General features: G+C 42.8%; 1 long non-coding RNA gene across 1 annotated transcript; it reads right to left on the bottom strand.

The window, feature by feature from the left end:
* Nucleotides 1–23,199: 23,199 nt before the first annotated feature.
* Nucleotides 23,200–60,308, bottom strand: LOC138658192 (uncharacterized). The gene is made up of 4 exons (XR_011317387.1): nt 60,259–60,308; nt 24,579–24,618; nt 24,347–24,482; nt 23,200–23,559 (listed from the first exon to the last, which is right to left on the bottom strand). It is a non-coding gene; the product is annotated as an uncharacterized lncRNA (long non-coding RNA).
* Nucleotides 60,309–72,089: the final 11,781 nt, after the last annotated feature.

The raw sequence follows: 72,089 nt of genomic DNA, 5'->3' as shown, positions 1-72,089 counted from the left end.
CAGGTAACTTCCATACAGGGTATGCAGTTGTGTCAGAATCTGAAACTCTCAAAGCAGAACCACTTCCACCGAAACAGTCTGCACAAGAAGCAGAACTAACAGCATTGATTGAAGCTCTTTAAATAGCTGAGAACCAGACAGCTAATATATACACTGATTCTAGGTATGCACATGGTATTGTGTTTGATTTTGGAGTAATCTGGAGAGCTAGAGGTTACATGACAGCGTCAGGACAACCTGTAAAACATGCTTCTCTGATCAAACAGATCTTAGAGGCTGCACAAGAAACAAAAGAAGTAGCAGTAATCAAGGTAGCTGCACATGTGAGACTCGACACTAGGGAATCTAGGGGAAATGATAGGGCTGATAAAGCAGCCAAAGCAGCAGCTGTCAAACCCTTACAACAGGTTCATACTGTAAACCCCACAGAAAATACTGAAGATAGACTGAGACAAGCACAGGAAGATGCAGGAGAAGAGGAGAGGGACAGGTGGAAAAAGGAAGGGGCAGAAGAACAAGCGGGAATTTGGAAGAAAGATGGACTAATATGTCTACCTAGAGCCTGGTATCCGATTGTAGTTGGTGGACTGCACCACCCTACTCATGTGTCTGCAAATGCAATGACACTACTGGCAAAGCAAGTCTGGTTGGCTCCAGGTTTTGGCAACTATGCAAGAGACTATTGTGCTGCATGCGCTATATGCCTGGCACATAATCCCGGACAGACAACAAAGACCCCTATGAAGCACCACGTCCGACCTCTCTACCCGTTTCAGCGATTACAAATAGACTTTATCCAGCTGCCAAAAAGTAATGGGTATGAGTATGTGTTGGTATGTGTGGACATGTTCTCGGGGTGGCCAGAGGCCTATCCAGTTCGGAAGGCTTCAGCTAAAAACACTGCTGTAAAGCTAGTTGCCGAACTGATACCCCGTTACGGTCTCCCTGAAGTGATCGAGTCAGATAGGGGTACTCATTTCACTGGAGAAATATTTCAAAATGTACTGAAAATGTTGGGTGTTGAAAGTCAGTTACACACTCCGTACCATCCTCAAAGTTCTGGTAAGGTGGAACGCATGAATGGAACTTTAAAATTAAAAATACAGAAAGCCATGGCTGAAACAGGAAAGCCTTGGACAGAATGCCTTCCACTGGCCCTTTACTCAATACGCAATACCCCAAGGGGTAAGACTAAACTGTCTCCATATGAAATTTTGTTTGGCAGGACTGCCAATTTAGGATGTTATTTTCCACAGCAACTTGTGTTAAATATTGAGTCATTGACTTCTTATGTGCAAAATCTTCAGAAACAATTAACTAAGGTGCATGCACAAGTTTTTGCTTCCCTTCCAGATCCTGACAACACAGAAGGAAGTCACAAGTTGGAACCAGGTGATCAAGTCTATGTAAAAAGACACACCAGAAAGGCTCTAGAACCAAGATTTGACGGACCCTTCCAAGTCCTGTTGACAACACCTACATCAGTCAAGCTTGAAGGAAAGGCATCATGGATACATGCAAGCCATTGCAAGAAAAGCAGTATAAACTCATGATATTGATGTTAATAATGATAACCTCAACGGAGGCGTGGGATAGACTGAATTCTCTAGCCCCTTTGAACAATAGATTCGTACAACATCATAGAAAATTAGTGCATGACTTGTTAAACAATACACAAACCCTGACAGATTGTTGGATCTGTACCCATTCGCCGGTATCAGCCACAAGTATACCTTTTCTAGCAGTTCCCGTATTAGCAGAAGAAATATTCGCTTGGCCTAATTGTTCAGACAACCTGGCCAACAACCAAATTGGTAATGCTAGGCTGTGGAATACTACAATCGCCATACCAATTGTGGGATGGGTAGAATTTCCTTGGTGGCAGGGTAATCTCTCAGGGAGTAACACACATCTACAATATTTAGCATTTAGGGGAGGAAAATGGGTACCTAGAAATAAGACTGGATTAACTAATTTAGGACAGGTCCCCACAGAAAATCTACAGCTTAGTTTCAGTACAACCGTCCCCCCCTCTGATGCTTTCAAACCTGTAGTATTGGAAAGATACATACATAATAGAAAATGGAAACATTCTAAATTGTTCCCCCAAGGTGATGCAAACAGTTGTACAAGTAAGCTGGGGAACCTGGTTTGTAATAAATCCGATGAGTATATCAAAGGAATGCCTGTATGTGGGAATCCCGCAGCCGGGTACTGTAGCCCCTTGGGACAAAAACCCTCTTGGTGTATGCTTCAGAATGTATCTAGATTTGTGGACTTGGCTCACAGATTGGTATTGCAGCACTCAGCTCTATGGGATCTGCCTGAAGGTACATTTTGGATATGCGGAGAAGGAGCATATAAATGGCTTCCCGTAGGTATAAAGGGTACTTGTACATTAGGACGCCTAACCCCGGCTACATTCATAATTTCAAATAAACAAGTGAATATGCAAGCCGTGCCCAAGCACACACTGTATAAAAGAGCTGCAGATAACTCACCACGTCCCTCGGGGAGGCCACATATAGTACAAATGGGAATTCCTAACAAAATTGCTAGTACCATTTTTTATTTATCCTATGTTAACACAGATGTGGGATAAATTAGTTAGAGCCACGGATTATCTAGATGATCAGATCTGGGATATATTGGATATACTAAACACTAGTATAGCTGTACAGAATCAGCTTATAATAGTCACTAACCAACATACCCTGGTATTGGATTACCTAACTGCCTCACAAGGGGGTATGTGTCAAATCATCGGACCCACCTGCTGTCATTATATAGACCCGAATAGTACTATGAGTATGACATTTAAATTAAAGGACGTACAACGACTCAGAGATCAGTATGACAAAGACAATGACCAGAATAAGGATAGCTGGTGGTCAGATACCTTTTCTTTTCTTAACCCAGCCAACTGGTTCAGAGGAATCGGTGGGTGGGTTGCTGGGATTATGCAGAGCATAATACATATAGTTATGATTATTGTAGTCATATACGTACTATTCCAGATTGTGCTCAAGAGTATCTCAGTATGCACAGATAAACTTTGTGTAATAGATGCAAGAGTATAAAGTTTTTTTTTCATTCTTCTCTTATGTTATCCTTTGCTAATACTGATTATTGCGCTTATTTTGCTATCCCTTTGTAATATCTGTACTTATTGCAAAACAAAGAAAAGGTTGCGAGAGTTAAACGGAAGAATTAATACTAGATTTGATTCTCTTATTGAATACAAGCATGTACATGTGTAATACCAAATAAAGGCTTTGTCTTTGGCCCTGTGGTAATAAAATAAATAAAAGAAAATGTCAAAGGGGGGAATTGTGGAGATCAGACTGAACTAAAGGAATCCATCTTGTCTTCTTCCTGAGAAATTTCGCTTACAACAAGATACATTTCTGCTGACTTGACATTTCCTTTTATGTAAGTAATCACGTGTGCATTCCTTCTTTCAATAGCAGCCTTTCATTCACCTTCCAGATGATGTAACTTTCTACTGATAAAGACTGGTATAGATTGTTTATGTAAGAGATAGTGAAATATGAGCGCTTGTGCGCATGTCTGTAAAAGAATAATTCTTTTCTATATAAAGGAAAGGCAAAGCCCAGAGAGGGAGATGTGCTCCTGGGCTTCCCCTGTATATGATCACACAATACCTTGTTTGCGTGTCATTTACTCAGGATCCCTACCTCTAGTAAGCCAGGGACTGAGAAGGACTTAACAATGCCTATGTAGATTCAGGCGCTGCCCTGAGTCTTATGGATTGGTCATTTGCCAAGCGATGTGGGTTTAGTCTTGAGCCTCTGGAAGTCCCTATTCCTTTGAAGGGAATTGACTCTACACCTTTAGCTATGAATAAGCCTCAGTACTGGACACAAGTGACCATGCGTATGACTCCCGTTCATCAGGAGGCGATTCGCTTCCTGGTATTGTATAATTTACATGATGTTCTAGTACTTGGTCTGCCATGGTTACAAACTCATAATCCAGTCCTTGACTGGAAAACAATGTCTGTGTTAAGCTGGGGATGTCAGGGGGTTCATGATGATGCACCTCCGATTTCTATCGCTTCATCTACTCCTTCTGAGGTTCCTGTATTTTTGTCTGATTATCGGGATGTTTTTGAGGAGCCTAAGCTCAGTTCGCTTCCTCCTCACAGGGATTGCGATTGTGCTATAGATTTAATTCCTGGTAGTAAATTTCCTAAAGGTCGTTTGTTCAATCTGTCAGTGCCAGAGCATACTGCTATGCGGGATTATGTTAAGGAGTCCTTGGAAAAGGGACATATCCGTTCATCTTCGTCCCCTTTGGGAGCAGGTTTTTTTTTCGTGGCCAAAAAAGATGGGTCCTTGAGGCCTTGTATAGATTATCGTCTTTTGAATAAGATTACCGTAAAATATCAGTATCCTTTGCCTTTGTTGACTGATTTGTTTGCTCGCATTAAGGGGGCTAAATGGTTCACTAAGATTGATCTTCGGGGTGCGTATAATCTTATACGAATAAAGCAAGGTGATGAGTGGAAAACCGCATTTAATACGCCTGAGGGCCATTTTGAGTATTTGGTAATGCCTTTCGGACTTTCTAATGCTCCTTCAGTCTTCCAGTCCTTTATGCACGATATTTTCCGTGAATATCTGGATAAATTTATGATTGTGTATTTGGATGATATTTTGGTTTTTTCTGATGACTGGGAGTCTCATGTTCAGCAGGTCAGGAAGGTGTTTCAGGTCCTGCGGGCTAATTCCTTGTTTGTAAAGGGCTCAAAGTGTCTCTTTGGAGTCCAGAAGATTTCTTTCTTGGGGTATATTTTTTCCCCTTCTACTATTGAGATGGATCCCGTCAAGGTTCGGGCTATTTGTGACTGGACGCAGCCTGCATCTCTTAAGAGTCTGCAGAAGTTCTTAGGCTTTGCTAATTTCTATCGTCGTTTTATAACTAATTTTTCTAGTGTTGTTAAGCCTTTGACGGATTTGACTAAGAAGGGTGCTGATGTTGCTGATTGGTCTCCTGCGGCTGTGGAGGCCTTTCGGGAACTTAAACGCCAGTTTTCTTCTGCTCCTGTGTTGCGTCAGCCTGATGTTTCGCTTCCTTTCCAAGTTGAGGTTGATGCTTCCGAGATTGGAGCGGGGGCGGTTTTGTCACAGAGAAGCTCCAATTGCTCGGTGATGAAGCCATGTGCGTTCTTTTCTAGAAAATTTTCGCCCGCTGAGCGGAATTATGATGTGGGTAATCGGGAACTTTTGGCCATGAAGTGGGCATTTGAGGAGTGGCGTCATTGGCTGGAGGGTGCTAGACATCGTGTGGTGGTCTTGACTGATCACAAAAATCTGATTTACCTTGAGTCTGCCAGGCGTCTGAATCCTAGACAGGCTCGTTGGTCACTGTTTTTCTCTCGTTTCAATTTTGTGGTTTCATACCTGCCAGGTTCAAAGAATGTGAAGGCGGATGCTCTTTCTAGGAGTTTTGTGCCTGACTCCCCTGGAAATTCTGAGCCCACTGGTATCCTTAGGGATGGGGTGATTTTGTCGGCCGTCTTCCCAGACTTGCGACGTGCTTTGCAGGAGTTTCAGGCGGGTAAACCTGATCGTTGTCCGCCTGAGAGACTGTTTGTTCCGGATAGTTGGACCAGTAGAGTCATCTCCGAGGTCCATTCTTCTGCGTTGGCAGGTCATCCTGGAATATTTGGTACTAGAGACTTGGTGGCCAGGTCTTTTTGGTGGCCTTCCTTGTCGAGGGATGTGCGTTCTTTTGTGCAGTCTTGTGAGGTTTGTGCTCGGGCTAAGCCTTGCTGTTCTCGAGCCAGTGGATTGTTGTCACCTTTGCCTATCCCGAAGAGGCCTTGGACGCACATTTCCATGGACTTTATTTCGGATCTCCCTGTCTCTCAAAAAATGTCTGTCATCTGGGTTGTGTGTGACCGCTTTTCTAAAATGGTTCATCTTGTACCCTTGCTTAAGTTGCCTTCCTCCTCTGAGTTGGTCCCTCTGTTTTTCCAGAACGTGGTTCGTTTGCATGGGATTCCGGAGAACATCGTTTCTGACAGGGGATCCCAGTTTGTGTCTAGATTTTGGCGGACGTTCTGTGCTAAGATGGGCATTGATTTGTCCTTTTCGTCTGCATTCCATCCTCAGACGAATGGCCAGACGGAGCGAACTAATCAGACCTTGGAAACTTATTTGAGGTGTTTTGTTTCTGCTGATCAGGATGACTGGGTTACCTTTTTGCCGCTGGCCGAGTTTGCCCTTAATAATCGGGCTAGTTCTGCTACCTTGGTTTCTCCTTTCTTTTGTAATTCGGGGTTTCATCCTCGTTTTTCCTCTGGTCAGGTGGAGCCTTCTGATTATCCTGGAGTGGACATGGTGGTGGATGGGTTGCATCGGATTTGGAGTCATGTGGTGGACAATTTGAAGTTGTCCCAGGAGAAGGCTCAGCAGTTTGCTAATCGCCGTCGCCGCATGGGTCCTCGACTTCGTGTTGGGGACTTGGTGTGGTTGTCTTCTCGTTTTATTCCTATGAAGGTCTCTTCTCCTAAGTTCAAGCCTCGGTTCATCGGTCCTTATAGGATCTTGGAAATTCTTAACCCTGTGTCGTTTCGTTTGGATCTCCCGGCATCGTTTGCTACTCATAATGTGTTCCATCGGTCGTTGTTGCGGAGGTATGAGGTACCTGTTGTTCCTTCGCTTGAGCCTCCTGCTCCGGTGATGGTGGAGGGAGAATTGGAGTATGTTGTGGAGAAGATCTTGGATTCTCGTGTTTCCAGACGGAAACTCCAATATTTGGTCAAGTGGAAGGGTTATGGTCAGGAGGATAATTCTTGGGTGGTTGCCTCTGATGTTCATGCTGATGATTTGGTCCGCGCTTTTCATAGGGCTCATCCTGGTCGCCCTGGTGGTTCTCGTGAGGGTTCGGTGACCCCTCCTCAAGGGGGGGGGGTACTGTTGTGAGTTCTGTTTTTGGGCTCCCTCTGGTGGTTACTGATGGTACTGGGTGATTTGTGTTCTGCTGTCTCTGGTGTCCACCTGTTCTATTAGGATTTGGGAGTTTCCTATTTAACCGGGCTTTCTTGTCATTTCCCCGCCGGCTATCAAGGTTATCAGAGTGTTTTGTTACCTCAGCTTCTGGCTTCAGTAATCTTCAGGACAAGCTAAGTTTTGATTTTCTTGTTCCACGTTTTGCTTTATTTTTGTCTTGTCCAGCTTGCATATAATTGTCTCTTTGCTGCTGGTTGCTTTAGTGGGCTGTAATTGCTCCTCATGTTCCATGAGTTGGAACATGAGTTCAAGTAATTACAGGATGGTTTTTTGAAGGGTTTTTTGCTGACCGCGCAGTTTACTTTTGTATCCTCTGCTATCTAGTTTTAGCGGGCCTCATTTTGCTGAATCTGCTTTCATACTGTGTATGTGCCTTCCTCTCATTTCACCGTCATTATATGTGGGGGGCTGCTATTTCTGTGGGGTATTTCTCTGGAGGCAAGAGAGGTCTGTGTTTCTCCTAATAGGGGAAGTTAGATCTTCGGCTGGTGCGAGACGTCTAGGATCAACGTAGGCACGTTCCCCGGCTATTGTTATTTGTGTGTTCAGGTTTAGGGTCGCGGTCAGCTCAGGTTCCATCACCCTAGAGCTCGTTGGTGCTTGTCCTTTTGTGATTCCCTGCCATTGGAATCATGACAGAGGAAGTCTGGTGGAAGAGGCCGTGGGCGGGGGTTGCCAGCTGGTACTGATGGTGCTGGTGGTGTTGCATCTCATGGTAGTGGCAAAAGCACAGTAGCACCTAAGGCTGGAGGTGTTCAGCCTGCGTCATCGTCTGGCTACACAAGGCCTCAAAGGCTCCCTTACCTGGGAGTAGGAAAACAGCTTTTAAAGCTGGAGAAGCAGGAAAAAGTGTTGTCTTTCCTTGCTGACTCACCCTCTAGCTCTTTCGCCTCCTCTTCCCAAAGTTCTAAATGTAAGAGCAGCCAGTCGTCAGTGGATGCTCCCGGTCAGGAAAAAGACGTTTCCTTGTGTCCTTCTCCCAAACCAAAAGTGAAGGATGCAGCAGGCGACACTACAGGTTACTCCATGAAGCTCTTTACACATACCATGCCTGGGTTCGAAAGGGAAATTGTACACTGCCAATTACAAGAAGAATAGGACATGGAGTGCACTGATGCACAGCCACAGCTAGATTGTGATGCTGTTCCATTGACTGTGATCACTACATTGCCCTCGCAGTTTACTGAGCCAGAATGTGACCCTGATGAGACTATGGTGCCCTGTCCCGAATGCTATAGCACCTTACACGGTGACACTGAGGAAGGTGCACATGACATTGAGGAGGAGGTGATAGATGACCCAGTTGTTGACCCAGATTGGCAGCCATTGGGGGAAGAGGGTGCCGCTGCCACTAGCTCAGAAGCGGAGGAGGATGATCCGCATCAGCCATCTACATTGCAATAGCTGTCATCTGGCAGGCCCGTATCAGGCCAAAAATGTTTGCGAAAAACAAAAACAGTGTTAGGAGAGCGTGGTCATTCGGTGAAAGTAGCTCAGCGCACAATGCCTGAAAAGGTTTTCGATAGTAGGAAGAGTGTAGCGTAGCAATTTTTTCCCCAAGATCAGAATGATCAGTCAAAAGTTATCTGTAAGAAATGCTCCAAGACCTTTAGCAGAGAGAAGAATCTTCAAAATTTAAATACAACGTGCATGCTTAGACATTTAACCACCATGCACTTGCAAGCCTGGACTAACTATGAAACGTCCCGTACCGTTGGTTCACCTGCTCAGAGTGAAGGTAGTCAGCAATGCTACATTGCTTCCCTCACTGTAAGCCCACTGGTTAGGACACCACCAGCAGCAAATGTGGAGCTATCGTCGTAAGGCCAAAGCAGTCAGGGAATCACAAGGTTATTGGTAGGAAAGACTCTATGTTGGGCAACAACAAGAATACCATAACAAACTCTATCTCAATCCGCCATGTCCACCACCACCACCACCGCTAGTTCCGCCATATGCAGCTCTCTAGTCCAGCTCACCCTACAAGAGACTCTTGTTAGGAAAAGAAAGTACTCATCCTCTCATCCGCGTACACAGGATTTGAATGCCCACATTGCTATACTAATCTCATTACAGATGATGCCCTACCGTTTGGTTGAAAGCGAAGCTTTCAAAGACCTGATGGCCCACGCAGTGCTATGACCTACCCAGTCGACATTTCTTTGTGAGAAAAGCCATCCCAGCCCTCCACCAGCATGTCAAAGACCGCATTGTCCATGCCTTGAGGCAATCAGTCAGTGGAAAGGTGCACCTCACAACAGATGCATGGACCAGTAGGCATGGCCGGGGACGTTACGTGTCCATCACGGCGCACTGGGTTAATGTGTAGGATGCAGGGTCCACAGGGGGCAGCCATAGTGCGACAGTTCAGCCTATCCCACAGTCTCAGGAAAAAGTTGGCATACGGCGTTCGCAACTCCTCCTCCTCCTCCAGAAGCGAAAGCTTGTGCACAGAGCGCAGTCGCCCTACCACTCCATCCGCAGCTGCCAGTGTTGCACACGGGGTGTCCCATTATCGAACAGCTAGTGGTAAGCGTCAGCAGGCTGTGTTGCAAATGAAGTGTTTGGGCGACAACAGACACACTGCGGAAGTACTGGTGGAGTACTTGCAGCAACAAACTCAGTCATGGCTGGGCAGTGTACATCTTGAGGTAGGCAAGGTATTCAGTGATAACGGAAGGAATTTTATGGCTGCCATAGCCCTTTCAGAACTGAAACACATACCTTGCCTGGCTCACACCTTTAACCTGGTGGTGCAGGGCTTCCTCAAAAATTATCCAAAGTTACCAGCCCTGCTCCTGAAGGTGCGAAGACTTTGCTCGCACATCCACCGGGTGCCCATACACTCCAGCCGTATGCTGAATGGTCTTTTCTTAGCAATCCTTTTAAGGCTGCTATTATACCGGATGTTTTGCAACTTTTTCTACAACACTTTTTCCTTCCACTCAACTTTCCATTAATATTCTTGGACACATCACTCTATGAACAGCCAGCTAATTTAGCAAGGACCTTTTGTGGCTTACCTTCCTTGTGGAGTGTGTCAATGACTGCCTTCTGGACATCTGTCAATTCAGTCAATTACTGAGATAATGACTTTTGGGTTTTCATTGGCTGTAAGCCATAATCATCAACATCAACATAAATAAACACTTGAAATAGATCAATCTGAATGTAATTAACTTTTTGATAATATTCTAATTTTGTGAGAAGCATCTGTAAAATCTGCTCTCACTTTGGTGCTTGGATCAAAAGGAGTGTCAAACCATTACACGAGAAAATCTCTAAAAGAAATAGGTCATTAGGGGGTTTCTGCACCTATATGAACACCTTTTTCCTCCAATTTCTACTCAGAGCAACACAACATATTGCACCGTATATAGAAAGTGAGTATAGGTGAAAATACAGTACCTTAGTGTGTAAGGTGCCATAAATGCTCGGCATGTCAACCTAGCTGGACACTCAATATACTATTTTCTGTGGCCTATACATGAAGTTTCTAAATGGGAATTCCAGTCTAATCTGGGCTTAAAAAGATGCATTTCTTCACTGCGGGTCACCCACAAGTCATGACCCTACATTACCCCTCTAGGCAGCTGCTGACACATGACTGACCAACTAAACAGATTTGGGAACTGATGGTTCAAAGTCAGAATACAAGTCAAAGGTCATAAGAAATGGAGATGTTCAGGAAACTTAGTAAGCAAGCCAAATAGTGAACTTAACATTCGCTTGCCTTTATTGTAGCATGGTACATAACATGGACCTCATGACGTGGGTATACTCAGTTATATTTTACATATATATATATATATATATATATATATATATATATATATATATATATATATATATATGAATATATATATATATATATATATATATAGTACAGACCAAAAGTTTGGACACACCTTCTCATTTAAAGGGACTCTGTCACCTGAATTTGGAGGGAACAATCTTCAGCCATAGGGACGGGGTTTTCGGGTGTTTGATTCACCCTTTCCTTACCCGCTGGCTGCATGCTGGCTGTAATATTGGATTGAAGTTCATTCTCTGTCCTCCATAGTACACGCCTGTGCAAGGCAAGATTGCACACATAGTACACTGACCTGTTCGGTGCTGTAATCCCGCTATGCACGTGCACGGTTACACGAACCATGTCCGCCCTCTTACGGACAGTGTCTGCAGTAATCTTCTACACAGGCGCGGTGAGTCACTGAGCAGTAGCAGAGGTTCGCCGGCGCCAGCGCAGAAGATCAGTATAGACACTGCTCATAGGAGAGCGGACAGGATTTGTGTAACCACGCCCATGCATAGCACATGTGCGGGATTACAGCTCCGAACAGGTCAGTGTGACACTGATGAGTGGGGGTACCATTATAACTATTAGCATATAACATTATAAATGCATTTCTCAAGATCTACACCACAGCTATTAGGCATACAGGTAACACTGGTTTAACCAATCTGTTGCCTGTATGCCCATAGTAATAAATCAATAGATCAAAATCGTCCAGGGGTGACAGATTCCCTTTAAGTAGTATATGCAATACAGAAAATGAATGCAAATGCTCATCACATAATCCTAATAAACTGCATCCTATAGAAATATGTGGAATACTCATCACATAGTCCCGATGAACTGATATTATACCACTTCAATTCTCAGTTTCCACTGCGCTTTTTATACTATAAGGTTATTTGATTTTAGTGGCTTTGAATATCTAAATAGCAATTCGCAAATCATAAGTATTCAATTAAGTGCAGAAGAAAGCGAGATTCCAACAAAAGGATCCTTTTAAAAACACTTTTATTGCCTTATAAGGCAATGACTGAGGACTGTGTCGGAAACTTGTATGCCTTTTTCTATGGTGGTGTAAACATTTTTTCTACATCAATTTTAATATACAAAACCCAAGAAAAAATCACTAAAAAGCAACAATGAGCATATACACTACAGCAAGTAAAAAGTAATAGTGAATATAAATTTTCGTTGAACCCCTTTCTGAGCTAAGCATTTCATCTTTATAGCTTTTCATGGATGGATGTCTTATTTGGGCCATTTTCTGCTCTGCCCTTATTCACATTGACATCTTTTGACACTTGGTAAGGTTTTAATTAGTGATGAGTGAATATACTCGTTACTCGAGATTTCCCGAGCACGCTTGGGTGTCCTCTGAGTATTTTTTTGTGCTCAGAAATGTAGTTTTTCTTGCCGCAGCTGAATGATTTACATCTGTTAGCCAGCATGAGTACATGTAACATAGTAACATAGTAACATAGTTAGTAAGGCCGAAAAAAGACATTTGTCCATCCAGTTCAGCCTATATTCCATCATAATAAATCCCCAGATTTACGTCCTTCTACAGAACCTAATAATCGTATGATACATTATTGTTCTGCTCCAGGAAGACATCCAGGCCTCTCTTGAACCCCTCGACTGAGTTCGCCATCACCACCTCCTCAGGCAAGCAATTCCAGATTCTCACTGCCCTAACAGTAAAGAATCCTCTTCTATGTTGGTGGAAAAACCTTCTCTCCTCCAGACGCAAAGAATGCCCCCTTGTGCCCGTCACCTTCCTTGGTATAAACAAATCCTCAGCGAGATATTTGTATTGTCCCCTTATATACTTATACATGGTTATTAGATCGCCCCTCAGTCGTCTTTTTTCTAGACTAAATAATCCTAATTTCGCTAATCTATCTGGGTATTGTAGTTCTCCCATCCCCTTTATAAATTTTGTTGCCCTCCTTTGTACTCTCTCTAGTGGGGGTTGCCTAATTGCTAAGGAATCCCCACATGTACTTATGCTGGCTAACAGATGTGAATCATTCAGCTGCGGCAATAAAAACTAAATTTCCAAGCACGGAAAAATACTCGGAGGACCCCCGAGCATGCTCGGGAAATCTCGTGTAACGAGTATATTCGCTCATCACTAGTTTTAATACGAGTCAGGTTAGGACCTTCCTGATGGGTACACGTTGTTGTGGTGGGATGGTTTTATGCTTTTTGATCAAAATAGCGTTATCTAAGTACCCTATATTATTTACATGTATTATTTACTTATTTACTTGCTTCAGGGTACATGCTCATTTTTTTAATATGTGAAATGGCCACCGTGTGAACGTGTTTGTACACTTTGTACATATACCAGCTTATAGTCCAGCTCAGTTTTTTTGGTTTTGATGGATTTAACTATGCTGCAATAAAAGTGTTTTTAAGGAATTTTTTTTGCTGGAGTCTCACTTTCTTCTAGATCTTGCAGTGCTACCAGCCACACTGATATCATTAAGAACTATCTTCAGCGCAAAGGAGACCAATGAATCCTGGAAGTGAAAATTTGGCCTGCAGAAGGCAGGAGTCAAAAGGATCTGCACACACCAACATCTATACAAGATTAGTGGTTAGTAGTGTTGAGCATTCCGATACTGCAAATATCGGATATCGACCGATATTCGCTGTATCGGAATTCCGATACCGAGTTCCAAAAATTTTGCAATATCGGATACCGAAATCGGATGCACTATAATGGAGTGTGGGCGGTGCGTGGGCAGAGACTGCTTGTGTGTGTGTGCGGGAGGGGTCTGTGCGTGACCATGGGGGGGTCTGTGCGTGCCTGCCGGGGGTCTGTGCGGGCTGCCGGGGGTCTGTGTGGGCCTGCTGGGGCTCTGTGTGGCGTGCCGGGGCTCTGTGCGGCGTGCCGGGGCTCTGTGCGGGCTGCCGGGGGTCTGTGCAGGCCTGCTGGGGCTCTGTGTGGGCCTGCCGGGGCTCTGTGCGGCGTGCTGGGGCCCTATGCAGGGTGCTGGGGCTCCGTGTGGCGTGCAGGGGCTCTGTGTGGCGTGCCGGGGCTCTGTGCGGGCTGCCAGGGCTCTGTGCGGTGTGCCGGGGCTCTGTGTGGGCTGCCGGGGCTCTGTGCGGGCTGCCGGGGCTCTGTGCGGGCTGCAGGGACTCTGTGCGGGCCTGCCAGGGCTCTATGCGGGCTGCCGGGGCTCGGTGCAGGGCTGCCAGGGCTCTGTGCGGGCCTGCCAGGGCTATGTGCGGGCTGCCGGGGCTCTGTGTGTGTGTGCAGGCATCGTCCGATGGGACTACAAGTTCCATCGGACGATGCCCGCTACAGTGACAGTAGTAGTCCCATCATCCGGCTAATGTGTTGAATGTAAAAAGAAAAAAAAACTACATACATACTACATACAAACTACATACTACATACATACTACCTACATACTACTTACATACATACTACATAGATACTACATACATACTACATACTATATACTACATACATACTACATACATACTACATACATACCACATACTACATACATACTACATACATACTACATACTACATGCATACTACATGCATGCTACATACATACTACATACACACTACATACATACATACTACATACATACTACATACAACATACATAAATACTGCATACATACTACATACTACATACATACTACATACATACTACATACTACATACTACATGCATACTACATGCATACTACATACATACTACACACATACTACATACATACATACATACATACATACTACATACATACCACATACAGTACAGACCAAAAGTTTGGACACACCTTCTCATTTAAAGATTTTTCTGTATTTTCATAACTATGAAAATTGTGCATTCACACTGAAGGCATCAAAACTATGAATTAACACATGTGGAATTATATACTTAACAAAAAAGTGTGAAACAACTGAAAATAGGTCTTATATTCTAGGTTCTTTAAAGTAGCCACCTTTTGCTTTGATGACTGCTTTGCACACTCTTGGCACACTTTTTTGTTAAGTATATAATTCCACATGTGTTAATTCATAGTTTTGATGCCTTCAGTGTGAATGTACAATTTTCATGGTCATGAAAATACAGAAAAATCTTTAAATGGGAAGGTGTGTCCAAACTTTTGGTCTGTACTGTACATACTACATACTACATACATACTACATACTATATACATACTACATACATACTACATACTACATGCATACTACATACTATATACATACTACATACTGCATGCATACTACATACATACTACATACATACATACCACATACATACCACATACATACTACATACATACTACATACATACTACATACTGTACATACTACATACATACATACTACATACATACATACATGCTACATGCATACATACATGCTACATACATACTACATACATACTACATACATTACATTCATACATTTTATACAATACATACATACAGACATACAGTACATTAAACATAGATTACATACTCACCATTACTTGTCACTTTGTTCCCCGAAGCCAGTGTCATCTGTAAAAAAATATGAATATAACAAACAACCAATATACTCCCTGTCCGCAGAAATCCACGAGTGTCCCATGACGATCTCCCGTAGAGAACAACAGCATCAGCTGATGCGACCACTCTCCAGGGGCTCCAGGAACACAATGACGGGAAGAAGGTATAAAATAAAATAGTCCCAAGTCTCACTTTTGGCATTGCTGTGTGCCATAAAGTGAGACTTTGAACTATAGTAACCTCAGTGATGCACTGCAGGAGCCATTGTCTCCTGTCAGTGTGTCACTGAGGGTCCTATAGAGCAGTGACATCACCCGATGTCACTGTTCGATAGGGGAGATCATCGTGGGACACTCATTAATTGGACTACGGCGGACAGGTAGTATGCGGTTTATTATTTTACGTTTTTTGCAGGCACTGAAGTATGGTAAGTATGGTTAAATGAAGAATATTAAAATACTTTTTTCCTAATGTGTGTGTGTTTTATTAACCCTTTATTACTACTGGATTAATAATGCGTAGACAGCTGTGGGCTGATATTCGTAGCAGGCTACAAATATTGGCCTCCGGCCGTCGGCTTTCCCGTTCTGGCACAGAAAATTGCGCGGGAGCCCACGCCGTTTGTTTTTTAAATTCAACGCTCATTAAGGCCTCTTTCACACTTGCGTCAGTACGGGTCCATTGCTATGCGTTGGGCTGACGTACCGACGCACGTTGTGAAATTTGTGCATGATGTGGGCAGCGGATGCAGTTTTTCAACGCATCCACTGCCCATTCTGAAGTCCGGGGAGGAGGGGACGGAGTTTCGGCCACGCATGCGTGGTAGAAAATGGCGGACGCGACGTCGAAAAAACCTTCACTTGAATGTTTTTTTGTGCTGACGGTTTGCCAAAACACGACGGATCCGTCGCTAATACAAGTCTATGGCTAAAAAACGCATTCTGCAAGCACATTTGCAGGATCCGTTTTTTCCCAAAACGACGGATTGCGACGGATTGATAAAAATGCAAGTGTGAAAGTAGCCTTAGAAACATCGGCCTTTCTATTATATACAGTGGGGCAAAAAAGTATTTAGTCAGTCAGCAATAGTGCAAGTTCCACCACTTAAAAAGATGAGAGGCGTCTGTAATTTACATCATAGGTAGACCTCAACTGTGGGAGACAAACTGAGAAAAAAAAATCCAGAAAATCACATTGTCTGTTTTTTTAACATTTTATTTGCATATTATGGTGGAAAATAAGTATTTGGTCAGATACAAAATTTAATCTCAATACTTTGTAATATATCCTTTGTTGGCAATGACAGAGGTCAAACGTTTTCTGTAAGTCTTCACAAGGTTGCCACACACTGTTGTTGGTATGTTGGCCCATTCCTCCATGCAGATTTCCTCTAGAGCAGTGATGTTTTTGGCTTTTCGCTTGGCAACACGGACTTTCAACTCCCTCCAAAGGTTTTCTATAGGGTTGAGATCTGGAGACTGGCTAGGCCACTCCAGGACCTTGAAATGCTTCTTACGAAGCCACTCCTTCGTTGCCCTGGCGGTGTGCTTTGGATCATTGTCATGTTGAAAGACCCAGCCACGTTTCATCTTCAATGCCCTTGCTGATGGAAGGAGGTTTGCACTCAAAATCTCACGATACATGACCCCATTCATTCTTTCATGTACCCGGATCAGTCGTCCTGACCCCTTTGCAGAGAAACAGCCCCAAAGCATGATGTTTCCACCACCATGCTTTACAGTAGGTATGGTGTTTGATGGATGCAACTCAGTATTCTTTTTCCTCCAAACACGACAAGTTGTGTTTCTACCAAACAGTTCCAGTTTGGTTTCATCAGACCATAGGACATTCTCCCAAAACTCCTCTGGATCATCCAAATGCTCTCTAGCAAACTTCAGACGGGCCCGGACATGTACTGGCTTAAGCAGTGGGACACGTCTGGCACTGCAGGATCTGAGTCCATGGTGGCGTAGTGTGTTACTTATGGTAGGCCTTGTTACATTGGTCCCAGCTCTCTGCAGTTCATTCACTAGGTCCCCCTGCGTGGTTCTGGGATTTTTGTTCACCGTTCTTGTGATCATTCTGACCCCACGGGGTGGGATTTTGCGTGGAGCCCCAGATCGAGGGAGATTATCAGTGGTCTTGTATGTCTTCCATTTTCTAATTATTGCTCCCACTGTTGATTTCTTCACTCCAAGCTGGTTGGCTATTGCAGATTCAGTCTTCCCAGCCTGGTGCAGGGCTACAATTTTGTTTCTGGTGTCCTTTGACAGCTCTTTGGTCTTCACCATAGTGGAGTTTGGAGTCAGACTGTTTGAGGGTGTGCACAGGTGTCTTTTTATACTGATAACAAGTTTAAACAGGTGCCATTACTACAGGTAATGAGTGGAGGAAAGAGGAGACTCTTAAAGAAGAAGTTACAGGTCTGTGAGAGCCAGAAATCTTGATTGTTTGTTTCTGACCAAATACTTATTTTCCACCATAATATGCAAATAAATTGTTAAAAAAAACAGACAATGTGATTTTCTGGATTTTTTTCTCAGTTTGTCTCCCATAGTTGAGGTCTACCTATGATGTAAATTGCAGACGCCTCTCATCTTTTTAAGTGGTGGAACTTGCACTATTGCTGACTGACTAAATACTTTTTTGCCCCACTGTATATCTATATCTATGCAAGTGTGAAAGAGGCCTTAATGAGCGTTGAATTAAAAAAAAACTGAAAAAAACGGCATTGGCTCCCGCGCAATTTTCTGCGCCAGAGGGGAAAAGCCGACAGCCGGGGGCCAATATTTGTAGCCTGCTATGAATATCAGCCCACAGCTGTCTGCGCAGCCTTTACTGGCTATTAAAATAGGCAGTAAAGTAAGATGCGCCAATTCCGGCACTAAGCCCCTCTCTTCCCACTCCCATGTAGCGGTGGGATATGGGGTAATAAGGGGTTAATTTCACCTTGCTATTGTAAGGTGACATTAAGTCGGGTTAATAACGGAGAGGCGTCTATTAGACACATATCCATTATTAATCCAATAGTAATAAAGGGTTAATAAAACACACACAGATTAGGAAAAAAGTATTTTAATATTCTTCATTTAACCATACTTACCATACTTCAGCGCCTGCAAAAAATAATAAACCGTATACTACCTGTCCGCCGTAGTCCAATTAATAATGAGTGTCCCATGACGATCTCCCCTATAGAACAGTGACATCGGGTGATGATGGGACTATAATAATAATTTTTATTTATATACTAGGACTACTACTGTCCTATCATTGGCTATTGTGTCAATCACTGTCACTGTAGTAGGCATCGTCTGATGGGACTTGTAGTCCCATCGGACGATGCCTGCACACACGCACAGAGCCCCGGCTGCCCGCACAGAGCTCCGGCAGCCCGCACAGAGCCCTGGCTCGCGGGACAGAGCCCCGGCATGCCGCACAGAGCCCCGGCACGCCGCACAGAGCTCCGGCAGCCCGCACAGAGCCCCGGCACGCCACACAGAGCTCTGGCATGCCGAACAGAGCCCCAGCAGGCCCGCACAGAGCCCCGGCAGCCCGCACTGAGCCCCGGCATGCCCGTACAGACCTCGGCAGCCCACACAGAGCCCTGGCACGCCACACAGGGCCCTAGCACGCCGCACAGAGCCCCGGCAGGCCTGCACAGAGCCCTGGCAGCCCGCACAGAGCCCCGGCACACCACACAGAGCCCTGGCATGCCGAACAGAGCCCCGGCAGGCCCGCACAGAGCCCCGGCAAGCCCGTACAGACCCCGGCAGCCCACACAGAGCCCTGGCACACCACAGAGGGCCCTGGCACGCCGCACAGAGCCCCGGCAGGCCCGCACAGAGCCCTGGCAGGCCCGTAGAGACCCCCCGGCAGGCCCGCACAGAGCCCGGCAGCCCGCACAGAGCCCCGGCAGCCCGCACAGAGCCCTAGCAGCCCACACAGACCCCCGACAGGCACACACAGACCCCCGAGAGGCCCGTACAGATCCCCGGCAGACCCGCACAGACCCCGCCTGCACACATAGACACGCACAGTGTCCGCCCACGCACCGCCCACACTCTTCCCCCCTTCGGAACAGGATGTAGAAGGACAGAAAGGGCTTATTTACATTCCGATATTTGTGTCCCATTGACTTGTATTGGTATCGGGTATCGGTATCGGCAATAGCCGATATTTTTTGCATATCGGCCGATCCAATCCGATACCGATACTTCTGGATATCGGAAGGTATCGCTCAACACTAGTGGATAGTTCTCCAAGATGTTCGGAACAACCTCCTTGTCGGACGAGTTTTGTGTCAAACTTTGTACAAATTTACCTAGAAAAATTGACGCTGTTTTGGAGGTCACACCAGAATACTGATTTGATTTAGATTACGCTTTTATTCACTTACTATGAATTTTGTTAATAGATTTAAATAAATTATTAACATTTCTACTTTTTAAAGCATTATTTCCACACCTGCCTAATACTTTTGCACAATACTATATGTAATGGATGTAACTATGAGCACCCGTTTTACATCCACAGTATCAGATCAGTGTTCTCACTCCAGCTCTCTGCACCTGTCTTTCTCCTGACCATTTCTTGTAGGTACTTACTATTCAATTTACCTATTACAACAACGTCTCCTTGAACAATCCACAATCTACATCCTGTTCATTTGGGCCTTAACATCAACAGGATATTCCGTGCCTGTTTGGATTATGTGTTCAGTGGGCAGATGTTTGCATACGCAGACAATGCATCATTGCGTGGTGTCAGATACCATCATTACTCTGTTTTGTTAGGAGTTAAAATATTTATTCATCTATTCGTGTATTGTTCTATTACGATTTGGTTGTTAAAGGATATGTTTCAGAGGTTTATGGGGTCCATTTTTTTTTTACTAACCTGTGCACAGAAAAGCGATCTTACCCTTCCTTTCTTGTATGCTGTGCACATACAGTAACCACATCCTTATACAGAGTACATGTGGAGGTGGAGAGAATACTATTGTTTTATCAATGATGTCATTCTTATATAGACAGAGTGTAAATTGTAATAATATTGAGTTAAGAGTAAAGTTCATACCTTACAGGTTCAGCCCTGGCTATCTTAAAGTTAGGGTTGAAATGTTTTTCTTAGTAATAAAAAATAGAAATAGAAATAAGCTACTCGAAATAATATATTAACACTGATAACTCAATCTTTATTGTGCTTTTAGTTACTTTACCCTGCGACATTGTGGTATCTTTTGTCTTCTAATAATTCATTAGCACATAGAGATATAAAATTACACCCCCAGCAGGTGTATGTCAAGACAAAAATACTATTGAGGTTTTAATGGGAATTTGTCTCCATGTTTCTTCCACATCATGAGAGCAGTATGATGTAGAGACAAAGCACCTGATTCCTGAGATACGTCACTTCCTAATCTGTAATTGTGATAATATCACTGTTTTGTCAGTGGGAATTTATTTATAACAAAAAGGACTAATGAACTTGCGGCCATGTAGTCCTCCATATTCATGACCTCCATATAACCACACCCCTAACACTGATTGGCAGATTTCTGCCTATGCACAGTGTACACAGAAATATGCAAATTAGTGTTGTGGGTGGCGATATACAGAGCTCAGCATTCAAAGAACTGCTACATGTGCAGCAGATAAAACTGCACCAGGCACCCCAGTACATGATCCATCACAGGAATCAGGGTCTCTGTTGCTACATTATGTTGCTCTCTGATGAGGGAGCAAAAATCTGCTGACAGATTCCCTTTAAAGAGGTTTTCCCACAAGCAAAGTATATTTTAATAAATATATCTTGGAATAATAATAATTTCCACAATTGAATGTGTGTAAATGAAATGTTCCTGTGCCGAGATAATCATATAAATGTGCCCCTGCTGTGTACTGTGTAATGGCTGTGTCTGACTGTACAGGGATATGGTCTGATCATACCACATCTCCTGGGCAGGGGAGGAAGCAAAAGACTATACAGACATGACAGCACAGAATCGCAAATTCTTACTTTGAGGTAAAACATTTTTTTTTAAACTGGCAGGGAAAAGCTTTATCTCTCAAAAAGAATCAGCTGTGATCCCATCTTGTGCTGTCTGTATACTCTTTTGCTTCCTCCCCTGCCCAGGAGCTGTGGAATGATCAGACCATGATCCTGTAGGGTCAGACACGGCCATTACACAGTACACAGCAGGGGCAGATTTAGCACAGGAACATTTGTTTTTAAACACATCCAATTGTTATTAAAAGTTATTATTATTCTAAGATGTATTGATTAAAATCAACTTTAAAATTAACTTTGTGGGGAAATCCCTTTAAGTCAGAAAAAAACCCTCCACACAACACAGTGCAGACTTTGGCTGTTGCCTTCTATGCAGCAGGTCCTATGTTTCATTTCTGCTGGAGATATGGTTGAGCATTTGGTGTGTGGAGGCATCCCAGGAGCAATGTCAGAGTTCTAGAACAGCCACATCCATCAATGTACTGTGCTGAAGGAGAATCTTCTTGGAGTTAAGAACATTGCTGATGTCAAGTGTGGTGTCTCCTACAATCCTGTGTAGAACTGCACCAAGATTCATAGTACAGGACCAGAGTGGTTGAACAGTGACATCGGTGTGACCTCGCTGACTCTGGTCCTTGATATCTGAATGATAGGGTCTATTGGCACCACCACTAATCAGGCATTTGGGTGCCCTCCTGCAGTCCCTTATGCAATGTAGGGGCCGCTGTTCTTTACATAACATTACAGCACCTTTTTATATATTCTGCTATTTGTATCAAAGTTGCTTATTTTTTTAATTTTAGATGCATTGGCTTCAGTAAAATTTTTGCAAACGTATATGCTCTATTTAAATTTTTCTGACATTTCCTTTCAATCCCAGCAAACTCCAGACTAATTTTTCCATAATAGTCAGAATACGGTGTTCCTTTTAATAGAGGAATATGTCAGTGTTAATGCAATCCCAATTTCCGTGTATATTAAAGGGAACCTATCAGCAAGAAAAAAACAAAACAAACAGTATTTTCTTGTAGCCATAGTGATAATCTGCATTAAATATTGGAAGCCCCAACTTTCAGTCATAGTGGCTGTAAGCACGTCCTGGCACTTTGACAGCTTGCACATATGTGCAAACTGTCAATCAAGGTGCCGGGGTCCATGACACTGCCCACAATGCTATGATTGAGAAATGGTTCCTCCCCGGAGGAGCAGAGTTCAGATTCTCTCGGTAGCTTTCAGTGTGGCAACCGCACAGCATTATAACGCTATTGACCTGCAGATTAGCCCTGTGGACATAATAGCAGACTGACATTTTAGTAATTCCCTATGTATAGTATTTATGTTGGAGTGACTAGAGGTTAAAGCTGAGTGTATTATCTTATGATCAATACATTCATGCCTACAGGAGTCAGTGCCTGATTTTCCCACACCCTCGCTCTATAATTGTATAGGGCCTGTGTTCTCACGACAAAATAATCTTTACATTGTTCTTAGTCACACAGCTCAGCTTCACTGTGTATTAAATTGTCATGTTTTCCCCTTTTGTAAAGCTTGTGGGATGAGGTCTTGTTCAGGTTTGTTTACAGGGCAGGACAGGGGCCTTCTTGTGACACTGAACGTTTCGGTTGTCTGCCAGTTATGGGCGTGCTAAGACATTGTTGATAAAAGTAGTCTTGAAGAATGCTGAACTGCCACAAATTGCTGAGAATCGGTACAGGAGACTATTCCCAGAAAGTTAAGAGTTTATCGCTTATTCTCTGCGGGACTTATCTTTATGGTGGATGAAAGAAGCATGGCAAATAAATAAGAAGTGATGATGAGCCATGAGATAACAGTAAAGTTTATGGAATCAAATTTAAAGAGATCATGTCAAGAAATATGATATTAGACAAGAATGTGCATATTGCTATAGCTGACAGGTATATTGTTTTGGGCTCAACCAGTGAGTTGGATTCCGGAAGCTGTAGGTCAGGGTAAGCAGCACAGACCGATCGTGATGGCACAACAGGCATGAGTTGCTGGTCAGCACATGGGGCAGCATGGACACAAGGGTACGCAATATGGAAGGCAGATAAGCGGATCACAATATACCAGAAGACACAGAGCCAGGGGTGTAGATATACCAAGGAACCGTTGATTTATAGTCAGTCTAGAACTTCCAGCAAACCAATGGTTAATGGCAGGTGTATGCTATTGGGAAACAGAGGGTAAGTGGCACAGACGTAGGCACTCAGCAAGCAAATGGTTAATGCTGACCAAAGTAATTAACAGACAAAATGGAAACTTGCTAGCAGAAAGATTCAGGGGACATATCGTTGATGCAGCGCATCGGAGCCCAGAGGTGGAGAGGGGTCCACTGAGCCAGCGACTGTTTCAGCTGGAAGTGTGTCTGAGGATGGACCGGCCAGCTCCCTGCGCTGTAATACATGGCATCGGCCACTCAGAGGCCAGCAGCTGATATTGGTGTGCCTGTGACTGGGGGTGCATAGCAGTGACATCATGCACAATGGCGGGCACTCCAAAGTCAGCTGAAGGCTCCTGTAACGGCTGCAGAAGAGGACATTGCACAGAAGAAGGTGAGTAGTATAATTTTTTTTTAAATGTATTGGAGAACAGAACAGGGCACATTATCCCAGGAAGGGGACTAAGATGGGGCACATTATACCAGTATGGGGCTCTTTATGAAAGGAAGATGACCAAGCTGGGACACAATATACGAGGCTGAGGCACATTACACCAGGAAAGGAACCAGGATGGGCACATTATTGCAATAAGAAGACCAGGATGTAGTTCATTATCCCAGGATGGTGTACATTATCAAAGGAAGGGGACCAAAACAGGGCACATTATACCAGGATGGTGCACATTATCAAAGCAATGGGACCAGGATTGGGTACATTGTCCCAGGAAGGGGATCAGGATGGGGTACGAGGCAATAAGAGACAGTAATATACATAATTAGAGGAGTAATACATACCGTCATGGCTGAATGTGATGACACCCTTCAAATTGTTCCAGAAAATGAAGTATTTCTCCCAGAAATGTATTGCAATTACACGTTTTGTTATACACGTTGATTTCCTTTGTGTGTATTGGAACAACACAAAAAAAAACTGAGAATAAAAGGCAAAATGGACTTAAAATTGTTGGCACCTTTGCAAAATTATGGACAAACAACTATGAAGCATGTGATGCTCATTCAAACTCACCTGTGGCAAGTAACAGGTATGGGCTATCTGAAAATCACACCTGAAACCAGATGAAAAGGTGAGAAGTTACCGTAACTTAATCTTTTGTATTGTTTGTCTGCATGTTCCATACTAAGAATTCACAACAAAAAGAGGATGTAAGAACTGACAGAGGACTTGAAAACCAAAAATGTTAAACAATATCAACAATCTTCACATTATGCATCCATGTCCAGAGATCTTGAGGTTCCTTTTTCCATGGTGCACAACAAAATTAAGAAGATTACAACCCATGGCATTGTAGCTTACCTCCCTGGTCACGGACAGGGGGAAAAAATTTATGAAAGGTTGCAATACAGGATAGTCTGCGTTGGTGTAAAAGCAGCCCCAAGTTCCAAAGAAATTCAAGCTTTCCTACAGACTTACGCCCCTTTCACACAACAATTTTTTGCCATTAGTAACAATCCCTCAAATTTTGAAAAAAATGGATCCAACGACTGATGCCACCGGATCCGTTTTTTTCTCATAGACTTGTATTAGTGACGTATTGCAATGGATGGCCTCATGTTTCATCCGTTGTTTGCCAGATCCGTCGAAAATTGTTTGTCCAGAGGCCAGAGACAACGGAGAAAGTAACTTTTTTGTGTACTCCGAAAAAACGGACAGCAAAGGATCTGTCGCCGTCCGTTGTTTGCTAGAATGGAAGCCTAAGGTGCCGTATCCGTCAAATGACAGAATCCAGCAACGGATTCTGTTATTTTTTAACCCCTTCCCGACCTGTGACGCCATGTAGGCGTCACGAAAGTCAGTGCCAATCCGACCTGTGACGCCTATGTGGCGTCATGGAGGGATCGCGTCCCTGCAGATCGGGTGAAAGGGTTAACTCCAATTTCACCCGATCTGCAGGGACAGGGGGCTTTGCCCCCACTTGGCTACGATCGCTCTGATTGGCTGTTGAAAGTGCAACAGCCAATCAAAGCAATTTGTAATATTTCACCTATGAAAAGTGGTGAAATATTACAATCCAGCCATGGCTGATGCTGCAATACCATCGGCCATGGCTGGAAACCCTGACCTGCCCCCGCCACAGATCTCCTCCCCAGTCCTCCATACTGTGCTCCGCTCCCCTCCGTCCTCCTGTCCGCTCCCCCATCCTCTTGTCTGCTCCCCCCATGCTCCGATGCCACCCCTCTGTGCTCCGATCCACCCCCCCATGCTCCCCCCACCCCCTCATACTTACCGAGCCTCCCGGTGTCCGTCCATCTTCTCCATGGGTGCCGCCATCTTCCAAAATGGCGGGTGCATGCGCAGTGCGCCTGCCGAATATGCCGACTGGCAGATTCGTTCCATGTACATTTTGATCACTGTGATAAAACCTATCACAGTGATCAAAATAAAAAAATTGTAAATGAACCCCCACTTTATCACTCCCATAGGTAGGGACAATAATAAAATAAACAAAAGATATAAAACTGCTGTGGAATCTGCAGAAAGAAGTGACATGCTGCAGAATGTAAACCACTGCGTTTCCACGCAGTTTTTTCCGCAGCATGTGCACAACGTTTTTTGTTTCCCATAGGTTTACATTGAACTGTAAACTCATGGGAAACGGCTGCGGACCCGCAGCTGCGGAAACACTGAGGATCTGCAGCGTTTTCCGCAGCGTGTGCACATACCCTTAGAATTAGGCTATGTGCACACAGTGCGGATTTGGCTTCGGATCCACAGCGGATTGGCCGGTGCGGATTCGCAGCAGTGTTCCATCAGGTTTACAGTACCATGTAAACCTATAGAAAACCAAATCCGCTGTGCCCATGGTGTGGAAAATACTGTGCAGAAACGCTGCATTGTATTTTCCGCAGCATGTCAATTCTTTGTGCGGATTCTGCAGCGTTTTACACCTGTTCCTCAATAGGAATCTGCAGGTGAAATCTGCACAAAAAACACTGGAAATCCGCAGTAAATCCGCAGGTAAAACGCAGTGCCTTTTACCTGCGGATTTTTCAAAAATGGTGCAGAAAAATCTTACGCGAATCCGCAATGTGGGCACATAGGCTTAGGGTTAGGGTTGGACTTAGAGTTAGGGTTGGAATTAGGGCTAGGGTTGGAAATAGGGTTAAGATTAGGCTTGTGGTTAGGGTTATGGTTAGGGTTAGGGGTGTGTTGGGGTTAGGCCTGTGGTTAGGGTTGGGATTAGGGTTAGGATTAGGGTTAGGGGTGTGTTGGGGTTAGGGTTGTGGTTAGGGGTGTGTTGGGGTTAGGGTTGTGATTAGGGTTATGGCTAGAGTTGGGATTAGGGTTAGAGGTGTGTTGGGGTTAGTGTTGGAGTTAGAAATGAGGGGTTTCCACTGTTTAGGCACATCAGGGGTCTCCAAACGCAACATGGCGCCACCATTGATTCCAGCCAATCTTGCATTCAAAAAGTCAAATGGTGCTCCCTCACTTCCGAGCCCCGACGTGCGCCCAAACAGTGGTTTATCCCCACATATGGGGTACCAGCATACTCTGGACAAATTGAGCAACAACTATTGGGGGTCCAATTTCTCCTGTTATTATTGTGGAAAAAAAATTGCTTGCTAAAACATCATTTTTGAGGAAAGAAAAATGATTTTTTATTTTCATGGCAATGCGTTGTAAACTTCTGTGAAGCACTTGGGGGTTCAAAGTGCTCACCACATATCTAGATAATTTCCTTGGGGGGGTCTAGTTTCCAAAATGGGGTCACTTGTGAGGGTTTATACTGTTTAGGGACATCAAGGGCTCTGCAAATGCAACGTGACGCCCGCAGACCATTCCATCAAAGTCTGCATTTCAAAACGTCACTACTTCCCTTGCAAGCCCCGACGTGTGCCCAAACAGTGGTTTACCCCCACATATGGGGTACCAGCATACTCAGGACAAACTAGGTAACAACTATTGGTGTCCAATTTCTCCTGATACCCTTGAAAATAAAAAATTGCTTGCTAAAACATCATTTTTGAGGAAAGAAAAATGATTTTTTATTTTCACGGCTCTGCGATATAAACTTCTGTGAAGCACTTGGGGGTTTAAAGTAGTCACCGTACATCTAGATTAGTTCCATGGGAGGTCTAGTTTCCAAAATGGGGTCACATGTGGGGGAGCATCAATGTTTAGGCACACAGGGGCTCTCCAAACGTATGGTGTCCGCTAACGATTGGAGCTAATTTTTCATTCAAAAAGTCAAATGGTGCTCCTTCCCTTCCGAGCCCTGCCGTGTTCCCAAACATTGGTTTACCCCCACATGTGAGGTATCAGTGTACTCAGGAGAAATTGCCCAATAAATTTTAGGATCCATTTTGTCCTTTTGCCCATGGGGAAATGAACAAATTGAGGCTAAAATATATTTTTTGTGAAAAAAAGTACTTTTTCATTTTACGGATCAATTTGTGAAGCACCTGGGGGTTCAAAGTGCTCACTATGCATCTAGATAAGTTCCTTGGGGGGTCTTGTTTCTAAAATGGGGTCACATGTGGGGGATCTCCAATGTTTAGGCACACAGGGGCTCTCCAAACTCGACTTGGTGTCCGCTAACGATTGGAGCTAATTTTTCATTCAAAAGTCAAATGGCGCTCCTTCCCTTCCGAGCCTTGCTGTGTGCACAAACAGTGGTTTGTCACCACATATGATGTATCGTGTACTCAGGAGAAATTGCCCAACACATTTTAGGATCCATGTTATCCTGTTGCCCATGTGGAAATGAACAAATTGAGGCTAAAAGAATTTTTTTTTGAAAAAAAAGTACTTTTTCATTTTTACGGATAAATTTGTGAAGCACCTTGGGGTTCAAAGTGCTCACTATGCATCTAGATAAGTTCCTTGGGGGGTCTAGTTTCCAAAATGGGGTCAATTGTGGGAGAGCTCCAATGTTTAGGCACATAGGGGCTCTCCAAACGCGACATGGTGTCCGCTAAAGATTGGAGCCAATTTTTCATTGAAAAAGTCAAATGGCGCTCCTTCCCTTCCGAGCCCTGTCATGTGCCCAAACAGTGGTTGCTCTCCACATATGGAGTATCGGCGTACTCAGGACAAATTGTACAATAACTTTTGGGGTCCAGTTTCTCTTTTTACCCTTGGGAAAATAAAAAAATTGTTGCTAAAGTTCATTTTTTGACTAAAAAGTTAAATGTAAATTGTTTTCCTTCCATGTTGCTTCTGCTGCTGTGAAGCACCTGAAGGGTTAATATACTTCTTGAATGTGGTTTTGAGCACCTTGAGGGGTGCAGATTTTAGAATGGTGTCATTTTGGGTATTTTTAGCCATATGGACTCCTCAAACTGACTTCAAATGTGAGGTGGTCCCTAAAAAAAAGGGTTTTGTACATTTCGTTGTAAAAATGAGAAATCGCTGGTCAAATTTTAACCCTTATAATTTCCTAGCAAAAAAAAAAATTTGTTTCCAAAATTGTGCTGATGTAAAGTAGACATGTGGGTAATGTTACTTATTAACTATTTTCTGTCACATAACTCTCTCGTTTAACAGAATCAAAATTAAAAATTTGAAAATTGCAAAATTTTCAAAATTTTAGCCAAATTTCTCAGAACCCCTGGGATCCGTTGAAGCGCTCCTGAGTTATTACCTCATAAAGGGACACTGGTCAGAATTGCAAAAAACGACCAGGTCATTAAGGTCAAAATAGGCTGGGTCATGAAAGGGTTAACCCCTTAATCCCATATGACGTACTATCCCGTCCAGGTGACCTGGGACTTAATTCCCAGGGACGGGATAGTACGTCATATGCGATCGGCCACGCTCACGGACCGCTCCCGGCACATTAACCCCCGCCACACCGCGATCAAAGATGATCGCGGTGTGCCGGCGGTGCAGGGAAGCATCGCGCAGGGAGGGGGCTCCCTGCGGGCTTCCCTGAGACGATCGGTACACGGTGATGTACTCACCGTGTACCGAGCGTCTTCTCCCTGCAGTCCCCGGATCCAAAATGGCCGCGGGGCTGCATCCGGGTCCTGCAGGGAGCACTTCCGGGTCAGGATCAGGCTGCAGCTGCAGCTCTAATCCTGCCCGGCTGTATGTCAGATCACCGATATAACAGAGTGCTGTGCACACTGTCAGATCGGTGATCTGTGATATCCCCCCCTGGGACAAAGTGAAAAAGTAAAAAAAAAAATTTCCACACTTGTAAAAAAAAAAAAAAAAAAAAAAAATTCCTAAATAAAGCAGAAAAAAAAAAATATTATTCCCATAAATATATTTCTTTACCTAAAAAAAAACAAAAAAACAATAAAAGTACACATATTTAGTATCGCCGCGTCCGTAACGACCCGACCTATAAAACTGGCCCACTAGTTAACCCCTTCAGTGAACACCGTAAGAAAAAAAAAAAAAACGAGCCAAAAAACAACGCTTTATTATCATAACGCTGAACAAAAAGTGGAATAACACGCGATCAAAAAGACGGATATAAATAACCATGGTAACTCTGAAAGCGCCATCTTGTCCCGCAAAAAACGAGCTGCCATATAGCATCATAACCAAAAAAATAAAAAAGTTATAGTCCTCAGAATAAAGCGATGCCAAAATAATTATTTTTTCTATAAAATAGCTTTTATCGTATAAAAGCGCCAAAACATAAAAAAAATGATATAAATGAGGTATCGCTGTAATCGTACTGACCCGAAGAATAAAACTGCTTCATCAATTTTACCAAACGCGGAACGGTATAAACGCCTCCCCCAAAAGAAATTCATGAATAGCTGGTTTTTGGTCATTCTGCCTCACAAAAAATCGGAATAAAAAGCGATCAAAAACTGTCACATGTCCGAAAATGTAACCGATAAAAACGTCAACTCGTCCCGCAAAAAACAAGACCTCACATGACTCTGTGGACCCAAATATGGAAAAATTATAGGTCTCAAAATGTGGAGACGCAAAAACTTTTTTGCTATAAAAAGCGTCTTTTAGTGTGTGACCGCTGGCAATCATAAAAATCCGATATAAAAAACGCTATAAAAGTAAATCAAACCCCCCTTCATCACCCCCTTAGTTAGGCTAGGTTCACATTGCGTTAATGGGTTAACGCTAACGGACAGCGTTGCACGGCGAAAATGTCACAATTAACGCCGTGTAACGGGTCCGTTAGCACAACCATTGACAGCAATGTGATTTTCGGGTGTAGCGCATCGCTAGAGCGTGCCATTTTCGGCTCGCGCTAGCAAGGTGCCATTCTTTTGTGGCGCGCCTCAGATGCTGCTTGCAGCATCCGCGGCGCGCCCGAGGTCCGATCCCCGATCTTCCAGAGCGGGGACGTTAACGCGACCACTAAACACGACACCTAAAAAGACATTGCGTTAGCGCAATCCGCGAGCGCTAAACGGATTTCCCTAACGCAATGTGAACCTAGCCTTAGGGAAAAATAATAAAATTTAAAAAAATGTATTTATTTCCATTTTCCCATTAGGGTTAGGGCTAGGGTTAGGGTTGGGGTTAGGGCTAGGGTTAGGGTTTGGATTACATTTACAGTTGGGATTAGGGTTGGGATTAGAATTAGGGGTGTGTCAGGGTTAGGTGTGTGGTTAGGGTTACAGTTGGGATTAGGGTTAGGGATGCGTTTGGATTAGGGTTTCATTTATAATTGGGGGGTTTCCACTGTTTAGGCACATCAGGGGCTCTCCAAACGCGACATGGCGTCCGATCTCAATTCCAGCCAATTCTGCATTGAAAAAGTAAAACAGTGCTCCTTCACTTCCGAGCTCTCCCGTGCGCCCAAACAGGGGTTTACCCCAACATATGGGGTATCATCGTACTCGAGACAAATTGGACAACAACTTTTTGGGTCCAAGTTCTCTTGTTATCCTTGGGAAAATAAAAATTTGGGGGGCTAAAAATCATTTTTGTGGGGAAAAAAAGGTTTTTATTTTCACGGCTCTGCGTTGTAAACTGTAGTGAAACACTTGGGGGTTCAAAGTTTTCACAACACATCTAGATAAGTTCCGTGGGAGGTCTAGTTTCCAATTATGAGGTCACTTGTGGGTGGTTTCTACTGTTTGGGTACATCAGGGGCTCTGCAAATGCAACGTGACGCCTGCAGACCAATCCATCTAAGTCTGCATTCCAAATGGCGCTCCTTCCCTTCCGAGCTCTGCCAGGCGCCCAAACAGTGGTTCCCCCCCACATATGGGGTATCAGCGTACTCAGGACAAATTGGACAACAACTTTTGGGGTCCAATTTATTCTGTTACCCTTGTAAAAATACAAAGCTGGGGGCTAAAAAATCATTTTTGTGAAAAAAAAAAAAGAATTTTTATTTTCACGGCTCTGCGTTATAAACTGTAGTGAAACACTTAGGGGTTCAAAGTTCTCACAACACATCTAGATAAGTTCCTTGGGAGGTCTAGTTTCTAATATGGGGTCACTTGTGGGGGGTTTGTACTGTTTGGGTACATCAGGGGCTCTGCAAATGCAACGTGACTCCTGCAGACCAATCCATCTAAGTCTGCATTCCAAATGGCGCTCCTTCCCTTCCGAGCTCTGCCATGCGCCCAAACAGTGGTTCCCCCCCACATATGGGGTATCAGCGTACTCAGGACAAATTGGACAACAACTTTTGGGGTCCAATTTATTCTGTTACCCTTGTGAAAATACAAAACTGGGGGCTAAAAATAATTTTTGCGAAAAAAAAAAAAATTATTTTAACGGCTCTGCGTTATAAACTGTAGTGAAACACTTGGGGGTTCAAAGCTCTCAAAACACATCTAGATAAGTTCCTTAGGGGGTCTAGTTTCCAAAATGGTGTCACTTGTGGGGGGTTTTAATGTTTAGGCACATCAGGGGCTCTCCAAACCAACATGGCGTCCCATCTTAATTCCAGTCAATTTTGCATTGAAAAGTCAAATGGCGCTCCTTTCCTTCCGAGCTCTGCCATGCGCCCAAACAGTGGTTTACCCCCACATATGGGGTATCGTCGCACTCAGGACAAATTTCACAACAACTTTTGTGGTCTAATTTCTTCTCTTACCCTTGGGAAAATAAAAAATTGGTGGCGAAAAGATTATTTTTGTGAAAAAATATGATTTTTTATTATTACGGCTCTGCATTATAAACTTCTGTGAAGCACGTGTTGGGTCAAAGTGCTCACCACACCTCTAGATGAGTTCCTTAAGGGGTCTACTTTCCAAAATGGTGTCACTTGTGGGGATTTCAATGTTTAGGCACATCAGGGGCTCTCCAAACGCAACATGGCATCATATCTCAATTCCAGTCAATTTTGCATTGAAAAGTAAAATGGCGCTCCTTCCCTTCCGAGCTCTGCCATACGCCCAAACAATGGTTTACACCCATATATGGGGTATCAGCGTACTCAGGACAAATTGGCCAACAATTTTTGAGGTCCAATTTCTTCTCTTACTCTTGGGAAAATAAAAAATTGGGGGCGAAAAGATCATTTTTGTGAAAAAATATGATTTTTTATTTTTACGGCTCTGCATTATAAACTTCTGTGAAGCAATTGGTGGGCCAAAGTGGTCACCACACATCTAGATAAGTTCCTTAGGGTGTCTACTTTCCAAAATGGTGTCACTTGTGGGGGGTTTCAATGTTTAGGCACATGAGGGGCTCTCCAAACGCAACATGGCGTCCCATCTCAATTCCTGTCAATTTTGCATTGAAAAGTCAAATGGCGCTCCTTTCCTTCCAAACTCTGCCATTCGCCCAAACAGTGGTTTACCCCCACATATGGGGTATCAGCGTACTCAGTACAGATTGTACAACAATGTTTGGCATCCATTTTATCCTGTTACCCTTGGTAAAATAAAACAAATTGGAGCTGAAATAAATTTTGTGTGAAAAAAAGTTAAATATTCATTTTTATTTAAACATTCCAAAAATTCCTGTGAAACCCCTGAAGGGTTAATAAACTTCTTGAATGTGGTTTTGAGCACCTTGAGGGGTGAAGTTTTTAGAATGGTGTCACACTTGGGTATTTTCTATCATATAGACCCCTCAAAATGACATCAAATGAGATGTGGTCCCTAAAAAAAAATGGTGTTGTAAAAATGAGAAATTGCTGGTCAACTTTTAACCCTTATAACTCCCTAACAAAAAAAAATTTTGGTTCCAAAATTGTGCTGATGTAAAGTAGACATGTGGGAAAGGTTACTTATTAAGTATTTTGCGTGACATATCTCTGTGATTTAAGGGCATAAAAATTTAAAGTTGGAAAATTGCGAAATTTTCTAAATTTTCGCCAAATTTCCGTTTTTTTCACAAATAAACGCAAGTTATATCGAATAAATGTTACCACTAAAATGAAGTACAATATGTCTCGAGAAAACATTGACAGAATCGCCAAGATCCGTTGAAGCGTTCCAGAGTTATAACCTCATAAAGGGACAGTGGTCAGAATTGTAAAAATTGGCCCGGTCATTAACGTGCAAACCACCCTCGGGGCTTAAGGGGTTAACTGAGCATGCTCCGATCCAATTATCCAGATCCGCTAGTCAGATCGGTCCAAAAAACGAATCCGTCGCATAAGTTTTTCACAATCTGCGACGGATCTGTTGATCCGTCGAGCCAACGGAATGTGACTGACGGCAAAAAACTGATGTGTGAAAGGGGCCTTAGGGTGCATCAGTGTCATCGTGAACTGTCAACATTTGAATGAAATGAAACACTATGGCAGGAGACCCAGGAGGACTCACTACTAGGGTTGAGCGAAACGGGTTGGCCAGATTCAGAAGTCGCCGACTTTTGGCAAAGTCGGGTTTCATGAAACCCGACCCGACCCCTGTGTGGGGTCGGCCATGAGGTCGGCGATCTTCTGAATCTGGTATCGGAATTCCGATACCGATTCCCGATGTGTTTAAGATATCGGGAATCGGTATCGGAATTCAGATTTAAGTGTAAAATAAAGAATAAAAATAAAAAATATTGCTATACTCACCCTCGGACGCGCCCTGGTTGTAACCGGGAGCCTTCCTTCCTAAGAATGAGCGCCTGAAGGACCTTTCGATGACGTCGCGGCTTGTGATTGGTCGCGTGAGCGGTCACATGGGCGTCACGCGACCAATCACAAGCCGCAACGTCATCGAAAGGTCCTTCAAGCGCTGATTCTTAGGAAGGAAGGCTGCGGGTTAGAACCAGGGCGCGTCCGAGGGTGAGTATATACCTATTAGGCGCTTGAAGGACCTTTCGATGACGTCGTGGCTTGTGATTGGTCGCGTGACGCCCATGTGACCGCTCACGCGACCAATCACAAGCCGCGACGTCATCGAAAAGGTCCTTCAGGCGCTCATTCTTAGGAAGGAAGGCTCCCGGTTACAACCAGGGCGCGTCCGAGGGTGAGTATAGCAATATTTTTTATTTTTATTCTTTATTTTACACATTGATATGGATCGTAGGGCCTGAAGGAGAGTTTCCTCTCCTTCAGACCCTGGGAACCATTAGAAACCCAATGCACTGCATTGGGTTTCGTGTTTCGGCCGACCCCGACCCCGACTTTTCTATAGGATCGGCCGATTTCACTCGGCCCGACTTTTGAAAAAGTCGGGTTTCGTGAAACCCGACCCAATCCTATAAAAACAAAAGTCGCTCAACCCTACTCACTACTGATACAGAGACATGAGCCAATAAAGAAAAAAAAAACGAATATAGGTCACAATACATTAGGCAGGAAATGGAGATAAAACACCTTTATTGAGATACATGGTGAAACGGTGTCACAACTACGGAGAAGTCCGCACACATTAACAAATAAATATATCAATTTGAAATTACATTAAAAAGTATAGTACCATCTGCACATAGACTCAGAGGTAACAAATAATTATCAGTAGAGCTAATCACCAAAAGAGTAAAGAATAAATGTTTCAAATAATCAAATAACCAGTGTGTATCAAGGTGGAATCAATATACTAAAAAAAGTAATGTGTATCACTATGCCATAAAAGTGATTAAAAGCTATGTACTGTGATTCAGTCTGATGTGTACACCAGGGAAACATGGGAAATGTTATTAGGAGGATGCACATAGCCCAAAGTGTATCATTGTGTATGCAGATAAAGCACTAAAGGTAAAGGTGTAAGTATAAGGATGAGAGGCGCAAAAACTACGCATTGCATACTGACCAATGATTCTCTATGGGGCAGCTCCTATCTGCCGTATATTTCGCAGGTGTATTTTATGTGCGTAGAAAATCGCAGCATGCTGCGTTTGTCAGTGTATTGCGCAAAAAATCCGCCAATGAAAGTCTATGGGGGCAAGAAAAATACAGATTACACATGGACCATCAGTGCGACTTGCGAGAAATACGCAGCGGTGTTCTATAGAAAAGCCGGCAATTCAGTGCGGTGGTACATGACTGAGCATCTGAGAGGTATGGGATATTGTTGCTTTTTCTTTTTTTCTTTTACAGAATGAGGCTCTTCAGGTGGATTAAGCGTACAATAAAGATTTTACAACCCCATGTGTGTTCTTATTTCATTAAAATACTTTATTCTTCATGTGTGTGTGTATTATTAATCCTTTACTACTATTGGATTAATAATAGATAGGTGTCTTGTTGACATCTCTCCATTATTAACCAGGCTTTAAGTCACCTTACAATAGCAAGGTGACATTAACCTTTTATTAGAGAGAGCCTAAGTGCCAGAATAGGCGCATCTTACAGATGTGCCTTTTCTGGGGTGGCTGGGGGCAGATGTTTTTAGCCAGGGGGGGCCAATATACATGGTCCCTCTCTAGGCTATTAATATCTGCCCTCAGTCACTGGCTTTTCCACTCTGGCGGAGAAAATTGCGCGGGAGCCCACGCCAGTTTTTTCCGTGATTTAACCCTTTATTTTAACAGCTAGAGCCCCAAATTTTGCACACACTCTAATAACATTATTAGTGAGGAATATGTAAAAAAATATGGGATATGAAATGGATTACTGTATGTAAACCATGTCTCATTTCCTGTCGGGTTTGATAAGGCGATAGCAAAAGCCGGCATTTGAATTACCGGCTTTTAAGCGATCTAGCGCTGTATGAAATATTAATATATACAGTATATACTGTATATATGTGTCTCACTGACATATATATATATACATATATATATACACTGTATATAGACTGTATATATGTTTTCAAGACTATTTGAGCCCATAGATCCATTCTATGTCCATTTTGCAAGCTTGCGAGAAAATATCGCTGTACGGATGCCATACGGATTACATACAGAGGTTTACATGCGCAAAATACGCAGCCACTCTTGCCTACGGATGACATACGTATCACTGTTTTGGGATCAGTTCTGCGTATTACGCCTGTAAAAAACGGACCGTATTTCCCTACGCAGAGTGTGACCCCGGCCTAATATACAGAGACATAAAAAAGCTAGAATTCAGTTTGCCAAAATGTACATACGCTAATAATAATCTTTATATAGCACTAACATATTCTGCAGCGCTTTACAGGTTGCACACATAATCATCGCTGTCCCCGATGGGGTTCACAATCTAAATTCCCTATCAGTATGTCTTTGGAATGTGGGAGGAAACCGGAGTACCCGGAGGAAACCCACGCAAACATCATACAAACTCTTTGCAGATGTTATCCAAGGTGGGATTAGAACCTAGGACTCCAACGCTGCAAGGCTGCTGTGCTATCCACTGCGCCACCGTGCTGCCCATAAGCTAAAATCCTTTTAGGAAAGCATCTTGTGAACAGATGAGCTATTTGGTAAAGCACAATATTCTACTGTTTACCAAAAATGGAATGAGGCCTACAAAAAAAGAACACAGTACCTACAATCAACTATGGTGGAGGTTCAAAGATGTTTTAGTGTTGTTTTACTGACTCTGGCACTGGGTGCCTTGACTGTGTGCAAGGCATCATGAAATCTGAAGATTACCAATGGATTTTGGATCGTAATGTAATGCCCAGTGTCAGAAAGTTGGGTTTGCGTCCTAGGTAATGGAACTTCCAGCAGAACAATGACCCAAAACATACTTCAAGAAGCACCCAGACATGGACAAAACAAAGTGCTGGAGAGTTCTGAAGTGGCAACAATGAGTCTGGATCTAAATCCCATTGATGAACATCTGTGGATAGATTTTAAACTTACCGTTGGGAGAAGGCAAACTTCAAATATGAGAAACCTGGAGCAGCTTTTAAAATTATAGTTGAGAGGTATAAGAATCTTGTTGATGGTTATAGGAAGAGATTGATTGCAGTTATTTATTCCAAAGGGTGTGCAACCAACTATTAAGTTGACAGTGCCAACAATTGTGCCTGGACCATTTTGGTTTTTTTTGTGAAATTATGTCCAATTTGCCTTTTTCTCCTCTATTTTTTTGCATTATTCCAACACAGACAAAGGAAATAAATTTTATTGAAAAACATGTAATTGCAATAATTTTCCAGGAGAAATACTTCATTTTCTGGAACAATTTCATGGATGCCAACACTTTCGGCCATGACTATATGTGGGTCTGTAAGGTGGTGCACTGTGGAAAATTAGGTTCTTCAGCATTGTGCAGCATTTGTGACCAGGGATCGCCACCTACTGTCCAAACTGAACCCAGCAGAACCAAAGGATGGGTGAAGGGTTTCAGGAAGGACGTATCAAAGGAGAGCACTGGGTCAGGTGACATCTGTGACATACTTACCTGGTATAAAAAGCTGGAGTGACAAGGCAGGAAATCAGTTGGCGCCAGCAAGTGAAACCAATGGGATGCAAAGATAAGGCTTGGGATCCAGACTATGCCGGTCAAGACCGGAGACCCACTCTTTATCCGTCATGGCCCGATAATTGACCTTCAGAAGTGGACATTCCCTGTTGTGATCTGTAGGCACTAGGTCACTACTTCCAATGCTGACATACAGCACAGGGTTTTTTTCCGGGGCTGTGCGGCAGACGGGACAGGGACCGGCCAGTGTGAAGAGAGCCCATAGAGACGTTCTCTTGTGACCCTATAGCTGTGATCACCGACCTTGAGTGTTATCACACAAAGGACATTAGGGCATCGCTCCTATAGGGAAATAGATAGTATAGAGAATCCGTACTGCAACTGTTAAAGTGTGTTTATTGTCATTTTTGCTCATATAGTATTACATAACATCCTGTACTTGAAAGATTGATGGCTTGCAAAATTATAATAAATAGGTTAGTTGGTAATGGTTACTTCCGCCTTGTCCTTGTCTGCGTGCTGCATCCTAGTAACCTGGTTACAGGCAGAACACCTTTCTTGAACAGGGGCCCCAAGCTGTCAGTGTGCGCCCCTGGAAATACTACCCACTGTTGCACCAGTGTAGTAATGTACACAACACTAGTGTAGCAGAGAATAGCTTGTTATGCTTATAGCTAATGAGGGGATCACTGCAGGTCTCAGACCGGAAGTAAATGCCAATGGTTAATATAGGAGCAGGAGTTTCTGCCAAGATGATTAACCAGCGGAGAGCAATGGGTGTGGAGACAAGCTCCAAATGTCCACATGGAACAGAATCTAAAGCTAACTGAATAGTGAGAAGGAACATTGCTGTTTGAGACAACCTTAAAATTCCTTGGGTGATGATGAAAAAGGATTTTGCTGAGATAGTGCTTGTTCACACGTTTTCTTCCCATGCATTTTTTACATCAGTATTGTGGCAAAAAAAAAAAGCCCCATACTTTCAGTGCATCTGGTGGCTATGCTAGAATTGGGGCTGGGGGGACTTGATGAAGTCTTGATGAATCGGGTCCATTACGTTAATCTTTTTAGGTAAAAAGAGTGTGGCTCCAATTCCCCATTACCGTTGCACATGTGTTTTGTCTCGTTTTGTGCCTTTTTTTTGTTTGCATCCAAGTCATTATTTTATTTGTGCTTATTGATTTGACTAGGAGACAGATGTGCAGTACCCTGCCTTGGCCACCATCAGAAGACAAGGCAGCTCTGCAACTGAGCATTTCCCTCTGGCAGCCATTGCTGCCAGGATTGGGAACGGCTGATCGGCAGGGGTGCCTGGAGTTGGACACTGACCGATCAGACATTGATGACCTCAATCAATGATAAAATAGTGGACAACCTCTTTAAGTTTACTGTTTATGTTCTCACTTGTTTTTTTTTCCAGTTTGTGGGCGTAGTCTAGCAATTTTTGTAATGTCTTAACCTGATTCATCAAATGTGCCTTTTTAAAAGTTGCCAAATCATTTATTGTTGGAAGAAAAGGAATTCAAATATTCTGTTTAACCAAAGAACTTGTGACTATGTCTTTAAGAGGGAACCTTCATCCTCTACCTCACAACCTTTTACCAGTTCTCACATGGTCGGAGTGGTGCTGTGAGGGAAAGAACTGACCGCTGTTGCCTGTCTATCTTCATTTCGGTTATCAGACATTGGTGGCATATTTTGCAGTGCTGGGGTCCAAGGCTCAAATCTCTCCAGGGACAACATCTGTAAGGAGTTTGTACGTTCTCTCCATGGGTTTACTGGCACAGTCCAAAGACATACGGATAGGGAACTTAGATTACGAGACCCAATGGGGACATTGATGATATCTGTGAATCATTACGGAATATGATGGTGCTGTATAAATGAGTTAAATAAATAACAGCTCCTGCTTTATTAGAATTGATAGGAAACCGATCAGGGTAGGAACTGACGAAGAACCCAATGGCATACTTATCCAACAAACTGCAGAAATCAATATCTGAATCATCTTTATATTCATCTCCATGTAAAAATGATTACAAATTTCTGGAGGATAATTTAACAGACATCTGTACCATATGAACAAAGTCTAAGTCAAGATTTCCACATAAGCAGAGAACATGGAAATGGCACGAGAAAGCATAGCCTAGGGTCTACTTGTGATGTATCATCTGTCAGATTGGTATTGGGTTTCTTACACCTGTCCTCAGATTTCTGTATTGTTAGACTACTTAAATGAAATTCCTTCTGATAAATCTTCCCAGGGGCCATTTAGAATAATTCTGATATATGCATTGTAGATCTCATTCACCAAGAGTTGGTATCAACCAGTTGGTACATCTATATTGATGTTGTTGCACTTTTGTGGCTTCTTCATGCCCGTTTCGTTAAAAATCTGCCAGTCTCAAGAATATAAGGCATTTCATTAGATGTGTCATGTTCTCAAAATGATGCATTACAATGCAAAAATTTGGCACAATTAGTGTTTAAAAACTAGTAGCTACAATAATCCATGTATGAACAATAACAAACTTGTAAACGCTTAATATATAACATAGAGATATTAGTTAGGGAAAGAACATATTACAGATAATGTGGACTAGAATGCCATAGATAAGCCTATACTTTTTCCTGCCTGTCAGTTGAGGTTGGCACCTTTAGTTTCCATGGTATGGCGCCCCCATTTGTCGGAGAATAACCCTAATACACCCCTATGATAGAGTGTGATTCTAAAATTTTAGTCCCAGTAACCCCCCTAATAACATATATACATAATACTGTATATTGTGTGTCGCAAAAAATATTAGGACAATAAAAATCAAGGTTTTATAAACGTGGGAATTAGATGATAGCTGAACTTGCAAGGACAATTTAGGAGATGACTTTAACCCCCTAACCACCGGGCCGTTTTCCATTTTTGAATTTTTGTTTTTTTTGCTCCCCTTCTTCCCAGAGCCATAACTTATTATTTTTTGGTCAAAATGGCCATGTGAGGGCTTGCTTTTTGTGGGACGGGTTGTACTTTTGAACAACGCCATTGGTTTTAACATATCGTGTACTGGAAAACGGGAATAAAATTCCAAGTGAGATGAAATTGCAAAAAAAGTGCGATTCCACAGTTGTTGTTTTTTTTTTCTTTTACCATGCTCATTAAAATGCTAAAACTGAGCTGCCACTATGATTCTCCAGGTCATTAGGAGTTCATAGCAAACCAAATATGTCTTGGTTATTTTTTATCTACGTGGTGAAAAAAATTCCAAATTTTCTTAAAAAAAAAAAAAAAAGCGGAAGCACGAGTAAAATGCCGCTGTCAGAAATTGACAGCGGCATTTAGCTAGTTAACAGCCACGGGTGGATCACGTTTCCACCCATGGCTGTTGCGGGCACAAGTCAGCTGTATATATCAACTGTCATGTGCCCGGAAAGGTGTGGGCTCAGCGCCAGAGCCTGCAATAAACAAGGGAAGTCCGACATCGGCATACTATTACATCCAATGTTGGAAAGGGGTTAAATAATATGGTAACCATGGGTATTTAAGATTGTCCTATCCACCTTGTGGTAGCAAGGTATAATGTTGACAAATTGAATTTTAACAAACTGCCCGCATCAGTAAATATACGCTCAGGGCAAAACAAATAATAGTCAAATAAATGCCTTTCCGTGCAATAAAATCTCCAAATGAAGAAATTTGGATAATTATACAGTAATGAGGTCCAATGGATGAAAATACTGAATCACAGATCACCATGGAGAATATCATATATAGAACAAACCTGTAGTGAAAGTCATAAGTAACAATATCAAGTACCAATAGCCATGAATGTTGTTCTAGAGAAATTCACCCTGGTGGCACAGAAAGTGAAGGTATGGAAAACAGATTTATGGAAAGATAAGGTAAAGGCTCAAAAAATAATGGATCGGATGACTTCCTAAAACCTTGTATGTGAGTCATCATGGGATGGTACAGGGGAACACAAAATACAGTGCATATATTAAATAGTATGATAACCATAATAGCAAATACACACAGAAGATGTGTGTCAAGTAAAAAACATCTATTATTCTCTTCTGGTTTCTGGTGTTGATCTGGACTTTCTCGTTGTATTGTTTTTTTCTGGTTATTTTTTCACAATTAGTATTGGCCAACATCCATCAGCAACCAATCTGAGAACATAGTGCACTGAAAGTAGGTGGCAATAACATAAAAAGGTAATAAAGAAGTGTTCTGACAATTCTGAATGATCAAGATGAACATTTTTATAAGTACGCCAAATGCAACTACAGCATTATATTATTTACTTACAATGGCCATGTCCAACATTTAAACCTTTAGAAAATCCTTCAATGCATGTCAGGTCTGATCTAGTGTTAGGTATTATGGAGTAGTAATATTCTAAGATGGATTTGCAGGTGTAGCAGATTAGTAGGGGATTCAGTAACAGATGATAGCAACATATGCTGAGCTGATTTTTACTGTTGCCAGATGTCTTGGACTATTCCTTCTTAGTACAGGGAAAGAAGGGATATACTGCCAGGCAGCGCTCTGTTTCACTGTCCTCCTGAGATGCGAGTCCTCACAAGTATCAGCTTCTAATGAGTCTCCTAAGCAAGTCACACTTCAAGTCTAGGCAGAAAATGAAGATGGTGACATTGTCCAAAGTACAAAAATGTTATTTGATTATTTCATCACAAGTACAGGGAGATAGCAACATTGATTGGGAAGGGGCAATATGGAGAAGAGTAGCATGACACTTGACTGGTTTTCTCCTATAGTTACAGCTGTGCTCAAAAGTTTGCATACCCCAGCAGAATTTTTGCTTTCTTGGCCTTTTTTCAGAGAATATGAATGATAAAACCAAAACATTTTTCTCCACTCATGGTTAGTGGTTGGGTGAAGCCATTTATTGTCAAAATACTGTATTTTCTCTTTTTAAATTATAATGACAACCCAAAACATCTAAATGACCCTGATCAAAAATTCACATACCCCCTCCAGGGCCATATTTGCCACTAGGCACTTGAGCGCACCTTCTTAGGGTGGGACGATGCGGGGGGTGGCACCTGAGCAAGTTTTATGTTCTGATTTTTTTTTAAAATTTAAGTCTGGGGTCTCCTCCCCCTTGCGCCCGCCCGCCTCCCACCTCACAATGTCATACTCACCTACTCCAGCGATGCCTGGTCTCAGCGCCTGCAGCTAGTCCTGTGTGAACGGTCACATGGTACCGCTCATTAAGTTGATCAATATGGATGCATATTCATCACCTTAATGACCGGTACCAAGTGACCGCTCACGCAGGAAGAAGCTGCCACGCTGGGACAGAGCTGGGTTCGGCGCATTGTGTAAATGTGAGTATGACAGCCAGGAAGGATGGGGGGAGGATGAAGGAGGGCGGAGGGAGGATGGGGGAGCAAGAGATGCGTGCAAGTTGGGAGCAGAAGCCGGGGACAGCTGAGCCATTAATACAAGGGGGGGAACTGAGCCATTCATACAAGGGGGAGGAAACTGAGCCATTCATACAAGGGGGGAAGCAGGGCCATTCATACAAGGGGGGAAAGTTGAACCATTCATACAAGGGAGAGGAAAGCTGAGCCATTCATACAAGGGGGGAAAGCTGAGCCATTCCTACAAGGGGAGGAAACTGAGCCATTCATACAAGGGGGGGAAAGCTGGGCCATTCATACAAGTGAGAAAGCTGAACCATTCATACAAGTGGGAGGAAAGCTTAGCCATTCATACAAGGGGGGAAAGCTGAGCCATTCATACAAGGGGGGGAGAGCTGAGCCATTCATACAAGGGGAGGAAAGCTGAGCCATTCATACAAGGGGGGGAAGCTGGGCCATTCATACAAGGAGGGAGAGCTGAGCCATTCATACAAGGGGAGGAAAGCTGAGCCATTCATACAAAGGGGAGAACTGAGCCATTCATGCAAGGGGGGGAGCTGAGCCATTCATACAAGGGGAGGAAAGCTAAGCCATTCATACAAGGGGGGAAGCTGAGCCATTCATACAGGGGGGAAAGCTGAGCCATTCATACAAGGGGGAGGAAAGCTGAGCTATTCATACAAGGGGGGGGGGGAGCTGAGCCATTCATGCAAGGGGGGAAAGCTGGGCCATTCATACAAGGGGGAGAGCTGAGCCATTCATACAAGGGGAGGAAAGCTGAGCCATTCATACAAAGGGGAGAACTGAGCCATTCATGCAAGGGGGAAAGCTGAGCCATTCATACAAGGAGGGAGAGCTGAGCCATTCATACAAGGGGAGGAAAGCTGAGCCATTCATACAAAGGGGAGAACTGAGCCATTCATGCAAGGGGGGGAGCTGAGCCATTCATACAAGGGGGAAGCTGAGCCATTCATACAGGGGGGGAAAGCTGAGCCATTCATACAAGGGGGAGGAAAGCTGAGCTATTCATACAAGGGGGGAGCTGAGCCATTCATGCAAGGGGGGAAAGCTGGGCCATTCATACAAGGGGGAAAGCTGAGCCATTCATACAAGGGGGAGGAAAGCTGAGCCATTCATACAAGGGGGAGGAAAGCCGAGCCATTCATGCAAGGGGGGAAAGCTGAGCCATTCAAACAAAGGGGGGAAAGCTGAACCATTCATACAAGGGGGAGGAAAGCTGAGCCATTCATACAAGGGGGGAGAGCTGAGCCATTCATACAACAGGGGGGAGAGCTGAGCCATTCATACAAGGGGGAGAGCTGAGCCATTCATACAAGGGGGGAGAGCTGAGCCATTCATGCAAAGGGGAAGAAAGCTGAGCCATTCATACAAGGGGGGAAAGCTGAGCCATTCATGCAAGAGGGGAAAACTGAGCCATTCATACAAGGGGGGAGAGCTGAGCCATTCATACAAGGGGGGAAGCTGGGCCATTCATACAAGGGGGGAAAGACCATTCTATCAAAGTCTGCATTCCAAAACGGCGCTCCTTCCTTCCGAGCTCTGCCATGTGCCCAAACAGTGGTTTACCCCCACATATGGGGTACCAGCATACTCAGGACAAATTGGACAACAACTTTTGGTGTCCGATTTCTCTTGTTACCCTTGTGAAAATAAAAACTTGGGGGGCTAAAAAATCTTTTTTGTGGAAACAAAATATTTTTTATTTTCACGACTCTGCATTCTAAACTTCTGTGAAGCACTTGGGCATTCTGATCGTCTTGGGCGTCTGATCTCAAGTCCAGACAATTCTACATTGAAAAAGTAAAACGGCACTCCTCCTCTTCCAAGCTCTGCGGTGCGGCCAAACAGTGGTTTACCCCCACATATTGAGTATCGACGTATTCAGGAGAAATTGCACTACAACTTTTGTGGTCTAATTTCTCCTGTTACTCTTGTGAAAATAAAAGTTTTGGGGCAAAAGATCATTTTTTGTAGAAAAAATGCGATTTTTTTATTTTCACGGCTCAACGTTATAAACTTCTGTGAAGCACATGGGGGTTCAAAGTGCTCACCACACATCTAGATAAGTTCCTTAAGGGGTCTAGTTTCCAAAATGGTGTTACTTGTGGGTGTTTCCACTGTTTAGGCACATCAGGGGCTCTCCAAACGCGACATTGCGTCCAATCTCAATTCCTGCCAATTCTACATAGAAAAAGTCAAACAGTGGTTTACCCCCACATATGGGGTATTGGCGTATTCAGGAGAAATCGCACAACAACTTTTATGGTCTAATTTCTCCTGTTACCCTTGTGAAAATAAGAATTTGTGGGCGAAAAGATCATTTTTGTGTAAACAAATGCGATTTTTTATTTTCACGACTCTACTGTTGTGAATTGTGAAATGCTCTGGGATGCAGGGTGGCCACATATGGGGTACCAGCATACTCAGGACAAATTGGACAACAACTTTTGGTGTCCGATTTCTCTTGTTACCCTTGTGAAAATAAAAACTTGGGGGGCTAAAAATCTTTTTTGTGGAAACAAAATATTTTTTATTTTCACGACTCTGCATTCTAAACTTCTGTGAAGCACTTGGGCATTCAAAGTTCTCACCACACATCTAGATAAGTTCCTTGGGGGGTCTAGTTTCCAAAATGGGGTCACTTGTGGGGGGTTTCTACTGTTTAGGCACATCAGGGGCTCTCCAAACGCGACATGGCGTCCGATCTCAATTCCAGACAATTCTACATTGAAAAAGTAAAACGGCACTCCTCCTCTTCCAAGCTCTGCGGTGCGCCCAAACAGTGGTTTACCCCCACATATTGGGTATCGACGTATTCAGGAGATATTGCACTACAACTTTTGTGGTTTAATTTCTCCTGTTACTCTTGTGAAAATAAAAATTTTGGGGCAAAAAGATCATTTTTGTAGAAAAAATGCGATTTTTTTATTTTCACGGCTCAACGTTATAAACTTCTGTGAAGCACATGGGGGTTCAAAGTGCTCACCACACATCTAGCTAAGATCCTTAAGGGGTCTAGTTTCCAAAATGGTGTCAATTGTGGGGGGTTTCCACTGTTTAGGCACATCAGGGGCTCTCCAAACGCGACATGGCGTCTGATCTCAAGTCCAGACAATTCTACATTGAAAAAGTAAAACGGCACTCCTCCTCTTCCAAGCTCTGCGGTGCGGCCAAACAGTGGTTTACCCCCACATATTGGGTATCGACGTATTCAGGAGAAATTGCACTACAACTTTTGTGGTCTAATTTCTCCTGTTACTCTTGTGAAAATAAAACTTTTGGGGCAAAAGATCATTTTTTGTAGAAAAAATGTCCTATTTTTTTATTTTCACGGCTCAACGTTATAAACTTCTGTGAAGCACATGGGGGTTCAAAGTGCTCACCACACATCTAGATAAGTTCCTTGGGGGGTCTAGTTTCCAAAATGGGGTCACTTGTGGGGGGTTTCTACTGTTTAGGCACATCAGGGGCTCTCCAAACGCGACATGGCGTCTGATCTCAATTCCAGACAATTCTACATTGAAAAAGTAAAACGGCACTCCTCCTCTTCCAAGCTCTGCGGTGCGCCCAAACAGTGGTTTACCCCCACATATTGGGTATCGACGTATTCAGGAGATATTGCACTACAACTTTTGTGGTTTAATTTCTCCTGTTACTCTTGTGAAAATAAAAATTTTGGGGCAAAAAGATCATTTTTGTAGAAAAAATGCGATTTTTTTATTTTCACGGCTCAACGTTATAAACTTCTGTGAAGCACATGGGGGTTCAAAGTGCTCACCACACATCTAGCTAAGATCCTTAAGGGGTCTAGTTTCCAAAATGGTGTCAATTGTGGGGGGTTTCCACTGTTTAGGCACATCAGGGGCTCTCCAAACGCGACATGGCGTCTGATCTCAAGTCCAGACAATTCTACATTGAAAAAGTAAAACGGCACTCCTCCTCTTCCAAGCTCTGCGGTGCGGCCAAACAGTGGTTTACCCCCACATATTGGGTATCGACGTATTCAGGAGAAATTGCACTACAACTTTTGTGGTCTAATTTCTCCTGTTACTCTTGTGAAAATAAAACTTTTGGGGCAAAAGATCATTTTTTGTAGAAAAAATGTCCTATTTTTTTATTTTCACGGCTCAACGTTATAAACTTCTGTGAAGCACATGGGGGTTCAAAGTGCTCACCACACATCTAGATAAGTTCCTTGGGGGGTCTAGTTTCCAAAATGGGGTCACTTGTGGGGGGTTTCTACTGTTTAGGCACATCAGGGGCTCTCCAAACGCGACATGGCGTCTGATCTCAATTCCAGACAATTCTACATAGAAAAAGTCAAACAGTGGTTTACCCCCACATATGGGGTATTGGCGTATTCAGGAGAAATCGCACAACAACTTTTATGGTCTAATTTCTCCTGTTACCCTTGTGAAAATAAGAATTTGTGGGCGAAAAGATCATTTTTGTGTAAACAAATGCGATTTTTTATTTTCACGACTCTACTGTTGTGAATTCTGTTGTCGAACTCCCTCCTGTGGTCGTGAATGGTACTTTGGCGAGTTCTGTCTATGGGCTCCCTCTGGTGGCTGTGAATGAAGCTGCTGCTTCTGAGGTTCCTTACACAGGTGACATGGTTTATCCTTTGGTTGACTGCTCTATTTAAATCCTCTCAGATCGTTACTCCATGCCAGCTGTCAATGTTTTAGCATTGGTTCAGTTCGCTCCTGGATCTCTCTGGTGACCTGCCTTCTCCTGCAGAAGCTAAGTTTCTGATAGTCATTATTTGTTCATTGTTTTCTTGTCCAGCTGGTTTTCATGATTTTGTCTTGCTAGCTGGAAGCTCTGGGATGCAGGGTGGCCCCTCCGCACCGTGAGTCGGTGCGGAGGTCTTTTTTGCACACTCTGCGTGGTCTTTTGTAGGTTTTTGTGCTGATCGCAAAGTTACCTTTCCTATCCTCTGTCTATTTAGTAAGTCTGGCCTCCCTTTGCTGAAACTTGTTTCATTTCTGCGCTTGTGACTTTCATCTTTACTCACAGTCAATATATGTGGGGGCTTCCTTTACCTTTGGGGAATTTCTCTGAGGCAAGGTAGGCTTTATTTTCTATCTCTAGGGCTAGATAGTTCTTAGGCTGTGACGAGGCGCCTAGGTCTGGTCAGGAGCGCTCCACGGTTATTTTTAGTGTGTGTGATAGGATTAGGGCTTGCGGTCAGCAGAGCTCCCACATCCCAGAGCTCGTCCTGTATGAGGTTTAACTATCAGGTCATTCCAGGTGCTCCTAACCACCAGGTCATAACACTCTACGTGATAAACTTCTGTGAAGATCTTAGGGGTTCAAAGTGCTCACCATCACCACACATCTAGATAAGTTCCTTAAGGGGTCTAGTTTACAAAATGCTATCATTTGTGGGGGGGGGGGGGTCCACTGTTTAGGCACATCAGGGGCTCTCTAAACGTGACATGGCGTCCGATCTCAATTCCAGCCAATTCTGTATTGAAAAAGTCAAACGGCGCTCCTTCACTTCCAAGTTCTGCGGTGCACCCAAACAGTGGTTTACCCCCACATATGGGGTATTGGCGTATTCAGGAGAAATTGCATAACAAAATTTATGGTTACACTTCTGTTTTTACACTTGTAAAAATAAAAAAAATGGTTCTGAATTAAAATGTTTGCAAAAAAAAGTTAAATGTTCATTTTTTCCTTCCACATTGTTTCAGTTCCTGTGAAGCACGTAAAGGGTTAATAAACTTCTTGAATGTGGTTTTGAGAACCTTGAGGGGTGTAGATTTTAGAATGGTGTCACACTTCGTTATTTTCTATCATATAGACTCCTCAAAATGACTTCAAATGTTATGTGGTCCCTAAAAAAAATGGTGTTGTAAAAATGAGAAATTGCTGGTCAACTTTTAACCCTTATAACTCCCTAACAAAAAAAATTTTGTTTCCAAAATTGTGCTGATGTAAAGTAGACATGTGGGAAATGTTATTTATTAACTATTTTTCATGACATATCTCTCTAATTTAAGGGCATAAAAATACAAAGTTTGAAAATTGCAAAATTTTAAAAATTTTCGCCATATTTCCATTTTTTTCATAAATAATCGCAAGTAATATCGAAGAATTGTTACCAATATCATGAAGTACAATATGTGCCAAAAAAACAGTCTCAGAATCAGCGGGATCCGTTAAAGCATTCCAGAGTTATAACCTCATAAATTGACAGTGGTCAGAATTGCAAAAATTGGCTCGGTCATTAAGTACCAAATTGGCTCTGTCACTAAGGGGTTAAGCGTCCACATGTTTGGCATTTCTGTAGCGATGTGAGCCTGCTTAATTTATGGGGCGCATGCCTACAGAAATATGACCTGAGCTCAATGTATTTGCGCTACAGTGTGTGGGCACTACAATTTACTGGGTACCACAACATACTTGTCACTGCAGCACTACAATGGCAGACTTGCAATTCTCACTCTGCAACATCCACTGCTGCTTGTTTCTGGGAAACACCCATGGAGTCAAAATTGTCACTATACATGTAGATAAATTGTTAGAGGGGAGTAATTTCCAAAATTGAGTCACCTGAAAGCGGTTCTGCTCTTCTGGCGCTTATGGGCTCTATATATGGAGTTTGCAAACTATTATTTGATAATTCATCCTCCAAAATAGTATTTTTCTAATGACTCAGCCCAATGTGTGACAATTGTGGGATTCGCCTGAGGGATGAAAATGCTCACTACACCCCAAGATGAATTCCTTAAGAAATGTAGATTCCAAGTTAGGGTCACGTGTGGGTGTTTCTGCTGTTTTGGCATGTGTGAGGCTTTTCAAATGTGCCTTGACATCCACAATTTATTCCAGCCAAAATTGCGCTCCAGAATTCAATTGGCGCTCCTTCCCTTCCAAGCTCTGCCGTGAACCTAAACAGTAGGTTTCTACCACATATGGTGTATCAGCATACTCAGGAGAAACTGCACAACAGACTTTTGGGGGTTTCCACTATTTTGGCACATCACAGGCTCTGCAAACGAGATATGGTGTCTGCTATATAGCCCATTAAGTAAGGTGCTCCTTCCCTTCCAAGCCCTGCCACGCACCCAAACAGTAATTTTCCATCACATATAGGGTATCAGTGTACTCAGGAGAAATTACAAAACAAATTTTATGGTCCATTTTTTCTTGTTATCTTTATGAAAATGAAAAGTTTGGGCTAAACATTTTTGTGTGAAAAATTAGATTTTTCTTTTCATGGCTCAACGTTTTAAAATTCTATGAAGCATATGTGAGGACAAGGTACCCACCACACCACTAGATATATTCCTTAAGGGGTGTATTTTCCAAAATAGAGGTCACTAGTGGGAGGTCTTCACTGTTTAAGTGTCATGGGGTTACCGCAACAGAGAGGAGCCAGAAGCTCAGCGTCTGATTGCTTCTACTCCTGTGCTGAATAGAAGCACTTCACCTTCTTATGAAATGGTGTAAAAAATTTTGGCAGTGCAGGGGCTAATTGGCTATTCTATGAGGTCTGGGAGCTAGGCTCTCAGCTGAGAACTGTTAGCCACTCCTATCCCCTATATAATCTGTGTCCTGACTGACACACATAATCAGAGCTAGCTTTTGCTGCATGGCTAGGAGGATAGTAGTTGGTGATTATTGGAGGAGGCATTTGGTGGATTTATCTGTGACTGTTGCTTGGTATTGTGAGTGTGATAATCCCCTTTCTTCCCCTACTTTGGTTTAACCCTATGCTCCACTCCCCGGTGCATTTCTCTGTTATACGTGAGTGTATATTTGTATACCTGGTATTTTACGTTCATGTTACCTTGTTTGTCTGGTTGGTGTACTGCGATGCACTGCTACTCCCCTTTTCCCTAGTTGGGGGAAGGGTACGGATGGAGGGTGGTTTCAGAAGGAAAGGCAAGGTATGTGGCCCCAGCATATTCACCTTTAGAAATAACCCAGGGAACAGGGCGAGCTAGGGAGCCCCCTAGTGTTAGGGACAGGGAAGGAGCCCCTGGTCCAAGGTTACCCAGCAACAAAATCATGACATTAGGCACATCAAGGACTTTGCAAATGCGACATTGCATCCACTATGTATTCCAGCCAAATTTTCGCTCCAAAAGTCGAATAGTGCTCCTTCCTTTGCGAGTCCTGCACCCAAACACCACATTTGGGGTATTGGTGTACTCAGGAGAAACTGCACAACAAATTCTGTTGTCTGTTTTCTCCTGTTACCCTTTTGAAAATGCCAAATTTTGGACTAAATACCCTTTTGAAAATGCAAAATTTTGGACTAAAGCAAAAAGTAAATTTTTCATTTCTTCTTCCACAGTGCTTTAATTCCGGTGAAGCCCTAAAGGGTTAATAAACGTATTGACTGTGATTTTGAGCACTTTGAGGGTTGCAGTTTGGGGCATTTTCTGTCACATAAGTCCCCCAAAGTTACTTAAAATGTGATGTGGTCCATACAAAAAAATTGTATGTGCTATTTTTTGGGGAAAAAAGAGAAATTGCTGATAAACATTTAACCCTTATAACTTCCTAACAAAAAAAATTATGTTTAAAAAAGGATGATAATGTAAAGTAGACATGTGGTAAATGTTATTTTAAAGTATTTATTGTGATAAAAAGCATAAAAATTAAAAATTTGAGAATTGCAAAAATGTCACATCTTTATTTAGTAAAATATTGGATATTTTTACAAATCAACTCAAGTCATATTGACCAAAATGTACCACTAACATGAAGTATATTGTGTCACGAGAAAACAATCTCAGAATCAGTGGGATCCGTTGAAGAGTTATTACCTCATTAAGTGACAGTGGTCAGAATTTAAAAAATTAGCCTGGTCAGAAAGGTCAAAACAAGCTTCGGGGTGTAGGGATTAATGGGTCTATATAACATACAGTATATTTGGCATAGCATAGAGCAGAATGTACTATTTCTCATTATATTCACCAGATTTCTTAAACCATCACTCTTCTAGATTTATATTCCTCAGAGTGGGACAGTAACAGTTGCATGGCCAGCATTGTAGGAACTCTCCTACTCATGACTCTGACACCGCACTCACTCTCCTGACCTTCTCACCAGATGTCATGTTTCCTTGCATTCTCAGTCCAGCACAGCCCAACACCTGTCTGTCTTCCATGCTTCCTCTTCTGCGCTGTCTCCTCTTTTCCGCAACTTGGCCTACCATATACTGCACTGCATCCTCCAGCTGATTAGTGGTAGAAGGCCAATAGGAAGCATTTTGATAAAAAGATTAAAGTTTTGGCTCAGAAGCCCATCAGAGGATCAGCTACAGTATTAATAAAGATTGGCCATTAGGCCTCTAGTTTATAAGCCCAAAGTATCTGAACTATGCAATTCAGTCCAATGTAATTCCTGCACTTTAAAACATTGAATAGAACAATGACTTAAATAGGTTTCTGTGCTCACCATGGTCAATGCATAATATAAAATTCTCCTTGTCACAGTGCTGGCCACTTCCTTCCCCAGCTGGTTCCTGTTTATCAGGTTTGGAACCTTGAGGTTAATTTCATTCATTATTTTAGGCTTCACATATGAGGTCAGCTTTTTTTCATCAGTTGTTCTTGTGTTGACATGATTATGAACAATTTAGTAGTTTGGCTTCAACATAAAAAAGGAACATAAATTATAATATCTGCAATATACAGTGTATTATCTGATATGTCTAGCAGGTAGACAACATATTTACTACAGTATTTGTATTTCCTTAATACAAAGAAAGAGCTATTAGGACACCTTCACACGTTCAGTATTTGGTCAGTATTTTACCACATTATCTGTATGCCAAAACCAGGGGGGGGAATAAATACAGAAGTGGTGGTCTGGACATACAGTTAGGGCCAGAAATATTTGGACAGTGACACAAGTTTTGTTATTTTAGCTGTTTACAAAAACATGTTCAGAAATACAATTATATATATAATATGGGCTGAAAGTGCACACTCCCAGCTGCAATATGATAGTTTCCACATCCAAATCGGAGAAAGGGTTTAGGAATCATAGCTCTGTAATGCATAGCGTCCTCTTTTTCAAGGGACCAAAAGTAATTGGACAATGGACTCTAAGGGCTGCAATTAACTCTGAAGGCGTCTCCCTCGTTAACCTGTAATCAATGAAGTAGTTAAAAGGTTAGGGGTGGATTCCAGGTGTGTGGTTTTGCATTTGGAAGCTGTTGCTGTGAGCAGACAACATGCGGTCAAAGGAACTCTCAATTGAGGTGAAGCAGAACATCCTGAGGCTGAAAAAAAAGAAAAAATCCATCAGAGAGATAGCAGACATGCTTGGAGTAGCAAAATCAACAGTTGGGTACATTCTGAGAAAAAAGGAATTGACTGGTGAGCTTGGGAACTCAAAAAGGCCTGGGCGTCCACGGATGACAACAGTGGTGGATGATCGCCGCATACTTAATTTGGTGAAGAAGAACCCGTTCACAACATCAACTGAAGTCCAGAACACTCTCAGTGAAGTAGGTGTATCTGTCTCTAAGTCAACAGTAAAGAGAAGACTCCATGACAGTAAATACAAAGGGTTCACATCTAGATGCAAACCATTCATCAATACCAAAAATAGACAGGCCAGAGTTAAATTTGCAGAAAAACACCTCAAGAAGCCAGCTCAGTTCTGGAAAAGTATTCTATGGACAGATGAGACAAAGATCAACCTGTACCAGAATGATGGGAAGAAAAAAGTTTGGAGAAGAAAGGGAACGACACATGATCCAAGGCACACCACATCCTCTGTAAAACATGGTGGAGGCAACGTGATGGCATGGGCATGCATGGCTTTCAATGGCACTGGGTCACTTGTGTTTATTGATGACATAAGAGCAGACAAGAGTAGCCGGATGAATTCTGAAGTGTACCGGGATATACTTTCAGCCCAGATTCAGCCAAATGCTGCAAAGTTGATTGGACGGCGCTTCATAGTACAGATGGACAATGACCCCAAGCATACAGCCAAAGCTACCCAGGAGTTCATGAGTGCCAAAAAGTGGAACATTCTGCAATGGCCAAGTCAATCTCCAGATCTAAACCCAATTGAGCATGCATTTTACTTGCTCAAATCCAGACTTAAGACGGAAAGACCCACAAACAAGCAAGACCTGAAGGCTGCGGCTGTAAAGGCCTGGCAAAGCATTAAGAAGGAGGAAACCCAGCGTTTGGTGATGTCCATGGGTTCCAGACTTAAGGCAGTGATTGCCTCCAAAGGATTTGCAACAAAATATTGAAAATAAAAATATTTTGTTTGGGTTATGTTTATTTGTCCAATTACTTTTGACCTCCTAAAATGTGGAGTGTTTGTAAAGAAATGTGTACAATTCCTACATTTTCTATCAGATATTTTTGTTCAACCCTTCAAATTAAACGTTACAATCTGCACTTGAATTCTGTTGTAGAGGTTTCATTTCAAATCCAATGTAGTGGCATGCAGAGCCCAACTCGCGAAAATTGTGTCACTGTCCAAATATTTCTGGCCCTAACTGTATTTAGCAGCATCTGTTTTTCTCTTTAATTGCACATGTTGCCATCCACAGGAAAGGAAGTAAAGTATTATCATAGTAAGGTATGCTAGTACACTTAATAGACATGTGGCTTCTTGCATTGCTTGGTATGACAGGAAAAACAAGAAGCACGACAGATGGTATATTGAACTTCCCCAGAGACCCCAGACCTGAGATTTTCAGTGGCATGTAAAAGTTTGGGCAACCCTGGTCAAAATAACTATTATTGTAAACAGTTAAGCAAGTTGAATATTACATTAACTCTAAAAGATGACATATGTCCTTTGCATTTTAGGGAAAACAAAATGTATTTTCATCTTTTGCGTTTTAAAAATTGCAAAAAGGAAAAATGGGCAAATGCAAATGCATGTGCACTCTTGGAGATTTGTGTGCTCAAATAACTTTTGAGCACAAAAACAGGAGAAGACTATCAAAAGATAGCAAAGTGTTTTCAAGATGCCCTTTCCTCAGTTTGAAATGTAATTAAGAAATAGCAGTTAACAGAAACAGTGGAGGTCAAGATAAGGTCTGGAGGACCAAGCAAAATTTCAGTGAGAGCTGGTCATAGGATTGCTAGAGAGGCAAATCAGAACCTTTGCTTTACTGCAAAAGACCTTCAGAAAGATTTAGCAGACTCTGGAGTTGTGGTACTTTGCACATATTTTGCCTTCATTGAAGAGTCATCAGAAGAAAACCTCTTAAGCATCCTCTCCATAAAATTCAGCTTCAGAAGTACTTAAAAGATCATCTAAACAAGCCTTGTGTATTTTGGAAACAAGTCCTGTGGACCGATGAGGTTAAAATAGAACTCTTTGACCCCAATGATCAAAGGTATGTGTGGAGAAAAAAGGGCACAGAATTTGAGGAAAAGAACATCTTGCCAACCATTAAGCATAGGGTGGATCAAGAATGCTTTGGGTTTGTGTTGCAGCCAATGGCATGGGTAACATTTCACGGATAGAGGGAAGAATAGATTCAATGAAATTTCAACAAATTGTTGATGCAAACATAACATCAGCTGTAAAAAAAAGCAGAAGTTGAAAACAGGATGGCTTCTACAAATGAACATTGATCCTTAACACACATCAAAATCCACAATAGACTACTTTACAAGATGCAAGCTGAGGGTTTTACAATGGCCCTCACAGTCCCTTCATCTGAACATCATTGAAAATTTGTGGCTAGACCTCAAAAGAGCAGTGAATGCAAGATGACCCAGGAATCTCACAAAACTGGAAGAATTTCCCAAGGAAGAATGGATGAAAATACCTCAATTAAGAAATGAAAAACTCTTGGCTACACAAAGCGTTTACAAGCTCTGATGCTTGAAAAAGGGGTGTTACTAGGTACTAACCATGCAGAGTGCCCAAACTTTTGCACTGGCTCATTTTCCTTTTTGAAATGTTTTTTTTAACTAAAATATGAAGGAAATGTGTCATCTCTAACTTCAAGTATTTTAGAGGTCATTTTATCTTGTGCTCAACTATTCACAATAACATTAATTTCAATCAGGAGTGCCCAAACTTTTCCATGACTCTGTATGGTGTAATAATGAGGTACCACTTACATACCGTTTTTGAAGATTGTATATGCCATAAAGTGTTATGGGACTGCCAGAAATTGCAGAGCACAGTACTCACCTATCTTTGGCTGTTTCATAGAGAATGAATGGATTGGAAGTGTGCATGCTTGACTTCTACTTCATTCAGACAAGTCTCTGTAATGTTCATAGAACTGCTGAGGGTTCCAGCGGTCGGACCCTCAGTGATTAATAAGTTATTCCTTATTCTATCAATAGGAGATATGTTGTATTTTTATTACAACCAATTCAAAGAAGCACTCCCGTCAAAGTTATTATGCTCTTAATATATTGCAATCGTCAAATTTTATAACACTATATACTTAAAATTGCATATTTTTACCTTTGTACCCAGATAATTATTCTCTCTTGTCTCTTCTTTATGTAGAAACAGGAAGTCTCTTATTCCCGTCTTCAACTCCTCACCCTGCTTCTCCCTCCCCCCCCCTCCATAGAGAATTTTGTACTGACTCAAAGCTTGTGCAGAGAAAATTAACCTCCAGTTTCTACATAGAGCTTAGAAGAATTCAGCTAGTCAGATTTTATTCTGGTGATGTCATGGACCTAACGGAAAACAGAAGAATTAGCAGGGTAGAAAGTGAAAATGAGCAATTGTAAGTACACAGTGCTGTATAATATGATGATTGCAATATACTAAGAGGATAAAAACCTTAATGGGAGTGCTTCTTTAAAAGCCAAAAACATGTTCAGTGGTGTCAAAATAAGACAACTTGCTAACACACTCTCAATTTGAAAACAACAGAGATCGCTGGATTGCATTCATTCTCAGTAAGTGATAATGTGTTGTCAAAGCATTGAGCAAGGAGCTTCCTCCATACGTCAACACACGACCAATGACATGTATAAACAGTAGGACTGTTTGCCAAAAAAAATTTCTGGATGAAGAAAGCTATGGTGGAAATGTGTTGCTGGCTCAGCTAATAAATTGATTCAGCCCCATGTTTCATCATAGCTGCCTCCATTGGGAAAATAATAATGCAGAAAGAGCAACAGTGTTAATCCGCCATGCTAAGAGCAAGCATTGTACTTTAAGTAGAGAAGTTGAACTGGACTTGGCCTTCACATCCTGGTCCATATGATTGTAACAGGATGTTTTGATATCTGTCCATCCTATTCTGGCCATATGGCCAATCACTGTTTGCAGCGGTAATGTGTTGGTCACTGCTTTGAACAGTGATTGGCTGCAAACTGCGTGCCAGTGCCCACTTCAAGAGGATGCATGGAAATGGATGGACCCAGTCAGAAGTATGAGAGGAGAGGAGTGGCAGAGGCTTGGGAGGTGAATATATATTATTTTATTAGTCCAATAAAATGAAAAAATATCGTCTGTTAAGAAAGGTAATTCAGTACCACAATGGACATAGAGGTCAGCGCACATACAGTGACCTGGCAATAACCAAAAAAACAAGAACGAGCTCTGAGATGTGGGAACTCTGTTGACCGCAATCCCTAATCCTCTCCAACAACACTAAAGGCAGCCGTGGATTGCGCCTAACGCTCCCTATGCAACTCGGCACGGCCTGAAGATAGAAAATAAGCCTACCTTGCCTCAGAGAAATACCCCAAAGGAAAAGGCAGCTCCCACATATAATGACTGTGAGTTAAGATGAAAAGACAAACGTAGAGATGAAATAGATTTAGCAAAGTGAGGCCCAACTTTCTGAACAGAGCGAGGATAGGAAAGGTAACTTTGCGGTCAACACAAAACCCTACAAAAACCACGCAAAGGGGGCAAAAAGACCCTCCGTACCGAACTAACGGCACGGAGGTACACCCTCTGCGTCCCAGAGCTTCCAGCAAGCAGGAAAAAACAAATAGACAAGCTGGACAGAAAAAACAGCAAACAAAATAGCAAAACTGGAACTTAGCTATGCAGAGCAGCAGGCCACAGGAACGATCCAGGAGGAAACAGGTCCAATACTAGAACATTGACTGGAGGCCAGGATCAAAGCACTAGGTGGAGTTAAATAGAGCAGCACCTAACGACTTCCCCACATCACCTGAGGAAGGAAACTCAGAAGCCGCAGTACCACTTTCCTCCACCAACGGAAGCTCACAGAGAGAATCAGCCGAAGTACCACTTGTGACCACAGGAGGGAGCTCTGCCACAGAATTCACAACAATCGTCACTCTATAAGGGGGTCATAAAAATGGCCTTGTGCCCCAAACACGTCCCGGTTAACTGTATGTATTTTGCTGCCTTGTAATGCAGTTAAACTGTGTATTTATTGCTGTATATTATATATATATATATATATATATATATATATATATATATATATATAAAATGTTCCTCATGTTGCTATGTACATATATTTATATGTTGTGTGGATAGGGAAAGTACAGTACCTCAAGGTGGACATTAGATGGGATACAACAGTGTACATAGTTTACATAGGGGGAGCCAACCATTGATATGATAGAGGGTTTTCCTGTTTCTAGTCAGGAGCCCAGTCAGGGCGATCTGCTCCATAACATTACAAGACAAAGAGCCCAGGAATCCAGGGCAGTGGGCCAGAAGTGCAGCAGAATAAGTACACAGGTCGCTCCAAGATGTGGCAGCTCTCTAAATGGGCAGATGCCCTCATGTGTGGTGCAAAACGGACAAGGGAACTCCTGAATGTAGTGAAGCTAAACAGGGAACACGCTGTGGTATCGGTCGAGATGGGATGAACTAGGTACAAACTGAACGACATAGGGAAGAGCACAGGGAAAGTGAAGGATGTGAACGGTGCAGAATTCTACGTTTAAGGTTGGAATTGGACTTTGTCTCTTTATGTGCCAGATCAAAGGAAGGAGTGTCTCTGCATCTAAGGGAGGCATAGGAGACCCAGGCAAGTGAGACAGTGGAACTGTATATATGTGAATGTGAGTGTCAGGGCACACTAAAGCAACACCTATGCAGACCATGACTACGGCCCTGGCTGCTGCTCACAACTCTACAAAAACATGTAATCCCGTTCACTCTTGATGGTGCTCAGCAATGACTATACAGAAAATCGAATAATATTGTAGAAGAAACTAAACTGCGGCACTCACCGTGCAAACAATTCAAAGACTTAATTTCCAGATAGATAAAAGTAACAGCATGGTAGTGAATGGCAGACTCATATTTATGGGCAACAGCCGTTTCATGCTGAGCAGGTGCTTCATTGTTGTCCAACACACCAGGAAGAAGCCATTGCTCGGCATTTAACCATTCATAGGAGTATGCCATTCACTGCCACACTGTAACTTTTACCTATCTGGAAATGAAATTTTTGAATTTTATGCACAGGTGAGTGCCGCAATGTCTTTTTTTTAATCAAGATTCAAAAATTACATTATCATGATGACTTTTTTCTCCATAGCTTATATATTAGTGAACATGCACTTACTGTATTTCATTTAATTCCGACTAACTGTCCTACACTCTTACATAGAAGTCTTTTTTCAGAAGTAAAACACATTTCATGGGAAACTGCAAGGCTTTTCGGCAGCTGCATTTTAGTACTTGCATGCTCTATTACTTTTCAATGGCTGACTGACAATACACATGTACCTTGTCTTTTGTGGATCTTGTTTTGCCCAATGTAGAAAGGATTATCTGCAGTATGTGACAGCATGTCTGTCCATGTATATATATTAACACTTGCATTTGTGACATGTCAAAATCAACCTTATAAGTGAAATAATGGAGAACATGCTCATTATACTAATAAAAAGACAGTGTCCTTTGAGTGATTTGAAATAATGCTGCCATGCGAGGTTGGATAATGGACAGAAAGGGACTGCTGATTTAGGACAAAAGTGTTTGGATTTGATTTCTGTTGATGCAGAACATTTCATTGAGGACCACTGAGAACAATGTCAAGGGGAGGACACAATGGCATTATTGTTACAGTTTGCAGTTATACAAACAAAAACAAACTATTTGCCAGGAGTGTATAAAGTAAGATTAACCACAAAGTTGGATGGCGCTCCTGGTTTGTCAGTAATTGCTATTTAATTACTGTGACTTAGCAGTAGGAATCAATGGAAGATGAGGACACATCTGGAGGTCCAAATTCATGTGAGGACAATGGACTCGATTCATCATTTGCAGGTTATTTTTAAGTCACGCATGTACTACGGAGGACAGAGAATGAACTTCAATCCAATATTGCAGCCAGCATGCAGCCAGCGGGTAAGGAAATGGTGAATCAAACACCCGAAAACCCCGCCTCCATGACTGAAGATTGTTCCCTCCAAATTCAGGTGACAGAGTCCCTTTAAGTCTATATAGACCCGGCCTCCTGTTCCACCTGGGGATTTCTCCATTCCCACCTGAGTGCACCTCCGAACATTTTTGGGCCTTTTTTGGACCAGGACAGGCATAAATTTGTTAGGCCCTTTCTCAAAATTTGAGTGTCATGAAATCTACGACTTATCAACTTTTATCAATTCTCATGAAAGTAAGAAGAAAAATTAAATTTACAAATGACTGTAGGATCAAAACAGGTTTATAAACTTTAGCTATGTAAACACATAGCTCTGCATATGATTTGCATATAGAAAACGGTACGATACTATTTATTTTAAGTGACCAGTGTAATCACATATCCCAATACAAATGTAAAAGTAATGATGGAAAATGCAACAGGGACAGCCTGCGGCTGATAAGTGGATGCCAGGGTCACGCGCAGTATAAGTACTCCTCTCACCTTCACTTTTTAACTTCTGGTTTAAGAGGTAGCTGCACTTATAACTGGAGATACCCTTTAAAGGGAATCTGTCACCTGGTTTTTACTACCTCATCCGTGAGTAGCATAATTATTGTTATTTATTTATATAGCACCATTGATTCCATGGTGCTGTACAAGGGGTGACATACAGAGTTTCAGATATCGCTTACAGTAAGTAAACTAACAATGACAGACTGATACAGAGGGGAGAAAACCCTGCCCTTGCAGGCTTACTTTCTATAGAATGGTGGGGATGGAGACAATAGGTTGAAGGTTTTAGGAGCTCCGGTGTTGGTGAGGTGGTAGCTTTGGTAGTGATGAGGAGGCAGCGGGGTCAGTGCAGGCTGTAGGCTTTCCTGAAGAGATTGGTTTTCAGGTTCCATCTGAAGGATCCGAATGTGGTTGATAGTCGGACGTGTTGGAGCAATGAATTCCAGAGGATGGGAGATATTCGGGAGAAGTCTTGGAGGCCGTTGGGTGAGGAGTGGATAAGTGTGGAGGAGAGAAGGAGGTCTTGGGAGGACCGGAGATTATGTGAGGGAAGATATCGGGACATTAGTTCAGAGATATATGGAGGAGACAGGTTATGGATGGCTTTGTAGGTCAGTGTTAGTAATTTGAACTGGATACGCTGAGTGAATGGGAGCCAGTGAAGAGATTTGCAGAGGGAGGAAGCAGAGGAGTAGCGAGGAGAGAGATGAATTAGTCGGGCAGCAGAGTTAAGGATGGAATGGAGAGGTGCAAGGGTGTTAGCAGGGAGGCCACAGAAATGGATGTTGCAGTAGTCAAGGCGGCAGATGATGAGGGCGTGCACAAGCATTTTAGTAGATTGGGGGTTGAGGAAATGACAGATTCTGGAGATATTTTTGAGTTGGAGGTGACAGGAGGTGGAAAGAGCTTGGATGTGCAGTTTGAAGGACAGGGCAGAGTCAAAGGTTACTCCGAGGCAGCGGACTTCCAGTGCGGGGGAAAGCGTAATGTTGTTAATTGCGATAGATAGGTCAGGTATGGAAGATCTATGAGATGGAGGAAAGATTATGAGTTCAGAATTGTCCACATTGAGTTTGAGGAAGTGAGAGGAGAAGAAGGAGGATATGTCTGATAGACACTCTGGGATTCTGGAGAGCAGAGAGGTGACGTCTGGGCCAGAAAGGTAGATCTGAGTGTCATCAGCATAAAGGTAGTACTGGAATCCATGGGACTTTACGAGTTGTGCCAGGCCAAGTGTATAGATTAAGAGGAGTAGGGGTCCTAGAACAGAGCCTTGGGGGACTCCAACAGAGAGAGGGTGGGATGAGGAGGTAGTGTGGGAGTGGGAGACTCTGAATGTGCGGTTGGAAATGTAAGAGGAGATCCAGGATAGGGCAAGGTCTTTGATGCCAAAGGAGGAGAGGATCTGTAGCATAGGAGGCAGTGGTCAACTGTGTCGAAAGCAGAGGACAGGTGTAGGAGGAGTACAGAGTATTGTCCGTTAGCTTTGGCTTTAAGTAGGTCATTCAAACAGGGTGAACGTGCTCTGTACGGTGCATTTTGGGCAAGGGGGCTGTGATGGCACTATTTTATTTTGTAAAAAACGACCCCCCATTGGGAAATTAGGCATGACATTACATTGGACCTACTTCTTCATTCTGTCTCCTGCAATGCGTCCTTTAACTGCCACTAGATCACCAGGGTGAACGTGCTATGTACGGTGCATTTTGGGCAAAGGGGCTGTAATGGCACTATTTTATTTTGTAAAAAAAAGGACCCCACATTGGGGAATTGGGCATGAATTGGGAATTGGGCGCACACCACATGGCCAGCGAGGGTTGTTAAATGTTACAATGACATTTCCCAGTGAAAACATTTGTATTGGTTGAAAGCAATGTTAAATTTGAAAAACGTTTAAAATACCCGGCTGAACTAAGCCTAAGTGGGGGAGGAAATTTTCATTCTGGGGTTAATAATTTGGCCTTACAGGCAAGTCATTAACCTGCAAAGGATGTACCTTAACATATTTCCCAGCAAACTCCGTTTTGGTTTCGTTTTACTGTGTTTTTGGTGGCACCAGGAAAAATGGCATGAATCTCATAAAAAAATGTTTAAAGCTGTGAACTAGGAGTCAGGAATGATTCCAGGGGTGATCCTCATGATGTTCCTGTGTCATTTGAGCAGTGTTTCCATCATTTTCAGACATTTTTAGACCTTAAAAGGACCCCCCGGGGGTGGGGGGGGGGAAATCGCGGTAAAAATACTCAGGTCTCCCATAGACTTACATTGGGCTTGTTGTTCTGGCCGAGTACCCGAGTATTCCAATCTGCTCGACCTGAGCAACGAGCACCCGAGTATTTTAGTGCTCGCACATCACTAGTGATAATGTCTTGTTGTTCAAACACTCATTATATTGAAACAACAGCACAAACCTAATAAGTAACACGTCACTGAAATCAGTGTCTCATCCTCTGCCTCATGCTGCCCTCAGATTATAAAATCCTTCTCACAAATTCCCTTTAAGGCAAGGTTCAGATAAGAGGGGAACCCTGTATTTTCGGCCTGGACCTTCTGTTTAGTCATGTGTGGCTTGCTTTTAAGTGCAGACAATCATATTATAAAAAATGGATTTTGAGAGCAGATCTTGTCACATAGTCTTATTTATATGCATTGATTATAATTATTTCTCCTTGGAATGCCCTAACGCTTTGATGTAGGAATTAAGCATAGCTCATTTTCTCAGCATGATTACATAAGATGCAAGCATACTTAGACTCGACCGTCTTTCTTTACTCACTCTAAAACTATGTGGACTAAGGCTAAGGGAGTTAGCTTCTGCATGATTACATCAGCGTGGCCTTCAGCTATAATACTAGTCATATGTTACAAGGTTTGTACATCATGTAAGGAACACGTGAGCACAAATTTATAAAGTAAACCCTAGAAGTGTGAGGTGGCTTTATCTGATCACTGGCTCTTCTATGACATGCTGTCGACATTGCTTGTAGGTACAGACTGCAATGACTTTCAGTCTCAAATTACTTCAGCATATCAAAGTGTCCTCAAATCTCAAATGTTCCCAGAGAGTTCTAATTTTACCATATTTTATGTCTTACAAATCAACGGTTTATATAAAAACATTGACAGAATCTAAAACTGTAACAATCTTCAATCTTCTTTTCATTCATTATTAGTTTTATCCCACATTTTGGTAAAAACCTACAGACAAGTTTAATTCATGAAGTGACCACATTATCGCAAAACCTAATTCTGTCTCTCAGAAAATCATTAGTATTTTTTACAAATTTAACTGATTCTCCTTTAGAAATACCCATATTTATACTGTATATTAATTTAATGCCGTCATCCAATCCGAACTGGAAAAAAAATGCAGATGAACACACAATCATAGAATAAGATTGATCTGAATTCAATCCGATTTTTTTATCGGATTGCATTCATCCGATTTAATCGCAAGTGGGAATGAGCCCTAATCCAAAAAAAAGCCACAGTACTCCACTTTTAAAAGATGGACACCATTACAAGCAGAAGCCGTGCAACCGCCCTTGGCATGACTATTTTCTGACACAATAATGAGCATTAGGGCTTGTACCCACCACTGTGAGGTAAAAATGTTCCAATTTCGGTCCAGGAAAGTAGGACTAGCGTCATGCAAGTGCCATGTGATTTTCATGCAAGTACAATCCAATTTTTCACACCTAGAATCTGATTGATCAGGGCTGCTACTAGGAATTTTGGGGCACCATACTGGCAAAATTTTCGGGGCCCCCTTGAGACTCCGCCCAGGCTCCACCCCTCGAACTGTCCACAGCCCCACCGCTCTCTCTTGGAAAAACTCCACTTCTCACCAATCATACACTAACAGTGCCTATCACCAGATCACACATATAACCAGCAGCCTTTGTTTTGGCCAAAAGATTTTTTAAGCCGCCACCACGACATGGTAGACTCTTTTGGTCGGACCATACTCTATTCTAAACTATTAAACATTTGTTAAAATATGCAATGCAATTTAGGTGTATTTTTAAATCTTTAAAATGACCAATGATATCACACACAAGGGACAAATACCAGCGTACCATGACCAGACACCATATTACCACCACATAGTGACCTATAATACCACATACAAAGAACAAATACTGCCACACCATGACCAGAACACATATTACCACCACATGGTGACCAATAATACCACATACAAAGAACAAATACTGCCACACCATGACCAAACCACATATTACCATCACATGGTGACCAATAATACCACATACAAGGAACAAATATCGCCACACCATGGCCGGACAACATATTTCTACCACTTTGTGACTGAATACTACAACACTGATCAGTAATGAAAAAACCCACAATACTAATGTCACCATATGTGCCATTATACATGGGAGATCTGTGCTTAGTATGCAGTGTCAGTGTGAAGGTAATACAGTGATCACTGGTGACATTATACACAGGACCGCTGTATATAGTATACAGTGTATAGAGTCAGTGTATAGGTAACACACTGACTCACCAGTGACGCCTCTAAGTGAAGTCTTTCATCTTCATCCAGCACAGATCGACTTCACTTCTTCCAGCCAGGACACATCTCTGCAGGAAATAACACAGTTATCTAGTTATCTAGAGCACAGCTTGCAGAACACATAACTTTTTTTCCCCAACTTCTACAGTACACCAAATGAAGAAAAAAAAGGCAACATTGTGTCCCTCTGCACAGTAACAGGACCGCCTCCCCATTTAAAACAGTATCCTCAAAAAATAAACTAAATACATCACTGCAGTAATAATATCCTTCAAATAGCCCCTATGGTAATAATATTCCCCATCCTGGCCATCGTATGTCTCATTCCTGGCCCCAGCCATATGTTCTCCCATCCGGCCCTCATGAGTATCCATTCTGCCCCATATGGTCTCCCCATCCTGCCCCATCTGTCCCATGATCCTGCCCCATCTGTCCCATTATCCTGTCCTATCTGTCCCATGATCCTGCACCATCTGTTTCCATCCTGCCTGATCTGTCTCCAACCTGCACCATGTCTCCAATCCTGCCCCCTGTGTCTCCAATCCTGCCCCCATATCTTTCATCCTGCCACCATGTCTCTAATTTTGCCACCATATCTTTCATCCTGCCCCCATATGTTTCATTCTGCCCCTGTGTCTCCAATCATGTCCCCTGTGTCTCCAATCCTGCCCCATGTCTCCAATCCTGCCCCGTGTCTCCAATCCTGCCCCATGTCTCTCCAATCATGCCCCGTGTCTCCATTCTGCCCCATGTCTCAAATCATGCCCCCTGTGTCTCCAATCATGCCCCATGTCTCCAATCATGCCCCGTGTCTCCAAACATGTCCAGTGTCTCCAATCCTGCCCCATGTCTCTCATCATGCCCAGTGTCTCCAATCATACCCCCTTTGTCTCCATTATTCCCTATGTCTCCAATCATGCCTTCTGTGTCTCCATTCTAGCCCCTGTGTCTCCATTCTTGCTCCATGTCTCCAATCATGCCCCATGTCTCCAATCATGCCGCGTGTCTCCATTCTGCCCCATATATCTAATCATGCCCCCTGTGTCTCACATCCTGCCCCATGTCACACATTCTGACCCATATGTCTCACATCCTGCCCCGTGTCTCACATTCTGCCCCCTGTGTCACAAATTCTGCCCCTGTGTCTCACATCCTGCCCCCTGTGTCTCACATTCTGCCCCCTGTGTCACACATTCTGCCCCCTTTGTAACACATCCTGCCCCCATGTTGCACATTCTGCCCCCGTGTGTCTCATCCTGCCCTCATGCCTTCATCATGCCCCTGAGCTTGCCGCATTCAGTAAAAATAAAAAACATCTTTCTTACCTGGCTGCTATCCAGCGCCGACGTCCATCCCAGGCATTTCAGAGCGGACTCGCCGGTGAATGACAATGACATCATACGCCGGTGACGTGTGCGCTGACACAGCTGCCAGCCTCTGATTGGCTGGCGACTTTAACTATTGCCTTTAATTATTAATTAATAAATTATTTTTTTGAAAAAAGGTGAGGCTCCAGCATAACCAGCAAAGGGAAAGCTAACGGCTGGGGGCAATACCCATGGAGGTTTCCAGGCTATTAATATCAGCTCTCAGCTCTTAGCCTTTACTGGTTATAAAAATGGAGGACACTAAAAAAATAATTACGTAGGGTCCCCGTATAATTAATAACCAGCAAATTCTAGGCGGACAGCTGCGGGTTGATATTAATAGGTTAGGAAGGGGCCAAGGATATTGGCCCCATCCCAGATTAAAAACATCAGCACTCAAACACCCCAGAAAAGGCACATCCAGAGGATGCCCATTCTGGCATTTAGCCTCGCTCTTTCCACTTGCCCTGGTACGGTGGCAAGTGGGGTGATAGTTGGGGGGGTTGATGTCATCTTTGTATTGTCAGGTGACATCAAACCCAGCAGTTAGGTTAAGACGCCCCCAACCCCATAGTGATATTGTACAAAAAAACCCACTCAGAATAAAATCCTTTAATTGAAAGAATGATGCAGACTCCTTTAATGAATCTAAATTAAACCATACTCACATCATTGCCTAGTCTACTGAAGCAATTGTCCTCTGTAACAAAATTAAAATAATAAACAAGAATATTCCTCACCTGTCTGCCGAGAAGATAATAATCCATTTAGAAATCTTCCCATGGTGCATTCGTGCTGCCATCAGTTAGTTGAGCGGAGATCATTGGCTGTGAACTCCCAGGACCTTTCTGAGGGCATCGCGAGCATGTGAACCTTCTCACATCATTGGTGAAATCAGTGAGGTGAAAGGATTTCACTGCAAGACACTCAGTGTCTCTACTGAATGGCAGGCTGTATAGTCACATCATGCAACAATGCAGCCTGCTGTTTAGATGTACTGTAACAGCGCTAGACCCATCGTGGAACAAATGGATTATTATCTTCTCGATGGACAGGTGAGGAATATTGTTGTATATTATTTTAATTCTGTTGCAGGGGCTCCAGTGGACTGGGTAATGGTGTGAGAATGGTTTAATATAGATTCATTACTTTAATTACTTTATTCTGGGTGTATTTTTTTATACAATATTACTATAGGGTTAGCAATGGTGGCGTCTTATAGATATATGGTAACATCAATGGCGTTGTTCAAAAGTACAACTCATCCCACACAAAAAAAAAACCTCAAACAGCTGTACTGATGGAAAAATAAGAAAGTTATGGCTCTGGGAAGAAGGGGAGCAAAAAACGGAAATGCAAAAACAGAAAATCCCAAGGTCACGAAGGGGTTAATGTGACTCACCTACAAGAGATAAAAATGCATGTTAAAAAAACGCACACAAAAATGTGATGAAAAAATGTAAGTAAGCTAATTTAAATAGTAGGTAGAGAAATGGTGCAGATATTATGCAACATCAAAAGCTTACAGTGGGAACGTAGCCTAAAGCTGTTTTTTACAGTACCAGCAAAAGCTAGCAGATTTCAAAAATCTCATGCACATGCTTTTTTTCCCTGATAGAAAACTGCTGCTTTTTTAAATCTACAGCATGTCACTTCTTTCAGCATTTTTCAGTGTTTTTCTGCCTTTTTTTCACTATAGAAAGCAATAATAAAGTGCAAAAATGCTAGCAAAACCAAGACCCTGTGATTTTGCTGCATTTTTTGGTGAATTAAGCTGACTTTATTAAACATGAACTGTAGACAAAAGAATCATGTTATCTGCACCAATAATGCAGCAAAAACGCAAAAGAAACCCAGCAAAAATACACCAAAACCTGCAGCTTCTTTACTGCCAAGAGAGCAGGTTTTGCCTGCAGATCCCGGACTTCCTCTTCGTGTTCAGTTTGTACAAATGCAGAGGTAGTGACGCCAGCGCTGATTGGGCGTGATGGAATCACGTGTCATTCTACGGCCTCACGGGCTGTGAGGGACCGCGAGTGCCAACACCGCTGGAACGCCGCCAGCATGGGAGGTCAGTATAGGCTTTATTATGTTATTGGGGTGTAACTTTAAGTTTAAGAAGGGGTTGTTCTAGTAGAGGACCGGCTCTTTGATGAGTATGGTGCCTTTTCTGAGTGACTGAAGTTGGATTTCTGGTGTAAGTAAAGGCCCCGTCACACATAGCGACGCTTGAGCGATTCACATAGCGATCGTTGCTGCGTCGCTATGTGGTCGCTGGTGAGATGTCAAACAGTGAGATCTCACCAACAACGCAGCAGCGATGCGGCGACCTGTAGCGACCTGTAGAACGATGCTATTTCATGACGATTCAATGGGACGTCCTGTCAGCGAGGTCGTTGGTAAGGTGTCAAACACAGCGATGTGTGCTACCCAGCGGGACCTCAACGATCAAAAAATGGCCCAGGCCATTCCAACACGACCAGCGATCTCACAGCAGGGGCCTGGTCGCTGCTACGTGTCACACAGAGCGAGATCGCTACTGAGATCGCTGTTGCGTCACAAAACTTGTGACTCAGCAGCGATCTCGCTAGCGATCTCGCTGTGTGTGACGGGGGCTTAACACTGCCACTTTTCATGAATCGGAGGGGCATGTGTGACCACGCGGGCTGTCATGCCCTGGCTTCTCTCAGTTACATCCATTGGGCAGAGCTCATCCAAAGTGGCGTAAAAACAACAAATGCCACAGATTTTTTACACAACTTCATGCTGTGCAAAAAAAATAGTGACTTTTGTGGTGTAAAAGCTTTGATTATTCGGCCCCATTGAGTTGAACATTTGACAGATTCAGTTTCAGACAGAGGGAGGACGTGATGTTAGAGACACCAGGCAGACCATCACTGGTATTTTGTATTACGGTGGAGGTGATGTTGGGGGAAAATGTTTCTCTATTATTTTTAACTCACAATGAGGATGCAGCTCCCAGATGTTGTCTGACTAGTCAGGTGTTTTTTCTGTAGCGGAAGGAAATTGAACCTCCGAGACAAAAATCAGACAACAAAGAAATGTTTGAAATCTTTTGGTTCTTTTACATTATTATTTACTGTACATTATTTCAATTATTATTCCCTTCAGTCTTATTTTTAAAGCTATTAGAAATTACAAAGATATAAATATGGGATAAGCACTCTGTTTTGTCATTGTTTATATTATTTTAGAAGTGTTTATTCTACTCATATAAATTGTTTTGTCTCTTTTGCTTTTTTGCTTTTATAAAAGCTTGAAATTTGAGGAAATTCTTGAAAATAGAAGGCAGTCAAGCCGTACTCCTGTTCACTTCAGCGTCAGCAGATGAATAAATAGGCACAAAATATTTTAACGTTTCCTGTAGCCACGAAGAATAACTATGCTGTGCTGATACAGGAAAGATATATATCTTTGTACCGTGTTAGCCAGTAGATAGAAAAAAATTTAGAATTGAGAGTCCTCAGTGGTTGATACCTTTTAATGGCTAACTGAAAAGATGGTAACAAATTGCAAGTTTTCCAGACTACACAGGTCTCTTCATCAGGCATAAACTAATAGAAATTCTGTTATATTTATACACAACACAGCACAGAGAGAAAGAAGGCAATAGATAAGACAAGTAATGTGAAGCAGAATTATCATAATATTATCTAATGTATATGCAGCAGAGCTAGGTCTTCAGCTCTGTGTATTACTCTGCCCACACCCGACTTGCAGCTTTCTGTGTACACTGTGTTATCAAACTGCTAATCAGTTGTTGGGGCAGGGTTACACAGATTAGGCTGACTGGTCTGCACCAGAGACCTAGTCCTGTATTGATAATCTCCTGCTGATAAAAAAACTGATTGTATTGAAACTACAACACACAGCCTATTAAGTGATGCACCACTGGAATCAGTGTCTCATGCCCTATATAATGGTACTCTGAGATTAAATAACAAAACCTGCTGCCAGATTCCCTATATTAATGAGCATTCAATGCAAAAATTGATTTGTGAAATGCAAACAAATTATATGGGATTTAGACTATGGAATCTCCAGAAATTTTCCAATGAACTAAATGCCAGGACATCCATGACACCAATAAGTGTATCAATCTATCCAGCATGTGATTATTTGAAATAGAGAAATGTCACAACTCTGTTGTCAGGTGTCCCAGGGGCTCCTTCCCTGTCCCTAACGTTAGGGGCGCCTTAGCTCGCCCGGTTCCCCAGGTTACTTCTCATGGTGAAGATAACTTCTGAATCCAGCCTCAGTGTGTACCCTCCCCCACCCTGGGAAGAGGGGAGTAGTAGTATACCATAGTACACCAACCAGACTAACAAGGTAATACAAACAGGAGTAACGAAAAATACCGAACATATAAAAAACTTACACATATAACAGAGGACTACACCGTGGAGTGGAGGATGGGGTTAAACCAAAGTAGGAAAAGAAAGGAATTATCACACACTCAAAACCTAGCAACAGTCACAAATAAACCCACCATCCTCTTTCTCCTATAATAACCAACAACAACCTCCAGCCATACAGCATAAGCTACTCTGACAATGAGTGCTAGCCAGGGTCTAATTTATACATGAGATGGGAGTGGCTAACAGTGCACAGCTGAGAATCTTTATGCTCCAGGTGCTCTCAACAGAGCAGATTAACCCCTGCACTGCCAAAAGAAATTTACACCGTTTAATAAGAAGTAGGAGAAATCAGACACTCCGATCTTCTGGCTCCCTTCTGTTGTGGTCAAACC

Source organism: Ranitomeya imitator, chromosome 1 (genome assembly GCF_032444005.1).
Source record: "Ranitomeya imitator isolate aRanImi1 chromosome 1, aRanImi1.pri, whole genome shotgun sequence".
Taxonomy (NCBI): Eukaryota; Metazoa; Chordata; class Amphibia; order Anura; family Dendrobatidae; genus Ranitomeya; species Ranitomeya imitator.
Note: the sequence above shows the minus strand (reverse complement) of the source record. Positions and strands in the feature narration are given on the sequence as shown.